The sequence below is a fragment of the Zosterops lateralis genome (assembly GCF_965231275.1).
Source record: "Zosterops lateralis genome assembly, chromosome: Z".
NCBI classification, from domain to species: domain Eukaryota; kingdom Metazoa; phylum Chordata; class Aves; order Passeriformes; family Zosteropidae; genus Zosterops; species Zosterops lateralis.
The window spans coordinates 13218673-13290761 of NC_139800.1; the positions used below are offsets into that span (position 1 = coordinate 13218673).

At 39.5% G+C, this 72089-nt stretch overlaps 1 protein-coding gene across 1 annotated transcript; it reads left to right on the top strand.

Annotated features, from left to right (window-relative positions):
• Positions 1-18730: 18730 nt before the first annotated feature.
• On the top strand, positions 18731-52467 carry LOC310923020 (chondroitin sulfate proteoglycan 4-like; the record flags this gene model as incomplete). The annotated part of the gene is given in 14 exon segments (XM_083884073.1): positions 18731-18763; positions 21893-22056; positions 23326-25275; positions 25277-26878; positions 27730-28200; positions 29028-29055; positions 29058-29199; positions 29201-29216; positions 36611-36813; positions 40879-41000; positions 45097-45269; positions 49723-49906; positions 50407-51752; positions 51754-52467. Coding segments are annotated over 14 exon segments (7131 nt in total). The 5' UTR covers positions 18731-18747.
• Between the last annotated feature and the right edge of the window lie 19622 nt (positions 52468-72089).

The following is a 72089-nucleotide window of genomic DNA, read 5'->3' on the forward strand; positions in this document are numbered from 1 at the left end:
AAAAGTTGTGGATGCCCAGTCCCTGGAATTGTTCAGGGCTAGGCTGGATGGAGCTCTGAGCAACCTGGGATAGGGGAAAGTGTCTCTGCCCATGGCAGGGGAGTTAGAACTGGATGACCTCTAAGGTTCCTCCCAGCTGAAGCCATTCTATGATCCTATTATTTTTATTAATATTATATCACATACAGCTTTTGTGAGCTTATTCTTAGTACTTAACACTAGCAACAGAAATGAAGGAAAACAACAGTGTCACATACTCAATGCAGCACTGAGGTACTAAATACCAAATACAATAAATCTGCAGCCACAAATAGGTTTTGGACATGTAGGTTCAAGTCTGAGATTTTTCTCTAAATCTTACAGCATAGATGCTATTTAACAAGGATGAAAAAAAGGCATTAAACCCTGAGAATCTGGTAATGAATCTGAATAGCCAGTACATTACTTTTGAGTTACTTTAATGATGTGTTTTAGCCAACACATCACATCTCTTGGTGGCCTTCCTGGTGTGGGTTCTCTAGGACACAATGTCATTTTGCTTATAACCACAATATTTCTACAATGTTTTGGAACAAAAAAAATCCAAACCTCCCAAAGTTTGGTTTGCTATAAAATTTCTTGGTTGTTGCTCTACTGCAATTCCTTATTGCAAAATCAAGATATTTTGCAAAGATTTTTGGCTAGGAGTGTACCACATATCCATAGAGACAGACATGAAAGTAGGATGGCCAAAACCACTGAAAAAGATTTAAGAGCTACATCTTACATATGCTAGATAACTAACCTGGTAATTATACTGGTGACTTTTGACACACTAGTAAATGCAATTTTTAATTTTTTTTTTTTTCAGGAAGAATATAGGCTTCATATATTCTTAAAGAGAAAAACTCTGCAAACTATCTCAAAGAAAACAAAACATTTTTGGCCATGTTTGATAGTATTTGCTGAAAGGACGCTGGATTTTTGAATTACTTCTGTATCTCTAATGTGATCCATATTTTCTCTCAAATGAAAACTTAGCCCAATTATGTAAATCTACACACACAGATGCAAACTGTTCAAGGTTGTCTTCATAAACTTTTGAACCCTTCTGGCATCTAAAAAGGAACACAATCACAAAAGAATTTTAAAGAATTATTGGAATCATTTATCAGAATAGGAGAGTAAGTACTAGCAAACAATAAGCTGTCATTGGTATTTTCCAATGCAAACCTAGTTCACAGTTCCACATTGCAAGTATTTGTGAGACCTCCAATACGATACCCAAAGACTGTGATTAATGTCATGTGCCTGTTTATTTTTCCTCTGAGAACCTGAAAGAGTAAAAAAAAGATCACAACTAAACAAAAGCATATCAATAACAGGAAACTGTTGGTGAGAAATACCCCGATCTTCCTGTAAATTCACGTCACCACATTCCCCAGGGACAAAGGTGCGTGAACAACATGGTAAATAATTATGATTTAATATGAGGCCTTGCTATGCTGTTTACAGTTTAACAACAAAAAGGAATTGTTTCTCAAGGCGCAAAATAAGCAAATAATAGAAACACATATCAATATAATCAGGAAATGATGATGTTATGTCTGGGTCAGCTGCTGAAAACAGATTGCAATCTATCAAAGTATCAACCTGATATCCCTGTGCAGCTCAGAGAAACATCAGTGATGGGAGAGAGTGTTTCCCTGGTTTGCATGCCAGTTATCTCATTTGGATTGTTTTATGGAAGTGCTAGGGTCTTGCAGAAGATTCTCTATGGCTATTTTTACTTTCTTAGGTTTAGGGCATTTGACACTTATATTTTCTTAAAGCATCTATAAAGATTTCTTGCATTTTGCATAATGAAAACTGAAAATAAACAGGAGAAGGATAGAATGGAAAGAAGAGTAATAGAATCTAGCCAGCAGTAATGAGAAAAAAAAATTAGAGAAGCAAAGAAGTGCTTTTCAGCAGACATCACTGAAGATTCTTAGGTCCTTATTGAAAATATTTTTTAGTGAGAAATTAAAAAAGCCCATAGGAGCTGAGATTTCAGTAATTTTTTCCTTCGGAAATATTTTTTAGGGCTGCCAAGACAAAATCAGCTGTGTAAAAGTTAAATAGAACAATTTATCTTTGATCAGAGGACCAATATTGATAGAAGAGGCCTAAAACATTTAAATATGCATTCGACTCTTAAATACAGAAAAGATAATTTCAGACTCTCCTGGTCAGATTTTAAAGTTAAGCAGGGTCAGGTCAGGTCAAAGCTTGAACTGGAAAACATCGAGAATTTTCTTAGTGTTGCCTAAAATAGCACTGATGACTGGAGACACTTTCCCCTATCACTCAGGGCTGAAATAAAGCATCAGCGCTTGAAATCTGTCAGGTATCAGCTTCTAGGTTTTCAAGCATTCCTTAAAACTTCCAAGAACAATTAATATTTGAAGAATGCTGGGGGATTTTTGCCTTTATCCAGACTATTTTCCTTAAAAGTATGCTGGAGCTTAGTATCTATGTAAATGTTGGCTCCTGCTGAAGGAGTCAGTGTGTGCATGCCTGCCATGAATACGAAGCCTAGGAAATAAGCAGCAGGCTTTGCACAGCTGCTTTAATTCTCCTGGAATTAAAGCATATGTTTTATCATATCTACTGCAGATTGAAGCTACAGTTAATTTTGTTTGGCTGTGCCCGCCTGCCTTCCCAAGCAGATGATTTCTACACTGTTGTCAGAATAATGCCAGTCATCTTAACAGATGCCTGCACTTTTATCTGTACTCTACATCACATTCCTTGAAGAGAAGGCTGCCAGAAACAAATAAGTTTTCTCAGAGTACATAAGGGAACAATGGACAATAGGAGCTGTTTTATACTGCTGGGTGTAAACAAAAACAACCCAGTTCACATGAAATGAAAAACATTGTTTATCAAGATGTATGTCAGTGGCTGGCAGGTGGCAGATGATATTTGGAATCTGACAAAGCATTAGAGCAGGCCACAGGCATTGAGTTTGTTTAAAAAAAGGCACTTCTGGGGCTGGATGGAGATTGCAGTACAAGTCAGTTGGTTCTGTAAACAGAGTAAGAAAAAGGAGATCATTTATTTATTTCTAGAAAACTCAAGATGTGTAATTCCAAAGTTTCCAAATAGACTATTTCAAATGTTCTTTTGAAATGACACTTCAGGACTATCAGTTGTCATTACTGTTTTCCAAATACCAGATTAGGAAAAGGATACCACTTGAAAAGATATTAAGCTAGTTGGCAAATAGGATGTGTTTTCCCCATAAGTCAGACAGGATGCTTAGAAAGTATATAAGGAACAAGAGAAAACATCTCTGTCCTCTCCAAGCTTTTATCTCCTCTCTCTGCAGCTGCCTTCCTGCACACTCTCAGATCCCAGCCTCTGGTTCTGTTGGATGACATGGCTGGATAAGAAGAGAAAGAGAGGAAGGGAAACATTTGCCAGAATTGGATGGGAAGGGGAGGTGTTGGCAATAGAGCTGCTATGTTTGGCTGACAACTTCTTAAATATATTCTTTCAATTGATAACTAGGATTAAAAACCAAGGTTAAAATATGTGCTTAAGATGAAGCTCAGCTAAATGCAAGTAAAAAAACTTGTAACGATGCTTCTTTTCCATGCTATCCCTTGACAAAGAAGAGATCAGTTCTGTTGTGATAAAATGGGCAAACTCATTTGCACATGCCTATATGCAAGTAAACTCACTGTGCTTGCTTTCCAGCACTTCTGAAAATGAAATAAATGTTATGTTAATGGATCTAATAAAATACTTAATTTCACCAAATTTTCAGCACTTTTCTTTCCCAAAGTAGATCCAAAATATTCCATGAGTTAGCTCCCCAATTGAAAGACAAAATCATTCTCACCATCCTACGAGAACATAACTAAGACTCAGACACTTCAGAGTTAACTTCTTATTTGACTATTTTCGGTGCATCCAGAAAATTGATAACAAACAAATATGCTGCAACTTTAATCCAAACATTATTCTCTATTGCTACACAAACAATGTGACTGCCTTGCATGGTTCCTAAGAATTTCTTGAAACACATAGTGAGTTTTATCTACGTACTAATACAAGTCTGAGAATTAGACAGAGGCTGTACATATTTTCTCATTTACATTTGAAGAAGACAAGGTAAGAACAGGGGATGAGTCATTAGAAATATCAGGAATGAATCACATTGACACTAGAAAACGAATCTAAGGTTTTTATCTCTTGACAAATTTAACAAAGTATTTGCAGACAAATAAATTTACCAACTTACTGTGTCCCTATTTCAGCAAGCGAAGTTTGTAAAAGCTACTTACAAAATGTTGTGTCTGAATTTTTGTATATTTTTCATATTACTTTTGCTGTTGCTTTTAACTTTAATAAGACAAAGAGAAAGTGAGGAGCTAGAAACAGAAAAATAATTAAACTCCAGCATGCTATGTTACTCAGCTCACTGAAATATACCTTTCTCACTATGGTTACAAACAGCAACATGAACTCAAATGCTCAGATGGTATAAATCATCATTGCTACAATCACTGAAGCAGAACAGAGGCAATTTCTATCTCAGCTGGACTTGATATCCAGTTAGTCTGTTACAAGTTTTCACAAGTTCTCTGTGGAAAAGCAAATTACTGTAATGTTCAAATTCCAGTGATTAATTAATGGACATCTATTCCTAAGTCTCAGTTGTCTCCAAGGTCTCTCCTTTCACAATGCAGAAGTTTTCTCTTCCTGACACTGCAGTGGTGTCTGTCACATTGGTCCTAGCATGTGGCTATCCTCACTAGCCAGCATAGGCAAGATTATATGGTTACTCTGTTATTGCACAGAAAGAAATAACCGGTGACTTTGTGGTTTCTTTGGCAACACTGACGTTTAATTGTCAGTCTTTCCACTGAAAATGAACACAATGAAGGAAATGTTAAACTTTTAGTTTGATCATCCAAAACAGCAGCAACCGAGGAATATTAAGTTTTGAGACAAAGACAAGATGTTAGGCTCATTGGTTAAGAGGTGTACGACTCCTAGCTCCATTTACTAGACAGCTGAACAAGATGTCAGCTTTTTGGAAACAACTGGCCATGAAGCAGTTTGTCTTGGAACTGGAAGGAGGTGCTGAATGCTCAACACTTTCAGGTAAGAGGACTGGAAGCACAAAGGAAATTCTTCTTTCTGCTGGAGGATGGAGCCATGCACTCCCTGCATTGTGATTCTGTCTAAGAAGAAGAATAACAGAAGTAAATTTCTCCATTTGTTATTACTTCCCTTTTGATGACTGCTACACAGATGAGAAAATATTCTATAAAGAAGATTAAATATCAGGGAAAGTAGTGCTCTCAGTGGATCTATTTTTGAAGTCATGCTGCAAAATACAGCTCCTAGGTTACCCATACCAGAAAAATTCCTGTTCGACTGTCAGACAGAGGACTAAAGCTACCTCTTCAAGCAACCCCAAGTGTTAAGGACATTTTTACAATAGATGGATTTTGATTGTCAGAGCCACAGGTATTTGTATAGCATTGTGTTTAAGGGAAAAAGACTGCAACATAACACAACTCAAATACCAGCTATCAAAACACTAAATCTGTTTTTTCTGTATGAAAAAACAGTATTCATATAAAGAAAGGCAACTGACTGCTTTCTTTCAGAACTCTAAATTTTTTAATGACTACAACAACAAAAAAATCTATATTGACCTATCAAATATTACACTTTGTGAGCATCAGCAGTACAGACCTGAAAACAAAGTCAGGAGTGGGATGGAAAAAATATAGACACATGTAAAACACACACAGCTGGATGGGTCTAATGCTGCTCTCATTGCCAGCAGTTTTCAAACACTGGAGTTCAACTGGATTCAGCGCTATCGCATCACTAGGACTGAGGATGGAGCAGGAGTCTCTGCAGGCAGGCTGCTCTTCAGAAAACAACTATGGAAGTGCTTAGGCCTGAGGTCCATTGTCACACGAATTGAATTAGATGTGGCTCTGCCACTTTTAATGAGAAAATTGAGATAATACTGGGAAAACAAAGCTTTTGTGGCTTTAGAGTGTTTTTGTCAATGTCTGCCACAACGGCTTCTCAATAATTGCACGAGATCAACAGTGGCAGAAGATGCAAAATGGCACAGATCAGTGTTGTGTGAATACAGAGTGCAATGGAGATACATGTCTGTTTTTCTAATATGTTGGGTAAAAAGAGAAAGGAAGCCAAAATAAACAAGACATACTGTGTTTAAAAGCTAAAGTGTTTGCAGAAGAAGCATGCCAGAGTATGTAACAATAAAAGTATTATTCTGTGCAAAGAATACAAATGGAGAGCCTTGGAAAATCACACTTCATTGTGAGCATAAAAAAGAGGGGAGAGGATGACTCTTTTGAAGGGGAACAGGACTGCCATCGGCAGCTTGGGGATCTGCCTATGAAGTAATTTTAAAGTCATTGGATTATCCTAGCTTTAGGGGAAACACTGACAGACTGTAAAAATAAAGGTCAGTGAAACCTCTTCTGTAATTCATTACATCACTCTTCTTTCTAGTATCTCTATCCCAGTCACACACCTACCACCTGCAGAGCAGACAGCAAGGGAGACACTCTTTCCCTTCTCTTTCCTGTGCACATTTTTTCCTTTTCTGCCAACATTCCTTCCTTTTACCCACCTTCCACAGTCCTTTCTGGGTCTCCCAGATAGAAGTTGGACTGACCACCAGAATCCAGGCTACCCGTTTTGAAGAAACATTTCTGTTTCCTTTTCACTCCAGTGATGCTGCAGTGAAGAGTTTCTATTTTGAAACTCCCTGTGGAGTGGACATATCTTTAAAGAAGCCTGAGGCAGCCTGGATATAATTTGGAAACTAATACTGGCAGTTCTCATATCCGGCTCTATTTTTGCTCTCAGAGCCACCTCAGACACACTCATGTGATGCCATGGCTCAGCAAAGGTGGGTCTCCAAGCCCAGCTACTGCTTTCAACCACTAGACACAGTCTTCAACAAGAGCACAAGTTTTGCTAGTGCTTATCATACCCCAAGGGCAGTAGGAAAGCATGGAGGTAGCCTGCCCAGATGAGATCTGCCATCTTTAAACTGTTGAAGAGAAAAGTAATTCCTTTTGCAGCCTGAAACACCAGGTGAAGAACAAGAGCATTACACAGATCTGAGATGACCAGCAAAGCTTCTCTGGAAGGACAAACTAACTCTCACAACATTTCCTTTTAAAATTTTGCACTGAAAGACATTGCAGATGAACCTCACTGTCATCTATGATTCTTCAGGACCTAAATGCATATTTCTTGTTTTACAAGCAGGTGATCGCAAGCCATCAAGATTTTTAGATGATTGTTGCCATCTCTGTTTTCTGTACTGAGTTTTCCTACCTAAACAACACCAAGGAAACAAACTTTCATCAGTGATCAGTCTAAAAGATTAGCATGTGGTCTGACAGCTGGAAAAAAATGACAGGGTGACTGGGTTACCAGTACTGGAGCTCCTGTCTGCAGGAGTGTCTGGGTACATGTGCAATGAAAATGGGACTATGTGTAGTGCCAGTGGGTGGCAATGGTCAGTTTTATGGACTTATTATACACCAGATAGGGAAGGGAGTAGAAGTCCAGTACCTCCCATATAGTAGTCTACAGGCATATGAATTGGAGTAGTGAAGACACTTGATAAAATGGAGTAGGTACCATGGACACCATTTACAGCTAGGAAGGTCTGTAGCTCATGCTGGTTTCAGAGTTTCTCTCTTCCAGCTGCCACAGGGCCATCCAAATGCCTGAAACACTCTTTGGTAGCAATAGCACAGAGCAAATTGGCTCCAGTTCAGTTGTTCTGGACAATGGAGTGGGATACAGGACTGATTCCAAAATGTAATCTCAGAATTGAAATACCACACACCAGAACAAAGTGTTCACACCAGGTTTGTTGTGGCAGGGAGAGATCAGTCAGACAGGATGAGTCAAACATGCCCAAAGTGTTAACACATTACTTTTCAAATCCACACTGTCTTAAGGAAATTAATGGATTAAAAATTAAAACCATCTTTCTCTTCTTTTTATAAGATACTGTCATGGCTGGGAGACACCAGGAAACCTGGCTGGATGACAAGTTAGCCACAGAGCAACAAAAACTGAAGAGATGTCAGAAACTGTTCCTGCTGCCTGCAAAAATTATAGCCATTAGGAATCCACTATTACAGACCAAGCCACGTTGAGACCTCCCACATCTCCATGTTTTTATGTTTTTATTAGATTAAATTTTTTTTACTGCATCCCAGCCCTGTGAAGTTCAATAAAAATATTTTTGATAGTGGTAGCAGGCCTTTAGGTCAGTAATATTATTTGTCTTTCTGTCCAAGGCCATACGTCACTGAATTTGTGTCATCTGCTTCATAAAGGACACTTAGCTTTGATAGTCTTTTCAATATTCACTCAAAATCTCTCCTGTACTTTTTCAGATACTCTTATCTGATGCAATGCTTCCAAGCACCAGAGCACCAAGCCAACAGCCCAGCTTTCAAATCCTATTCTTCCAAACTCTGTGGCAAAACTTACACTATATATAAAATATTAACCCTATTAGCCATTACAAAAACATTATAACAAAGTATTCGAAGGCTGCCTTTGCAGTCCTGGTCACCATATCACACCTAGGTCTACCTTTTCTTATTTATCAGGCCTCTTTCCTAAACTATTGGGCTGTAACTGTTTTTAAATTGTCCATGCAGGGAGGAGTACAGCACTTCTATTACCCCAGACAAATAAACAACAATGATGCAGCAAAAGAGAGCTGGCAGAGAGTTTTCAAGAAAAACTGTGATGAGGCAACTTGTTTTGATATGAGAAAATCGAAAGAACACACGTTCTAAAAGGTGCATGAAATTAATAACATTTAAACTACAGGGGTTAAAGAGCTACAATAGTGAATCCAATACACTGTGTACACAGGCTCCAGGTTGGGATAAGTGTGGTAAACCCTGCTGAGACACAAGGCCAATGCCAGCTGTGCTCCTCACATGTGGCGTGGGGAGCATAGGTATTAATACAATGTTTCCATTGGTCTGATCCATCACTGAGAGGTTGCTATCAAAAAGCAAAACCAGAGAAATCTGGAACCTCTGAAGTGCAGCATGGTGACAGCCGTCTCCCATGCCAGATGTTGTACCTGCTCCCTCCTTTGCCAGGTTTGAGGTGAATGGGTTTCTCCTGGATTTGACAATCTGGTCCATGGTCTAAGGCAGAGCCAGACCATCTAAAGCAATGAGAGGAAAGTGTGAGACAAAGCCTTTCTGTGACCAAGTCTGAGTGGCTGTATATTATTCTGTTCACCTCTGTTTCTGGAAGGTGGTTTCAAACCAGTAAAGGAGGATGAGAAGGCTGAAAACAGGAGTGAGGGTATTAAAAAATTTGAAAGAGGAAGCTAGATAGACAAGGCAGGCTTGTTCAGCCAGGGCTGATGGGAAAAAGAATGCCAGCTACAAATGCATTGAGGAAAATGCTCAGCACATAGAATTTGCATACTATTTTGATTCAAAAGAAATGTTGGCACACATGAGATATCAGCTGCCCATAAAGAGCTTCAGCTGAAAACCAGTAGTTTTCAATCATGTTCAGGGGTGGTTTTGTAAAAATGGAATTAGGTAAAGGACAGGGATGAGTCCAAGCCATCTGAATGCTTTTAAGATAGAGTTCAATAAATGAATAACAGTGATTATTACATGAGGTAATGTTTGCAGTAGCTGGAAGTTCTCATTTAATGATACAGGTGGTTCCTTCCATCCTATGTTATTATGCATCCACAGCCAACATTGTTCTGTAACCATGGCTAACAGAAAAAAAAGTCAGGATCACATTACTCCTAATGTGAGTGCTTCAGTAAGAGCAAAACAGCCAAAATTGCAAAGGCTGTGAAAATAGCTAGCACGAGCCAGAGGTTATTTAGCCAGTGCAGCAGCATCTCTGTAAGATTGATGCAAGACAGGAATCCCATCCAGATATCAACAGAGGGTATTGATTTAGACAAAGAGACAGTTTTCTGCATAGCAATAGCACAACCTTACTACAGCTGCAATTTGATAAGTAATCCAAAAAGCAAAGCCATAGAAAGTGCATTTGTAAATGCACTTTTTAACACAGGCAGCAGGAATGAGAGCCATGTGAGTATCAGCACAGGAGGGCTATAAAGACATCACTCACTTCTAGGGGTGTTAAAGGCAGCATATGAAAAAGTACAAGATCCTCCAGCAGAACAATAGCAGTGACATTGAGGACAGCTCTCACTGATCCATGATAAATTACTTTTATTGGAAGAATCCAAACCATTTGCAGAGGGAATTGAGAGAAACAGAGCTGTGTGAAGGGATATAAGTGGTTTTCCTAAAGAAGTGTCTAACCAAAGGAGACTGAGTTACAAACAACACTCATGAAGGTTCTGATCTGCAGCAGGGGCATAAAAAACTGCTAAAGACAAAAAGTATTAGTGAACTTCACAAACCAGTGCAGCCAAAAAAAGCCCCTAAATTCAAAACCGTAGGAAAGTGGTGTTTTTTTTCTATTTAACTATTTTTATTCAGCATTCTGACATACTTCTTGTAAATGAGCTGCTTCACTCTCTGATCTCTATACAGTCTCTAACTCAGCCATTTAATGGAATGAGATGCTATTTTTCACTAAAACCTAAGAACTTAAATTCTTCAAATATCTTGTGAAAGACCATACACAACTGCCCTGGGAGTGAAACCCTCTCCAGGGAGTTGCTTTATCTCTTTCAGTGTACTGAAGGCAGGGGCATGAAAGCATTTTCTTTAGCAGCATCCCTTTGAGTTCCTCTGCCTCCTTTGACCTGTACGAAAGCTGAATTCTAGTCTCCTCCCTGTGCAAAGATAACTTGCATAGTTTTGCTCTAGTTCTGTTTCTGTTTTTTCTTTGCTGGACTTTTGGCAGACTGATAGTTGTTTTGCTTTGGCAGATAGGAGTGAAGACCTCCCGGTTCTGGAAGATTATCTCTGAGGAAAGATTATCTCTTTTGGAGTTGGATGTTTAAATAGGCAACCAAGAAAGAAATTACCTGAGATTTTTGTACAGATTTTCAGAAGAGAGGACACTAAACTGCAACACTTAATTCTGAACTTGGGACAAAGGAAGGTTCCTTTTAAGGCCTGTGTGAAAATTCAGATTCTTTCATATATGTAAATCAGTAAACACCTAGGATAAAACCCCACATTTTCCACATAGTGAAGCAGAACAAGCAAGCAAAAATAATACAAGCTAAGGCTTCTGCATTGTTTATTGCACTTCCCTATTTTGTTTAAAAAGTACAAATTAATTTCAATAGTACCTAATTTACAGGCTATGATACTAGTTATTATATTCTGTAAATTAAGTAATTGTGTTCTAGAAAATAACAGCTTGATCTGTGACTAGGAGGAATTACAGGGCCAGTGTCCTGTGTTGGCTAGCACTTAACCCACATAAGGCAGATTATACCATGGCAGCATCTCATATACTTCTTTGTGGCATGTCTTTTCTAAAACTCTATTGCTTTAGCAGAAAGAGCAGGCTTTACTAGTGCAATTGAGCAGCCATGACAATTCAAGCATGAATATGAGGACAGCAAGTGAGGACAGCAGATCCTCCACTGCAGAGCTGAAGATGTGCACAGCTACAAACTGATGTAATTGAGCCTTATCAGCCTCAGAGGAAAAAAGGAGGATGAGCAAACCTTTACACCATGAATAGCTTAAGAGAGAAAAGTCTGCTATATAGCCTGCTTACATGGCTGTGATTTTTCTCTTGCACTGGTAACATTACTACAGTGGGGATCTCCATTGGGCTGGCCACGTAGCAGCTTGATCTCAAAGGCACACTACTGCCATGCAGGAAAAGGGCATCACTACCCACCAGGGTCATTTCACCAATTTTTTCTCTGGGTTCTCCAAACCTCTTCCTCCCAGTAATGGCTGCAGCCTTCTGTGTTGACTCTTGTGTTGAGTTTCTCAGACTATACCACTGTAGCAGAAAAAGAGGGATTTATTTTCCTGGACGACCTATGCCTGAGTCATTCTCAGAGCTCCCAGTATTGCCCACTCAACATCAGGAGAAAAGCAAGAGGTGAGCACTCATTCAGTGAGATCCTGGAAGGGATGGGAATATGGTGAATACCTGAAGCAGGCTAAGAGGTGCTGGTTTGAGGCATGGGGAAGCAAGCAAGCATTTTGATCCCTAGTGAATGCCTATGTCTTCCTCCTGCTTCATTCAGAGCATAGAGCTCTGCCTTGCTTTAGGCTTACAACTTAGAATCTCCCACATCACAATAAATATTCCCAATCCCAGAGGCACAGGATAAATTATGACTGTGAGCTACTGAGGACTTCCAGTCCTGCATGCACGTGAATTTGGTTTTCAGATACCTACGATTTTCAAAATTGTTAATGTGGCTTAGGAACATGCATGAACCAGTATGCCGCAGTAACTTGTGGAATGCACCAAGGAACTTGGGGAAACCCATTTTTGTTGCAAATGTGATGCTGAGAGCTGACAACTGACATTGACTTCAGTAAAATTCTTTAGTTTAACTTGAAAACTTAGAGCCTACTGATCTTGAGTCTTCAGTTAGGTATTATAAGAAGAGCATAACTTTGTAGAACAGGTCCCTTGTAGTTTAAATTACCAGAACAATAATGTGAGAGATTAATTTTGAATGCTGACTTCAAATACACTCTTCGCTAAAAAAACCCCACAAAACCTAACAAACTCATATTTAAAATGCCCTTAAAAAATTAGCTTGTCTTAATGAATCATTGCAAGCTTAGAATTTAAAAGCTAAATACTGTTTGATCCCATCTAAATTAACAGCTCCTTCATTTTTCCCAGAAGCTGTATTTCAACATTTTCATTTATAAGACAGTATTTGCTTAAGGAATTGTTACAAGAAAAATATTTTCTTGCAGCATCAGGACTCCCTCTAGTGTCATTCCAGCCAGAATCTTTATGGACCACTGAAAGTTTGTTTGCTTTTGACGACACAACAGAGCATACGTCCACAACTGCTTTGTGTACATGATAATAAGAAACTTTCCACTACTCTGCACCTCCATTCAGGAAATCCAGCTTCAGTATTTGCCATCTAACACAGTGTAGCCAATGTTCAATTGTTCCTGTTAGATTTATCCAGGCTAGTCGGCCTGGATACCCACAACTGCAATTGCAGCATAATTTAACCAAATTCAAAGAGACAGGATAGACATTGCTCCAAAACATGTTGAGACCTTTGATGGGAGATTTTTGTTTGTTGTTTTTGGTATTGTATTTTCGCCACCCTAATTGTCTGAAAGCCTGTGGAAACCCTAAGAAAATCTTGTCTGGAGCAGCAATTTGCAAAGAGTATTGTTAGCTGAAAATTAAATAGGAACTAATCTTTAAAGTGGTTTCTAATACCACATGAAAATCCTGTCTTCTCAGTGGAACCAAATAAAATAAAAAGAAACTGGTATACTGATAGGCTGTCAGATGCAAACACAGAGATCTCCATGATTATTAGGAAAAAAATGTGTCAACTAGTTGCATGATTTTTCACATTTGCACAGAACAATTCGGCACTGAGATAAGCTACTGGATATGCAGCTGGCATACAGGACCCATTCCATGACTGGAATTTTTTGTAGGATTTTTAAATCTAACTGGAATTTTAAAACCCTGCTGTGATTTTAAGACATAATAAATCCTCAAAAAATACATCCTTGAAAAATCCTTGAAAAATATAAGATTATAAAAAGGAAGGAAAAAGTCTAGAACCTCCCAAATCACAGACATATGGGAAACGCAGAAATAAAAAAGGAAGTAGCTTGATAGTGCTTAACAAATCATGAAGTATGATTTAACAGGAATAGTATTTATCCAAACGTTTAACACATTTCTTTAGAAACCTATGTTCCACTAAAAGCAAGTAGGACTCATGGTTGGAAAATCTGAATGACTTAAGAAAAATGTGCCTTAAAGCTATAGCCATGTAGGCATTTCTCTAGATGTAGTCCTTCTCTTTTCAGAAGTCTCAACATTTGTTTTAAATGCCCATGAAGATTTCTGAGACACAGCACCACAGAACAGTTGAGGCGGGACGGTACCTCTGGAGCCTGTCCAGACCAAACTCTTTCTTCAAAGTAGGGCTATTGCCAGCTGGTTGCTCAGGGCTGTGCCCTCTCAAGCTTTGAGTATGAACAAAGATAGAGACCCTGCCAGAGCAACCTGTTCTACTGCTTTATCCCAAGAGGAAGATTTTTTTGATTTACATGCAATTTCCTTTATTTCGGTTTGGGACTAATTGTGCTTGTCCTTTCCCAGGATACCTGTAACAAGTCCTACTCTTTCTTTTTCACATGCTCCCATCACCTGTTCATAGACACGGATAGAATCATGAACCTCCTGAACCTCCTCTTCTCTGGGCTGAACAATTTCAGCTCTGTCAGTCCCTTCTCTGGCCTCAGAGTCAATTGCCTTTCTTTGGACAAAAGGCAATTTTGAAATGAGCATACAAAAAAAAAAATTGTTTAAAGAAAATATTAGTTCAGTGATTCTTTCCATTTTTTGTGACTGTACTGGTAGCTATAACATGAAATAGATTACCTAAAATAATTTCATCATACTCCCAAATTTCATCCTCTACCATGAATCACAAGGTATTTAAAAAAATATGGCTTGTATTTTTTCCCGTAATTTTTGTAGCTCAGCATCCAGTGTGATACCTCTAGCAACATTACTTATTTCTTTTCCCTTTTCTGAACTCAGACCTCCAGTGGTGATCTGGTCCAGCACTGACCTGCCCTCTGCCAGCACAGTGTCCTCCTGCATGTGCCTCACCAGGTGTGCCTGTGACACCCTGTGACAGGGCCCTCATACTCCTTATCTCACTGTCTGTGCATTTAGCCCCAAAACCTCTCTCGTGTATGAGATACTACTTCACCTGCCTTGTGCCCCTCATTTGAGCACCCTGCTGCAGTATTTTTTGATCACTACTTCTCAAGGCCCACAGTGCAAGTGATGCTGTCCCTTCTGAGGTGTAATCCAAGGGCTTTCCCTGCAATCTTCTCAGCACAGGGTAGGGATATGTTAAGTGAGACACGTGTAACTCATGAATAATGCAAAGGCAAAACTTTTCCCCAGGCTCCTCTGCTGCAGGGGTTTGTGCATGCACATCTGGAGATATGCATTTCCAGTATCAGTCATGCTATAAATTGTTATTCCACATTAAATCCTCTTTTTGACCTTCTTGTTCACATCTTTAATAGATGCCTTTTTGCAATACCTTCTCCAGGTTTTCATGAATCTTCTTTGAGTGCCAGTGTGAAATGAATGAAGTTCATTAGGCCTCTGTCTTTGCGATCTTTAATAAAGTTTTTAAGTGATATTTAGGGGAAGATGTCTCCCCATGATTTCCACCTGGGCACAGATTCCTCCTGCTGTCACATACATTATTCTAAAAAATGTAAAGATAGCAAAGCCTGCCAAAAATTTCTAAGGAAAATCTAGACTAAATGATGACTGCAAGCCTCAAAGGAAGAGAACAACCAGACAGCTGACCCAGAAAAGATATTCATGCCATAACAATTTTTCTTAGGTTTTTGGTTTTTTTTTTTTCAGTTTTGGTATCTGAATTACTTACTCTGCTTGCTTAGTGTCAGATTTCAGGTCAGATTCCAGTCCTATGTGTTATTAAAAAAATAACTGACCTGTTGAGACACATTGCAATGCACCCTGACAACTGATAAAATCGCAGACAATTTTATGACTGCAAGGTTCTTCCTTGCATGGATGATTTATGTAACTCAAGGCATGTCTGCATATTTGAATTTGAATTCAGTGTAGTAAAGGCTTACAAATAACTGGCTCAAACATGCTCTTTCAAAACATTTTCTAGGCTGATGCTTTGTCATTTTAAGCACAAGACACCAGCCAGGAGGTGCGAACTGCACATTTTTTCTAATTTAGGACCTGTAGTTGTTATAATGAGACCTTATCAGTGTAACTAGCTTGGAGGATGTTGTAGCCAGGTGTGGGTCAGCCTCTTCTCCCAGGACAGAGGGTGAGAGGACATGATCTTAAGCTGTGCCAGGGGATGTTCAGGGTGGATATCAGGAGGAATTTCTTCACAGAAAGGGTGATTAGACAGAGGAATGGGGTGCCCAGGGAGACGGTGGAGTCACCTTCTCTGAAGCTATTTAAGTACAGGGTGGATGTGGCACTCAATGGTAGAGTTGAAATTGTGGTGTTTGGCCAAACACCAGTTCAGTTTTGAACTCAGTTTTAGAGGTCTTTTCCAGTCTAATTGATTCTGTGATCATCTCAGTTTCTGAAACTATTGTTTGCTCTACTTGTAACACGTTTCTTCCCTAAAGCAGCGTGTTGTGTTTCTTTAGGAACAGCACGCACACACTCTGAGGGACGGAGCCGCTCCAGCCAGCGGAGGGGGAGGTTCGGGTACCTCAGAGCAGCTCCCACTGCGACAGGCAGGACACGGAGACAGGGGGTGTGCAGGGGGTGAAGGACAACAGCTGTAACCCACGCGTGGCCAAACACACGATAACCCGCCCCGTGAGGGCGGTGGAGAAGAACCGCCATAGGCCGGAGCCCCGGAGAGGGGGCGGGGCGGCGCAGGGGCCGCGCCGTGAGGAGGGCGGGAAGGCGGGAAGGCGCGAAACAGGAAAGGGGAAAGGGGAAAGGCAGGAAAGAAGGAAAGGAGAAAAGGAGAGAGGCGGGCGGAAGCTGTCCCGGGACAGCGGGAGGGAGGGAGGGAGAGAGGCGCGGCCCGAGGGGCTGGCTCGCCCCTCTGCCCCCCAGAGCCGAGCCTGGCCCCACCGCCGCCCGGGCTGGGGGAGCCCGCCATGGTGCGGCCGGCGCTGCTGCTGGCGCTGCTGGCCTGCGGCCGGGCCGCTCTCGCAGGTAGGGCCGCGGAGGGGCAGGAAGGCACTTGCGCCCGCGGGGGAAGGGGCTGCTCGGGGCGCTGGAGCGACTTGTGGCCGGGGTTCCCGCGGAAGCCGCGGCCCGGCGGGGAGTGCCCCGGCAGGGGCCCCAGGCTCGGCCGGGCAGCCGCAGCCCCTCGGCCGGGGGCGGGCGGTCGCGCAGGTGGTGGGACAGCGGGCGTTTTATGAAAGCGGGCTGTTCTCTTGCCTTAGAGTGAAGGCCGGGCTGTCCGCCACGTGTCTGCTTCGCCTCCTATTGCAGAGATGCCGACACTTGGCATAGCTTCCCAATAACAACTGGATGCTTTGCGAGCAACGTAGATGTAAACTTTTTCCCTCCACCTCTTATAGTAACCGTAGGGTGTCATGAGGAGAAGTGCTGAGGCATAAACAAGAATATTCCCTGCAATTCCTTCCCTTGCTCTTGCATGCATGTGAACTAGTAGTCTCGATAAGTTGTCAGCCAGCAGCTGCAGGTGTCTGTCTGGGTTTAGCATACAGCTTCAGCTGCCTTGTCCTGGCTTTTCAAGACGTGGCAGTCACCTCGCCAGCAGTGATGCCCTTCAGAGTGCAGGTCTTGGGCAGTCGTCAAAACCATTGAAACAGCCAAAAACTTGAGCTGCAAGTTCTGTTTTTTCTTGAGATGTAACTTGAAGTACATTGCAATTTGAGTTTAAAAGGCTGGTAATAAAGTTTACTGTTTAAGTATATTTTGAGAACTGTTGGATCAGCATGCAGTTGAAGAAGTGTGGTTTTTCATCCACCTTCACCCACCTTCTCCCCCTCACTGCAATCCCATGTGCTGTAAACCAATTGCTATAACGTCCTTTAGAAATGTAGAATTGTCCGTCTCTTGGGGTTGTGTGGTATCTGTTGCACTAGCTGAGAAGACTGCTTAGAAATGAACTCCTATTTAATTGTAACCTTAAAAAATAGCTTTTACTTCAGAAGTTAATGAAGAGATTAACGAAAGGATTAAATTCAGATACTATAAATGAAATACACCAGTCTTTTCTTTCCATGAAAGAACTTCAGTGCATGGAGCTCTAAGTGATGTGTTCATCAGTTTTGTGAGTGAAAAACAAAACTGCAGCCAGAGTGGATGAATTTTTTTATTCCTCATAGAGATGTCTCAGACGTATCAGGGATGTCAGAATATCTGAGTGCCACTGAAGTGGCAATCTCTAGTAATAGCAGCATTGTCTTAAATGACATGACAAAGAGTTTTTTGGATTTTACTGCTAGTGGTGTTAGGGCAACCATTGCTTTGTGTCTTGCTGTTAGTGTTCTCTGTCCCTGGCGTTGCAGGCAGTGCAAGGCAAGGCCAGACTGCACATTTCCAGACCTGGTAGGGGCACAAACCTGCTGCTTCTAGGTGCACCCACCTGTAGTTGAGCTGCCTTCAAGCTGAGATACGCTAGACCATGTGGACTGACATCACCACCAGGAGAGCTTGTTAAGATCTGTCTCTCTTCATTTACTCTAGATGCTGTTACAGCTATAACCTCACCCAGGGGTATTCTAGCAAAGGGGAAGAAAACAGTTGAAGGCTGGGAAGGAAAAAAAACCTGTGAGCTTCTTATACTGCCCTGAAATTAGGTTTTAAGTAGCTTTCTCAACTCTTCAGTTTTCAGTGGGTTTCTGTGATGGAACCAGAAAATAACATCAGCAGCATACATTTCATGTTCAGTGTTTTAATTTACAGGACTATATTTTTATCTGGAAGTCGTAGAATGCTTTGATTTGGAAGGGAACTTTAAACATTGTTTCTGGTGTATAAAGCATTTGTAGATGCAACATGGTGTACATTTTAGGTGAGTATAAGAGGCTTACACACTCTGGTAGTGTTTGATTTACCCTCAAAATCTCACTAAATTTTACACTGAGGAAATGTGAATCAACCCTGGTAATTCCCTTTGGAATAATTGTTAGATTTAGCCTTAAATGGCATTCCCAATGAATCCAGCAGCTTCCTTTTCCAGTTCCATTTTTCCTGTGTCTCGTATGTGCTGTAGGTATTATTTGGTACCGATAAGCTGACAAAAATGGAGGAGCATTTTTTCATTATGAAGTGTCCTATTTTGATTATTTGGAGGTTTTTTCACCCCTCTCATTCTGCTGCATTACTTTTGCTATTTGTCATTGTAGCAAAGCTTCATTGACCCACCTCCTGGTTTTGAAATACAAGCACCATGTTTTGGAGAGCATAAGATTTGTAAGCAAACCATATTACGTATTCTGTGGTAGTGGGGATGTTTTTCAATATCAACAGTTGAATTTGATCTTATCTGTGATGCAGCAAGTAATGTGTCCAAAAAAAAAAAAAAAAGAATATTAAAAATACAGTTCTGTCTAGCTGTAAAATAAATCATGCCAAGGCACTGTAGGTGGTCCAGAATCTTTTTTACTGTTGGATCAGTGTCTACCTGCCCCACTTTCAGTGAGATTCTGACTCTGAAGAGTTTTATGGAAGGCAGAATGTTAACTTAGGTTTCTTTTTTCTTTCCAGATAATTCATATATAGTATAAATATGAAACTGTTGCCCAGTGGTACTTTGCAAAGTACTGACTTTATGGCTTTGTTCTAGTTATTCTAAATTGCACTGAGTAATCCATAATGTCTCTGCTTAATTTCTTCCCCCAAAATCCAATGTATGAATTTACCGTAATATAAAAAATTATAATTATTTAACCTATTTCCTGTCTTTTTAATAATCCTTGCTTATACTGGGGGTTTGTCTGTAGTTATGTTATTCCAATACTTGCTTTAAAGTGGAGGAGTTTCTTTATTTACCCCACAGAATAACATTTTTATGTACAACAAAGGGCATAGGTCCTCTCAGTGTATAAATTTAATGTAAAACCTGTAAGGTGTATTTGAGCTATTTTTTGAAAGCTTCTTTTGAACTAGAAGCAAACTGCTGGGGAAGAATTCCTTTCTTTTCCGCTTGGGATCAATTTTTCTAGGCACAGTGGTGACTTTTTCTTCAGAAAAAATATGTGTATTTCTTATATCTAATGTAAAATCTTTCCTGTGTTTCTCTGGGTACTTAATATAACTTGATATTACATGGTTGTTGGCTGTGGGATTTGTTGAAATCTTGTTCTTGGGAAAACTACCTAAAATTTTTGTATATCCTATAGCAGATTTTTAGATACTATTATTAATTGTTATTTCATGAGTGAACTGCTAAATGAGGTCTTTGATTTCGTACTCTGCACAGAATCCAGTTCAGAGCCACACTATAAGAGTTGTCAGAGTGTATTAAATTAAGCAAGAGGAGAGCTAATGCAGGAACTGGAACATTTAAACCTCTAAAGTCCTCTGTAGTAATGTTTGATTTTAAAATGAGAAAATTATTTCAGAATGAAGCTAAAAACTTCAAAATAAATATTTAACTGGTAATGTTCTTGCAAGCTGTATCCAAATACAGCTGAAAGCATCATAAACTTTGGCAGATGGAATTTGAAAATAGACATGTCTGGGAAACACAAAAGGTCAAGGATCAGCTTGAAGGAATCAAAGCTTTTCCTAAATCCTCCTCCTAAATCCTAAATCAAGAGCAAAAGCCCTGCAGAGGGTCTGGGTAGCCAGTTGATTAAATTGCTAGTATAAAAGAAACGCTCAGAAAGGGCATGGCTACTGCAGAAAAGCTAAACTACATGGCATTTACTACTAATTGGGAAGATTCTCAAACTGAAATTCCTTTTTTAGGGTAGTGGTAGGGGAGGAGAGGGGTTGACCTAAAAAAATTTGGCGAATAAAATAACTTGTTTGCTAAGGGTAATATCTGATTTCATGCTTAAACTCCCTGATACCTGAAGCCCGGATGGTGGCATATTTTATGCCAATATTTAAAGCAAGAATTTCCAGAGAACTGTATGCCTGACATCCATAACTCAAATTTATAGGGACTGTAACAAAGATAAAAGATGCACAAGTGAGAAAGATCAGTTTTGGAGGAGTCTATAAAATTTTTTTAAAGAGTTCTTTACAAACCCTGTGGAGTTTTCTTGGTGGGGGTGGCAAGGTGTCTAAGATGTAGAGTTTTTTGAAACTTTTTATGAAGTTTGCTGCCAAAGGCTTTTTAGCATTCTTGGGAGTGCAGAGCTTTGTAAATTAAGTAATGGATTAAATAGGAAGAGTGGTAGATGATTGATGTGATTTTTTTATGTGTCAGAGGGAAGTTACTAGCAGAATTTTGGAGGATTTGGTCTTAGGATATTTGCTGTTCACAATAGTAATAATGGGGATGCACTGAGTAGTCAAATGACAACTCTGGCTGGTTTTACTGTTCCTCAGAGCAGAGAAGGGGAGAGGAGACAATGAAGGAGACTTGTACAGATCTGAGTGACTGGCCAACAGGATGGCAGGGCTGGTTAGGGGTTGCATACAGGAAACAAGAGGGCAGTTGTGCCTGGAACAGGGGGATGAAAATATCTGAAAATGGCACAGATGGCAGGAGACTTGTGGGTCCTCTCTGCAGAGATGGCATAGATTGTCTCTGATGGAGATATAAGAGCATGTTGTAGATGAAAATGTTTCCAGAGAGAAACTAGAGGAATACATCAGAGAGGATTTCTATGGCAGCTATAAAATAGACTGGGTGTGACAAACTCAGGAAACAAACAAACAAAAATGAAGGAGTATTTGAAAGAATTTATTCAGTATAATTGCATGGTTCTTACCATTCCCAATCATCACTCCTGGAGATAAGAAAACTGGACTGTATTTGCCCTTTGTCTGTGCTGATGTGGCCATTGGGCTCTTAGTAAGTGGTTTGGACTGGTGAACTTGATATCTGAGATTTATTTTCATGTGTATGTGAATAAGTATATAGCAAATAATATAAATTGTTCACGTATATTCAGGTATAAATAAGAATTTTTTTTGTGTGTGTGTGTGATTCAACTTCCTATTTATTTTCCTTTATTTCTTTCAGTATCATTTTATGGCGATAGCTTTGTGGAGCTGATCAAGGCAGAAGCATCCCCTCAGACATCCTTACAGCTGCAGTTTCGAACAAGCAAGCCACAGGGACTGCTTTTTCTTGCAGCTGGGAAGACTGATTATTGTTTACTGGAGCTACACTCAGGATATGTACAAGTATGCTTTGTAGCTGTAGCCAAAAAATATGTGTAGCCTGTACTGCTCAGAGTTTTTCCTTATGGCTGTTGTCTAAACAAGTTTCTGTTTAAAGAAATGAATGAGTCACTTAATATAATTGATAATTTCAAGTTATGACTTTTATTTCTTACAGTTATATCTCTAGAGCCTTTGAGATCTCTAGATCTTAAAATCAAGATCATTGTGTGTTGGGGAAGACCGGACAGGAAGGACTTATGAATATGACTGCATGATAAAAAATACTGCAGATACAAAACCTGAGTGAAATAGGAATGAAAGCCAGTTTTGAGATGTGTGCGTGGCAGGCAGGAAGACGGTGATTAAGCTGACAAAGGGACAAGAATGTTGCCTTTCCACCTTGGTAAAAGACATCCAGGAACAAATGCATAAGAAAGAAGTCTATAGAGAGTAAAATGAAATGGTAATGCAGTTGTTCTTATAGGCTGCATGCAAAGTTTGTAGGTTTTGTATCTCACGCCGGTTGGTCAATGTGAATTAGAATATTCAACAGAGAAAAGGATATATTGTATTGTCACAAGAGGATCGCTCTCTTGTCTTGTCCACTCTTCCCCACTCTTGCCTTGTCCTCCCCTCCCCGCTCTTGTCCACTCATCTCCTCTTCTCTCTCTCACCTCCCTTGCTCCTGCTTTCTCCCCTGCTCCTACCCCGTTTTTACCCCATAGCTCTCTTCTATCTCTCTCTCTCTCCCCATTCTCTCATTAGGGCTTTGCTCCAGTCCAGGCTGGTGGCTGGGAGCAGGCCCTTTTTACCCTCGACCCTTGTAATAATAAAGCCACGTGTTTCTAGAACATCTCAGGTGTGCAGAGTTCCTTGTCCCTGCCATCCACGGAGAAAAATCCCGACAATTGTGCTCAGAGCATGAGATTCAGTAAAGGCAGAATTTCAAATTTGATGATGTTAGTGTTAGCATTACAGAAAGCGCTTGAGAATCTGAGGAATTGTTTTTCTGCAAGGTAAGATTTTGAAAGATCACTTTCAGTTGGGCTCTTAAGAACTGTAGTTCTAGCAGAACTGCAGAGGAGTCCATTCCTGCTTCAAATGCAAACATTTGTGATGGCAAGTAAACCTACACAGAATTTTAGTAGGATTTTATTTTTTTGCATATATTTCGTAAATTATATGCTTGCTATTAAAATATATGAAAATTAATGTATTAACTGTATATTAATGTATGATTGCGAAAAATATCACTTTGGATTTTAATAGTTAAAATTCTGTCTCTTGCAGGCGAGAATTAACTTTGGTGCGGGAGAACGAGTTCTGCATTCCCAGCGAAGATCTCAGCTGAATGATTCGGCTTTCCATCTGGTTGAACTACATCATGAACAAGATAATGTCACATTGGTAATTGATAAAAATGATAGAACTAGTACAAAAATGCCTGGAATTCTTTATGAATTAAACATTGATTATGGATTCTACATTGGTGGTACTGGTAAACTTGATGTTCCCTACATTGCTGGAGCCCTACCTGGTTTCCGAGGATGTATTGATGGTGTGTCATTCAATCAGTTAGACATCCTCATGCCTCTGAGACCTTCTCCTGGCTTCAAAAACATCCATGAAGTTTCAGGGGGTTGCAGTGATGAATTCTTTGCAGGTGAAGAAGTACCCATTAATTTCTTCAGTTCCAGGTCTTATATTTCTTTCCCATCATGGAATGTGGATGATGAAGGAATCTTTGAGTTTACTTTACAGACCTCAGCTGCATCTGGCTTGCTGCTTTACCACCCTGGGCAAGCAGGAGATTTCATTGCAATGGAAATGAAAAATGGTTTAATTAAGGCTTATGTTGGAAAACATAAAAATAGAACTCATCTTTCTTCTTCTAGGTCAGTCAATGATAGTCATTGGCACAACATCAAACTGAAATTTACTGCAGGATATTTGCAGCTAACACTGGATGAAGAAACTGTGAAAAAGTCATTACCTCCCCAGAGTAAGTTGCCACTTCTGAAGGAATCCTTCTTTGTAGGTGGTGTAGATGACAACATACGATCAGAAGTGATTAAGTTAATCTCAAGATCTGGGAAGTACACCAGAGGAAGATCCTTTAAAGGCTGCTTAAGGAACCTGAAAGCCAATTCAGAAAAGAAATCACTGAAGAATGTTCTAGTAACTAAGGACATTTCAGCTGGATGTGAAATGCAGAGTTCTTTTAAAACAAATCTTTCTTTAGAGATGGCTGTAAAGAACCCTGCTGTGAAAGCAGCTCCTATGTTTGCCATTTCCCATGAAAGCCCAATTTCTCTGCGCAAGGAAGACAAAAGCCACCTTTTAGTTCTGAGTAACTTGATTGTGCTAGAGGGTGGACAGGCTTCACTTGAATCTAAGCATATTAAAGTTAATTTAGACTTTCAGAAATTAGGAATTAGTCAGTCACAAATTATTTTTGATATAAAGGAACCACCCTCTCATGGACACTTGAAACTGAATATTCAACCGTTGCAGGAGGTAAATACATTTACTATGCAGGATGTGTGGCAAGGGAAGATTCTATATGTCCATGATGGCTCTGAGGACACTTATGATTATTTTGATTTCTCCATTTCTATCAGTAGTGAGAAGATTGTGTCTGCATATTTGGAAGGAAATGAACAGCATATGTTTAGCATTACTGTTACTCCAGTAAATGATGCACCTGAGATCAAACTTCCTAAGCTAAACTTGCTTTGTATCTTAGAGAATTCAAAGAAACGTTTGACTAATCGCCTGATAAAAGTTCAAGATAACGATACAGATTCTGTGGATATCAGACTTTCAGTGCTTGGAAATCTGAGTGCAGGATATTTAGAAAATTCAGTGCATTGTGGAACACCTATCACTACTTTTACTAATGAGGATTTAAACAAAGGCACTATTTTCTTTGTCCACACAGGCGTCAAGAACTCAAGGATTATTCTCAGGGCAAATGATGGTGAGAAGATGAGCAAAGCTGTTGTGTTACGTGTCATGGCAGTTTCTTTGGATTACAGAGTTGTCAACAACTCAGGAATAAATCTCCTCCAAGGTGTTACAGCTCTTATAAGACCTAGGCATCTGGCAGTTGAAACAGTCCCCCAGGAACTGAAGGTACGGATACGGTATGAGATCACAGAGCCCCCTCACTTTGGTCAGGTCCAAAGACAGAATTCCAAGCGGGTTTGGGAGCAGGTCAACTCTTTTTCTCAACTCTCCCCTTCAGCGCGGCTGTGTGAGATACTATAGCACTTTTAAACACATTCAGCTGGAAAATGTTACGGACCATTTTAAGTTCAAAGTTAGCACAGAAAACAGAATCAGTGAAGAGCACACATTTCCAATTGAAGTGAAATGGTTGAGGTACAGTTTATTGAAACATGCTCCTCTAGAAATTGAAAAATCACAGAAGAAGTACTTGAATTCTGGTAATCTTTTTGCTGTGATTGTAGATCTAGAAGTACCTGAGGATGAGATTCATTTCAAACTTCTATCCCTACCAAAGAATGGACAGATACTGCTTAATGACCAGCCTTTGAAAAATGGTTCAGTCTTTAGCCAAAAAGATATTACTGATCAAAAAGTGGCGTATGAATTAATCCAGTACCATGAAGACTATGATTCATTTAGATTTTTAATTTCTACAAAGTATCTGGATTCAAATTCCTATGACTTTGAAATCTGCATCAAATCAGATTTCAGAAACATTATTTTGACTAACAATAGCCTTAACGTTACTGAAGGGGAAGGAGAATTAATAACAAGCACAAAATTGTTTGTGCAAACACCAGATAATAAAACTTTTGAATATGAAGTAATACAGTTTCCTAAGCATGGGAAATTAAAACTTACTAATTTTTCTGGTTCACTTGAAAATAATGGCAATCTTACAACTTTCACTAATAAAGATATAACTGATAAGTGCCTTATGTATGTGCATGATGATTCTGAGACCACGTTTGATGAATTTCTTGTCAGAGCTTTCAGCAGAGAGTCAGGAAAGGGAACAGAGTTTGATCCAGAAGTAGAACCTTTGTCAGTAGTAATTAGATTCTGTATTTCTGTCCAGCTGAAGAATGATGAGAAACCAGTACGTGTAATTGATAAGATATTTGACATAGTGAGGAACGGGCAGCGATTATTAACTTTGGCAGATCTTTGCTATCATGATCCTGATTCTGATTTTGATGATGGACAGTTGCTGTATATTAGACGTGGTATTTCCAATGGGGACTTGGTGCTAACAAATGATACTTTGCATAGACTCTACCGATTCAAGCAAGTGGACCTGGATCAAAAGCAAGTTCTGTTTATACACCATGGTGCAGATTTTGGGCGTTTTGTGCTTTTTGTGACAGATGGCAAGCACTATACTTCCTTGCTTCTGGAAATTAATGCCACTGATCCTTATGTTAGGTTGGCAAATAATACAGGATTGTTGGTTCAAAAAGGGAAAGAAGAAACTATTTCAACAGCTAACCTAAGTTCTATTACAAACCAAGACATAAGAAATGATCACGAGGTTACATATGAAATACTTTCTTTCCCAAAATATGGAAGAATATATGTGAATAATGTATTAATGGATTCCTTTACTCAGCTTGATCTGATAAAGGGGCATGTGACCTACAGACATGATGACAGCAGCAACCTTATAGACACATTTAACTTTACAATCCGTGCAGGAGGTGTCCATCTGGATGCTGGACTACAGATTCGCGTATATTTGGAAAGTCAGCAGCAACCACCAAGAATTGTGAACAAAAACAATCTCTTGGTTGAAGAAGGAAAGCCAGTTAAAATCAGTAAAGGAAAACTGCAAGTAGGTTAACCATGTTGTCCATTCCTCCAATCTTGTAGCAAGTTTTCCTCTCTTTTTTTAGCCATTGTAGTGTCTTTAGTTGTGTGTTCTCTTCTTCAACTCCTTTTGATTACCACTAATATGATTATATTCTAGGTGCTTCAGGCGAGACTGACACTAGCAAGCTTGATTTTTTTTAGGAAGGAAAAGAGATTATGTTAAAGAAAAAGACTTCCCATAGTCTTTGACTTTGTTATGTATTAGTGCTTAAGAAAATTATTATTTGGGAATTCTGCATGTATGTGTTTGTTTTAGGTTTAACAACTGTTTGTACTCCATGTAATGTTCTTAATTGAGCTCATGGGAAATGCTAAGGAAGAAAGGATTTTGTTTGTTTTAATTTGGAGCTATCCCAGTTAAGATTGAGAATTACATCCAAAATTTTAAAAAACAAGTCAACTCACAAAGGTGAGGCTGTTGGATTAATTCTTTCCTGCCCAATTTTTGTGTGTAGCCTTCAAGTAACCGCCGCAAGAGGGCTCCAGCTGCATGTTGCTGGAATCTTGAATTCCTTGTTTCAGGCAGGGATCTGTTGCTGTGAGGCCAGTAGTTAATTATGCAGTACGTTCCTTTTCAAAACTTTCAAAACATATTTGGGGTTACAAAATGGCTCCCATGCTACCTTTATTTAATATGTATCTGCTTAAAGTATTATACTGTTTTTTGAACTGTGTAAGCCACCTAAGAAGTGCCAGTTTAGTGGTTTAGTTAGATAGACAATCCCAGAATTAAAAGTGAAAAATTCAGAAGAGAACTATAGAATTTTTCCCACTTCCATGTGAATAATTTTGAGATATGTTCTTAAATTTAAGGTTGTTCATGAAAGTAGTTCTCCATCTGAGATTGTGTTCACAGTAAGACAACTTCCAGTACAGGGATACATTTGGAAGTTTTCTTCAGAAGAAAGTTATCTCAGTTCTGACCAAAGGCCGGCTTTGACCTTCACGCAGCAAGATGTTGACGAGGGCAAAGTTCGGTATGTGCAGACAGTTTCTGACCAACTTGAGGACCATTTTTTTCTGGATGTGACCAATGGTGTCAGAACAGTGAATGGAATAGAGATCTCTGTAGACATCATCCCCAGAATGATTCCATTTGAAGTACAGAACTTTACAGTATTTGAAGGGGGTTCAAAAGCCCTGGTGGAAGACTATCTAAAAATTCTTAGTAGACACTTTGCAGGACTCAGCTGTGAATTCATTTTAACTGAGCAGCCAAAACATGGGTATGTTGAAAACTCTCGTGTTCCTGGAATAAAGTTAGCCACGTTTACCAGGAAACAGATCTTCTTAGATCTTCTTTAGATCTTCTTGGATGTAGTCTTGATTAATTATTTACATTGCTGAAAGCTGTAGGATTTTGTGGGAGGTGGTGAGATACATGAGTTTGAGCTTTATTGTGGCCTTGAGTTGAAGATCATTCTGCTGTTTCTAGCTGGTCCTTTGGAGTGAGGAGGGAGGCTGCCTTGTTGTGGTGAACCATATCGCTTCCTTGATGACACTATTGACACAGATTAATGTGCTATAGCCACAGTAGACTGATGGGCCACTCGCATTCAAGCAGAGTTGTAGATACTCTGGAAATGTGAGACCATGGGGGCATTTTGAAAAGACCAGAGAAAATGGTATGTAGATTGAGCAAGTAGAAAAGTGGAAAAAAAGTAAATTTTTTAGTAATTTCTTTGCTCACAGGCAGCTGCTATATGGACAACTTGCTAATTTTCAGTCATTTAGCTCCAATAAGCAAAATGGTATTGTAGGTCACCATCTACTAGCACTGTGTTCAGTTTATAGATTCCAGGAAGCATTGTTAAATATAGTGGGGTTGGATTTCTGTTTTTCCTTCAGGAGGAAGGGAGAATGCCAAGATTGGCAAGATATTCTGACTACAGGAACAGACAGATGAGCAGTAAAATTTACTGTTGTGAATAGAGCAAAGATAGAGATAAAAAGATAGAGATACAAAGATCTGATACTGTAGCATAAATAAAGTTTTTGAAGTCATAAAGCGTTCATGCAATAAATATAGAGAGCCATGAGTAGGTTATTTTTCAATGTGACATTTATTTTCTTCTAGCCTCTTTAGTTCTTCAGCTTGTTATACTTTTCAGGTGGAACAAGAACTAATTTATTATGAAGAATTAATTTATTATTAATTTATTATAGTGAAGAACTGATGGACAGTTTTACTGTGATAGTAAACAACATGGAGTTGTGGAAACAAAGTTTACCCCAAAGTGTGTTTGTAACTGTTACTGCAGTAAATGATGAAGCTCCTATTGTCAAACAGAATTCTTAAGGTATGTTTGTCAACATTTTGAAGGGTTGAAATTAATTCCTATAATTCTGGTGCTATTTAATGCTATTTAATTCATTAACAGGCTATTAGGTTTGTATCTGGTACAATAGTCAGTATTATATTAGTAGTCCTTGGATTTAGAAAAATTAATGCTCACAAAAGGGGGCAGTACATAGATTATTTGTATTTAGGAAGATTTTAGACATGGAGGACTCTTTCAGCTGGTATAAGCTTTATCTAGAAGGGTGAATGAGCATTCTTTTAATCTTAAAGTTACATGAAATCTCTTGTACTGATGTAGGGCTTATGAGGATGGATGGCTGGCACCTGGATGGTTGTTACGTTTTCATGTTTGCTGAGGTGTCTTGAGGGCTGTTAATGAACATGTAACTGGAAAAGTGCCAAGAATGATGAGAATGACAGCTTTTCACTCTTGTATTTGCACAGCCTTCCAACCCTATATCTTGTGCCACGAAGTACACTAAAGGGTCAGACCTGCTGAAGTACATTCTACTGCCTGCTCCTGTCCAGGTGTGCCAGTGGAATGGGACGAGAGAGAATTTATTATGTGTTGAGTATTTCTTATACAAAACACGGGTATTTCCCTTTTCAAAACTTGAAAATAATAAAATGCAATCAGTGAAAATCTGGGGTCATCAAAATATTAGTCAAATCATTGGAGCTATTACTGTATGATACTGTTAACTAAGAAAAAAACATGGGTTTTTTTGTAACTGCTTTCCCCCCAGAAAATCCTGAAGAAAATTTTTACGTTGTTGACTGGTGCTACCTTTAGCTCTTAATAACCATAGCAGTTATTTTTAATCTGCTGAATTTTGAGAAGTTATCTACCACTACAGTATTGACTACTGTCACTTTAGTTTCAGTGCATTTTCCGATAAATAAATTATTATTTATTTATTTATAGTATTTAAACCGGGACATATTTGTATATGTATTTATTTGTTTTATGATAGCACTCAATAACCAGAACCATTTTAGTAGAGACACTGTGCCCAAAAAGCCCCCATGTGTAAAGACTTCCAATCTGATATCCAATGAGTAAAAGCAAATTAAGTGGCTCTAAAAATCAGGGTGAAGTGAATATGAGTCAGCTAATGAGCCTGTGGTCACAGTAAACCAGCTGGAAGACATCAAGGCAGTGAAGGTATTTAGGAATCTGCTAAGCTAAGAAGCTAAGCAGAGTATTTTGAGGCTGCAATCATTCCCAGTGCTCTGTGATGCAGTTTATGGATGGGTGGTACCAAAACATGCATTTAATTTTATGTAGTTAGTTGTGTGTTGGAGAGTGTTGGGGACTAGGCTTGCTCCTTTTTTACTTTAAAGAATTTTTTTCCCATGAGTTACCAAGAAGACGAAATATTGGATACTTAAGGGTACTTGACCAAAACAAAGAGCTAGCCAAAGGTTTTGTTTTTTCTTATCTGTTGTAACTCCAGAAGGGAGGGGGTAGCTGCCTTCCCTGATAACAAGCCAGCTGTTAAAAACCAGGTAGGGTATTATCTCTTATCTCTGCTCAGTCTTTCACTATCCCCATGGGAATAGCTTTTGTTAACGCACCATCAAAGCTCACCAATGGCATGGCACATTTCATCACCCTATTGTGAGATGTTCTACTAGAAAGCAGAAGAGCAACCATTTCCAGCTAGATAAAATGGAGCCACAGGTATCACCAGGCACTCCGGTGTTTGCCATGAGACTCTCAAAGGAAGACCGGACCATTTCGGGACCCCTGGCTCCACAGGACCATCATCTCTGCTTCCAACAGGCTGCATCTGCCACTCCAGGAGAGCTGACTTTGGACTGTTTCCAATGCCTTGGCCAACCTTTGTCAGAGGTTTTGTTTGTTTGTTTGTTTTGTTTTCTGGGATTCCTTGTTTGTTTGTGTGCATATTATTTTGTACTGTAACATTTGTATTTTAATATCTCTAGTAAAGGACTGCTATACTTATTCCCAAAATCTTTGCCTGACAGCCTTTTAATTGCAAATTTCTAATAATTTGAAAAAAAGAGAAGCGGGGGTGGACCTTCATCATCTCTGCTTCCAACAGGCTGCATCTGCTACTCCAGGAGAGCTGACTTTGGACTGTTTCCAATGCCTTGGCCAACCTCTGAGGTTTTGGTTGTTTGCTTGTTTGTTTTATTTTGTTTTCTGGGATTCCTTATTTGTTTGTGTGCATATTATTTTACACTATAACATTTGTATTTTAATATCTCTAATAAAGAACTGCTATACTTATTCCCAAAATCTTTGCCTGACAGCCTTTTAATTGCAAATTTCTAATAATTTGAAAAAAAGAGAAGGGGGGGGGGGGCTTGCATTCCAAGGGAGGCTCCAATCTTCCTTAGCAGATACCTGTCTATTCAAACCAAGACAGAGAGGAAGAGTGTATTACTGTTGCTTCGCTTATCTGTCTGTCAGGCCAGCCCAGCGTTTGGCTGGACCACCCTGCTAGCTCTGATACGCCTCAACAGGACCTTTGAGTGGGTCTTTGGCTCCACAGCACTTTTACCTTTGCTGTCACAGCCGTGGTTTGAAAGAGGGGACACTCGAGGCTCAGGGAACAAAGGTTTTATTCGGGGATCACAGGGGCAGTCCTTTGGTCCCAGGCCCTGTGCCTCAGGAGAGTGATCCAGGACCTGTCCCAGGCCCTGTGCCTCAGGAGAGTGACCCAGGACCTGGTCTGCAGGGGGTTTTTGTTCAACAGAAATCTCAGAGGTGGGTACAAGTTGCAAACCAATGAAACAAAGCAAGGTGGCTAATGCCAACTGCAATACACAAACATCAACAAATCAAGTAAATTGGGGTGGGGTCTCTGGGGGATCCACCAACCACTGTCCGACACCTCTCAGAAGGTCTTGGGCCTGGGAGATTGATGGACAGGAGGAGGGAGAAGATACATTGGGATGGGGGAAAAGACAATGGGAAGACCAGTCTCCAGGCAGAGACTTAGGTTGTCTTGGAAACTCTTATCAACTTCTGATAAGAACATTCCAGGACAGGGGCCCTTACCTAGCTAGGGTTAAAATTCAAACTATACTAAACATAAATAAAAACCTATAAAACAATTCCAGCATCCCCGCATATTACTGTAAACATGATTGTAACCTTGTGTATTTAAACTTTTCACATGAGAAAATACGTAATTTTTTAACTAGCAGTAGTGGTAGTATTGTCCAACTTCAAAGTGACAATCTGAAGGTAATCTGCAGATGCTCACAACAGAAGTCTCTGTCCTGTGCAGAGACTGCTGGCAGAAGGGCAGACTGCCTTCACAAACATTTGGGCGGCACAGAGCAAAATCTTCCCTGATTGAAGTAATTACAGTGATACTCTACAAACATCAGCACAGCATGCAGTAATCTTTGTCTAGTCACAGAGAGGAGAGCACAATGTTCAGTCAGGTTTTTCTGGGTCTCTGTTCTGGTGCATTGCTGACATTAAACTGTTGGCATTGAACTGCTGGAATTGCAGTCTATTAACAGAACTAAGGCTGTGCAGTGCACTGCAATGCAGCTTATGGATTTTTCTAAAAATACCTGTGAATCTAGGCTTCCCAAGAGCAGGGATAACAAACCTTCACCTATCCAGAGTTGGTCCTCTCTACTGGGGAGGCAGTCTGTGTACTAGAACCAGGATGCTGCTTTTGTACCTGTGGTTTTGCTAATCGTGCACAAGCTATTGTTGAAAAATCAGGTTTGTATTTGTTGTGAGTGGCTACCAGTATGTACACATATGATGGATTCATGTGCAGTCTAAACCAAATCTGGCAGTCAAGTTATCTGCTGGGAGGAATACACTGAGATGATTCTTCCTCAGATCAAACTTGCACATCATCAGTAGATGGAATAAAATGGTTTTTTCTTAGTCTTGCTAAATACTGAGGTGAGATGGGCATTCCTGTGTAGGGTGATGGTGGCTGGTCCCATGTTCTGGCCAAACAGTCTGTGCTCCTCAAGACTGTTGCTAGTGGTAGATATTGAATAACAAAAAATGTTGCTTTTAAAAACTGAGTTGCTCTTTTATCTATTTTGTGAGGTTGGAAGTATACAAAAGTATAAAGTGAATGGCCAGTACTGTGAAAACTGAAGTCCAATAGAACTGTTTGAGTTGACTAAAGTTTAGGACCTCAAATTTTGCAGGTCACAGTATAAAGAGTCAGAAAAAAATGCTAAATGATTAAAAAAATAGCCTGGGATATGGCATCTGTTGCTGAGAAGTAGCTTATGTGAAGAGGTGCATTATGTGGCCAGTTGGTGTGGGCATATAGAAGAAAGTTTTGGCCTTTGTCGTGGGCTTCTGTCCAAATGCAAGAAACTATTGGGTGTCTGCACAATGCTGAATGAGTCTAACTCTAGTTTCCTCACTTCAGAGACATCTAGACCTTCTTCAAACAGCCTTGTCTGATGCTATCAATGTTACGAGCACCATGGCAGGAATTCCAGGGTGACAGATATCCAACCATTTTGGGAGTTTTTCTCTAGGAAGCATTTTAGATACAATTTCTTAAGATTTCCACAGGTTTTATGGATTTTTTTTTTTCTGGAATGGGAATGGTTAAAGGAAATACAGTGTTTTGAAGAAAATCATTATCCTGGCTTTATATGCTGCAATTATATGTGTTTAAGTACATGGGTAGCAATGCTATGAAATGACTGTATCCTCCCGTTGCCACAAGAGGGCTATATTTTCCTGAAATTAGGTTTTTTAAAAACCCCACGAATTTTAACTGATTATTTTTGTTGTTTTCTCTAAATTGCTCTCTAGAGTGTTAAAATGCGAATACTGAGTGTCTGGTAGGATATGTGGCATGTTCAGCTGATACTGGTGAGCTCAATCCTGTAAGTAGAGCAGAAAAAATTATTTCACATCAGCAAGGTCATGAACCTTTTTTTGGACTATGCCTGTGAAATATGTTAGGCACGTGAAAAATCAGTGTTATGCTACATCCTGGAGGTTCAGATACAGTTTTCATGGTGCTCTTCAAGGTGATTTTGTTCTCAGATATGAAAAAAAAGATGTTTGTACAATTCTTGCTGTATTCTCAGTGTTTGCTTCCCTGCAGTTCTTTTCAGCTCTTAGATCTCCTTTCATTCCTCAAGGATCATGTTGCAGGCCATGTATAGTACTTAAAAAGCATTAAGTGGTACTGTGCTGGGACAACAGAATTAAATAATGACGTTACAGAAAAAACACTTTCTTCTGTAATTACAGATTTTAATTATTTTTTCCTTTAGTAAGGAAAATAATTTGAAACTTAGCATATAATTTGTAATAACATGTGTCCATTATAATTTCTTGTATTTTTGCATATTTGGTATGTGATCTTTCATTTTCTTCATAGAATAATCTACACAAATGCTACTGAGATGAATTCAAAGGTCTCAGTACAGCACACGTGACAGCTGATGTGCTTATTGATGGCACTCACTAAGTCACCCTGTGCTGTTGTTCTGGTCGTGTCATTCTTCATCAGAAATCAATATTAATAATTACATTATTAGCAAATGTAATGCAAAGTGTATATTTCAGGGCAGAAAATAACTATTTGCTAGTTGAAAGGTATTTTCTATTATAAACTTACTTTTCAAACTTCTTCTGATTAGAAAAAAAGATCTTAACTTCATTTTAGTATCTTTTTTTCCATGACATGTATTTTGTGACACAATTTTGTGACACAATGTGACACAAGTCTTTCCTCTATTGAAGTGTGGTGGCACAAATTTCAGTCTCTTAAAAGGTTTTCTTTCATGATTCATGTTAAAAAGTAGAAGTAATACTTAGTGAATTGTGATAGTTGATTTTAAGCTTTGGCAGAGGTAAAATGCCCTTGTTATGGATCATTTGTCCTCTTCAGCCATTTGCTGTGATGTTACTACCAAATATTTGGTTAAATGTACTAAGACCATAGGAAGACAGGAAGGAATGATGCAGTGTGTGTTTTGAAGCTTAAGCTGAGGTATTTAATGGTTTAGGCTCGTCTATGCTATGTTATAGATTGTGGATGGAAATAATTGATATTGGTGTAGTGAATATTTTAAGAATTTCACTTCATGTTGAGATAAGTATGTATCGTTCTTTGTTTAGCACTTCTGTCTGTACTTCGAAATATATACAGCAGAGATGAAGAACAGAATAGGCCGTTGCTTATCCATTCCAAACAAGAAATTGTCCAGTCAGATAGGGATCCAATCAGAGAACAGTCCTTTCTGCTTGAAATAAGGGATATTAAAGATCATCTAGTCCCAGTTCCCCGTGCCACAGGCAGAGACATCTCCCAGTAGAGAAGGCTGCTTGAAGCCTTATCCAACTGGGCTTTGAACACTGCCAGGGTTGGGCAATATACATCTCCCTGGGCAACCTGTTCCAGTATATCACCACCCTCACAGTAAAGAATTTCATCTTCATATCTAGCTAAATTTTCCCTCTTTCAGTGTGTACTCATTCCTCCTTGCCCTGTCACTTCCTGTCAGAGAATCCCTCTCCACCTTCCCTGCAGGCCCCTTCAGATACTGGAAGGTGTCTATGAGGTCCCCACACAACCTTCTCCTCTAGGCTGCACAGCCCCAGCTTGCTCAGCCTGACTTCATAGCAGAGGTGTTCCAGTCCTTTTATCAATCTCATGGTTCTGCTCTGGAATTAGACTTAGAATGTGCTCCAGATTCAGATTTACGAGAAGTAAAAAATGGTTTTTATACCATCTTTCTAAAAACTAGTTAACTATTTTTCTGGGATCATGACCTTGCAAAATGGTAGGCAGCTTTTGGAGGTGTTGGTTGTTTCATCTCCCATTGGACTGAGCATCTCTATGGTTTTTAGTGCACTAAAAAAGGGCATTTTGCTAGAAAAAAATGGTGCAGCTATTTGTATTAGGGTTTGTGCTGTCCCCAGGCTGTTTGTCTTTTATCTTTTCTGCTGGTGAAAGTGGAGCATATTCAATGCCTTACCTGCTGTGAAATACGTGACACTAATATTCATGTGTGTGTGTTGGAAAGCAGCTTCTTGACTCAGTTATCATAATAAAATTTTGTTATGTTTCTAAGAGTTTGTATAATGCTTGACAAAATAGAACACTTGTGCTCCAACTGTTTGAAGCTCTTAACTGGTGTAGGGTGTGTTTGCTTGTATTATTTCAAGGTCTTGTATTTTGCAAATGATTTGCCAGGATGAACTATGCCAGTCTGTTATCAGAGATTTGGATGGACAGTCAGGAAATCTGTTACAACTGCTAGTGTTGCACAACAGAAATCTTTATTCTTCCTTTTTCTTGGAGTTGTGTGTCATCCATCCCCGTTCCTCATCTCCTGTTGTCCCAAATTTTTTTTGTATGCATTTTCTTTATTTATTTTTTAATTTTTTTTTTGCTTTTCTAGGTCTGGGTGGGTTCAGTCACAGAAATAACTGTTGATGACCTCTGTGCAGAAGACAAGGACTCCTCACCATCACAGCTGGTGTATTCCATTACTCCACCTAGCAATGGGCACTTGGCTCTGAAGTCTTCTCCGAACAAGAGCATCCTTACTTTTACCCAGGCTCATATAATTGAAGGGCAGCTTGTATTTGTACACCATGGTATGTGATTTCAAAAATACCACATCTGATGCCAGAATACTGCTCCTATTCAGTTTATTTGTGTTTGTAGTCCTTTAAAGATCCCATTGTAATGCCATAAAGATCTCGGAACACTGGTTATGTGAAGTGTTATACACTGGTTATACATTATCTCAAAAACTAAATAAGAAGGGGTCTGACATCTACTTAAGTGCTCACTGGGAAACCTTGGCATTCTTGAGGTTCATTAGATAGCAGCCTTCTTTCTGAAAGCAGTTTTGCAGTAGGGGAACATTTCCATGCACCTTTCAGAGATAGGAGTTCCATTTTTTTTACTACTGTGATTGAAAATTTTCTGAAGCCTTTCTGTCTTGCTACAGTGCAGAGCTGTTCATGAACCAACAGTCTCACAGATACTTGCCATAGTGCAGTGATGGATGATGAAGTTAGGGTTCATTCTGTGTAATGTCAGTGTCCTTTTCAGGCTGTAAAAGAATTTAACTTTAAACATTGACTCTTTCTCCTATTGTCCAGAGCTAGAGATTGGGTTTTTTGTGCATTTGAGAGAATGTGCGGGGAATAAAAGAAGTCAGGCCAGCTTCCTGCATCCTTGAGTGGCAGTGGTGGCAAGCCACAGGAATGAACTTCCCAGTGGGGTTCCAGCCAGAAGAGGTAGGGCTTTCATAGGGTGATAGCTGCCTGTTTGCTGCTCCAGCTGTATTACTATGTTACCTCAGTTTAAAGAAGAGAGGAGTTGCTACAGAAGGAATAAACCATTATTTTGGGATGGAGATAGAAGAGATACACTGCTCTTCTGCCAGCCTGAGGCAGGCTGGAGTTCCAGTGCTGCCTTGGGTGCAGCAGTCACTCCAGATTTGTGCTGTGTTTTCATGGGGTTGAAGTACTCTGCTTTATGATACAGTGTCTTGCAGAATGCATGTGTGTTGCTGAAACTGCTTTACAAGCAGATGCTGGTGAGCTGTAAGTATCCTGCTCAAATAATTTGGTCAGGAAATGAAAAGTCAAGAGCATGAAGAAAGTGAACCAAACTATTTAAATTATTCCAAGGTGGACTTTGACATGTAAAAAGCCCTATGATGGTAGGACAAGTGGTAAGTGGTAAGTCTCAGTGTGAGGAAATTAATCCACTCTGTGTTCCAGAAAGGGCAAATGCACATCTGTAGTCTTAGAGTGAATCTTGATTAATAAAAGTGAAAAGAACAGAAAAGTTCATTTTCCAGTGAGTGGGAGTGCAGAGTACATTCGTAACATAGAATTACCCAGGTTGTGTCTCAGGTCATGCAGCCGCTGTGGCTCTGTCATTTACTCAACTCTTATGGTCTCCAGCGCTTCACAAAGTACTTTGGTTATTTTGTTTCTTTGCATTTCTCAGTCAGCTATTTTCTTCCCTCCTTCATCTTGACTTGCTGCTGGAAATGTAATTATTATCCCATCTTACTGCCCCCAGCCTTGACCTGGGGCCTTTCCTTATGTCGTTGCTGTTATTCAGCTTTTCATCTCTTTTCTCTAAGTTTCCTCTGTTCCTTGTCATGAGTCTTAGGGTGCTGGCTTCTTTGTCTCCTTTTGGAAGTATCCCCATCTACTCTTCCTACTCTCTCGGGCCCTTTCCACAGGGAAGAGCAGCATGTTCTTGGCTGAGGCAGCTCTTCCATCCTCTGGCTACTCCTCATGGCACTATTACTACTTTTTACACCTGTACATGGCAATGACTCTCCATCCTCAGTGTCTTTTTTACTGCCAGTGAAGGTACTACCATACTTTGCTTTTATGCCTCTAAATTAGACCTCAGAATTTTCCCCTCAGATTGCTCAGCCTTATGAGTTACTCTATGCTGCTTATTCTGTGCTGTGAGTTGCAAATCTTCCTCTTTGCTCTCATGTTTTCCCCTTGAAATTTTTTATTTGTTTCCTCCATAATCCCTGATTGTTTTATCACCAGTGTAAATGCAAAACTAGAACACGCCTTTCTTTTCTGTACCCCTCTTTCAGTGTAAGAATTCTTTCATTTTTTCACTGTTGCTTCACTCTAGAGTGTTCCTGTCTCACTTTTGCAGTATGGGGCCTGCCCTTAAACTCTCACTTTTTTTTTCTTAGGGCAGTAATGAATTGAACTCTTGTTGGTTCTGAAGTGTTTGTGTCTTCTCAATACAGCTTTTACAGACCCTCTTTTTGGTGTCCCTTTTAATCACCTCTGATCAGATACATCTTAAAAAATCAATTGTGATAAAATGATAAATGCTCCACCCAAGTAGAACTTCGAGATGCAGTTCTTTTCTGACTGCTGATGACGAAATGTCTGTGTCAGCCAAGCAGTTGACCTGCCTTAGCCAAAAAAGCAAATGAGGCTGAGTAAGCAGGTTTTTTTGGGTTTTTTTTTTCAACTTAGTACAAATAGTAGACTCACAGATGCTTTTTTGGATAAGCAACTGGTTCTTTTTTATCAGGAAAATACATCAGAAAATATAAACTTTTAAAATGAAAACAATATGACCAGATCTTCCAGAGCTGCTTCAGCTGGCTGGCTAATATTAAGAATATTTCTCAGGTGTATTGTTAACTATAATCTGAGAACCTACATTTGATTATTCTGATATATTAATTTATAGTTAGGCAAAGTATGATGATCTTTACATAGAAGTATGTGGTACTGTCTGGCTTTCAGTATCTGTATTCTTGTAGCAATATCTTGTGGCTAAATTGGGCAAAGAAAATAGAAGGGCATGGTAATTCTTTGCAACAGTTAATGTTTCACTTTTGTGTTTTGTCTTTTTATCTATTTGGACAACATGGGAAACCTTTGCTTAAAAGCAGGGTGTAAGTTCTGAGACATGTATTTTTACAGGAATCCACTCCAACTCCTGGAGGTATTTTGCTATTGCTTGTGCCAAAGTACATACAGGTCCTAAGATTAAAGGGAAAAATGTGATTTATTATGAGTACACATAACCTCTGAAATAGTTTAAGCTGTGACAACATACCTTCCTCATCAAGGCTGAAGTGCAGTGAAGAGGCTAAGGAAACAATCCGGGAGTTTATTCAAATCTTTAAAACAAAATGAAAGAACATTCTAGTTATTCTTCTCCCCAAATTTCCTTCTTTGCCAAAATGTGACTGCCTAAGTGCTTTGCATCCTCCTAAGATGTAAATGGAGCTGGAAATCTGGGCGATACTGTCTTCCCAAATTTAAGTTGATTTAAGCTCCACTGAGTCAGGGAAGAAAGAGAAGAAGGGGGCACTCTTGCTTAGATTTACATCTAAGGGGTATCTGGCCTTCACTGAAAACAACAGCCAATAGTTCTTTCTGGGGAATGTGTTAATTGCATTATCAATTTATTTAATTCTAATTAAAGATACAAGGGCTCTGATCAAAAGTTGCTTTCAGGATGATTTTGGATATATTGCTAAGGAAACTTTCCTGTCTGGCCATCCAGGAGTTGCTTTGGCAGTCACACTGACAGCACCCAAGACTTTAATTGTTGAGATGGAGCCCTCTTCACATCTGGTAGCTCCAGTGAACCCTGCTTGACTCTTTACATACCCAACACTCAGACAAGATTTCCTCACTGACTTGACCTCAGGTTTCCCTTAGCAGAATCTCAGGTGCCTGTGTCCTTAAAATAATTATTTTGCAACAACAGAATAACATCTCTGTCTGGGAGCCCTTGACAACAGGGGACCCTGATCAAAAGACTTACAATCTAAGCCCCTAAAGTTCTGGCCTCACCAGCTCCTGCCATGTCTCCGAGTGTTGGTCCCCTGGCAGCAGGTCCCCATGCCCTTTGTTAAGCAAAGGGTCAGCAGTTCAGGGCCTCTCACCTCAGGCTCCTGCCACCCAGAGATCAGCCTGCAGCTCCACTGCAGCTGCACCCAGAGCTACGTGCACTCCATATATGCCCCAATAATGTTTCACTGTAGCCGAGAGTGAAAGGTGTCGAGTGTACGTTTGTGTTTTCTGTGACAGCATAATACAAGAATAAATTTATGATTTTGATTTCCACAGGAGCAATGTCTTCAACTTCAGCAAAGAAGTTGAAGTTGAAGACATTGAAGACATTCTTCAATGTCTTCAGCAAAGGCTTCAACTTCCAGGTGACAGATGGTTTGAACTTTGCACCCCGACAGATTTTTAGCATCACAGCTCAGATGCTGGTCATTAGCCTTGAAGTGAACAAAGGGCTCGGAGTCTTTCCAGGTCTGTATTTTGAGATGATCATGATTTTTTCCACTTGAAAATATTGCCTGATACAGAGTTATTTGTCAGATACTTAACTGACTAAACTATGGAAAACTGTAGCTGGGAACATTGTGTGTGTTTTTTAAAAAAGGTTAATATTTTCTCAAACAGCATGCTGCTTTTTAGCTTTGTAGTCTTTAACTTTTTGATACGTGCATGCTTGGAGTCCTAGAAACTGGCAGTGAAATTTTCAAGTACAATGTGATAATAACACTGCCTGCATAAGATCTGGAGATTTCCCTCTTCAGTTTTGTTTAAAATCCCTGTAGTCCATTCAGATATTGAGAGATGTCTTAGGTGGTTGTAAAAGCGCCTTGTAAAAGCAATAGAGGAGTGAAGCTTGTATCCTTGGGATTCTGAATAGCACATGCAAGTTTTCCAGATTGCTAGTTCACTTTTCTTTTGTCTAAAATGAGTTATAAGACAGCAGTACAGACTCACTGAGGAATCAGAAAGACTGAAAACTTTGATTCATATTTGTGCATTTGTAGCTAGTTGGTTCAGCAGCTGAGTATTTTTTTAATGAAATAATACCTTTGAAGGAGTTGATGTGCTAAGAGGTCTCACCAGAGCCATTTACTCCTTTGCACTGGCAAGAATAATCCCTCATTAAGTTAGGAATATAACATTTATTGCAGGATTAAAGGAGAAATAAAGATTATTTTCTCTCAGCAGTATCTTGCATCACACTTTTGTTTTTGCTGCCTTCTTTTTTTTTTTTTTTTTTTTTTTTTTTTTTCTCTGAATATGATTTCTAGAATCAGAGAGAAACTAAGAACTGGCTGAGTTCTAGAGGTTGTAATCAGTACCTTGATTTATTAATTGGATATGGAAGAGGAGGACTTTATCTTCTTAAACTTCCTAAATATAAGTTGCATAAACAAAGGTTTGTAACAAAAGCTACTTAAATGTAGGCAACAAAAAATGAGATTGTAGCAGCATGATCTTCTAATTCAGTCAATATAAATGGGATTCACATAAATCCACTTACAAAGCTTATTAACCTGCTGTTTGGTGTGTAAGGTTGCCTTGGGCACAGGGATTTACTGGAATTCTATCTTAAGCCAATGATAATTTTAAGACAAGTTTGCCTAATACTTCCATAGAAGGCAAAGTCTCTAGGCTGTCAATCAGTTCTTCAGTTTGCAAAATACAGTATTTCTTTCAGCATTGCAAACTGTGGTCATCCAAGATTACAGTTTTTCTCTGAATTCTCACTTACTTTGGGTTAGCAAAATTCCTTTAAGATGTTATAAAGTGTTGCTAGCTTTTTTACATGTTCTCTTTATGGTATTTTTTACAGACATTCTGGAGATGTATGGCTTTCAGCTGTACTTTGCCGTCATGAAATGACTATTACAACAACAGGGTGCCAAATGGTTAATATATATAAAAACAACAGCCAGTGTCCTGTTAAATTTTCTAGCACAACTAAAAAAGGTTCATTTTGAGCCAGCTTGAGAAATCTTCTCTCTGGGGTAGTAAAAATTGAATTTATTGTGAAGAATTTATCATGTCTTCATGACTGGCTGTAAACTATTGTCTGAAGCATATTGTTCTGCAATTTTTTAAGAGCATGAACTGCTATCTTCATTTGTGTTGGGTATACCAGATCTGTTTATATAATTTATAGAATTTTTTTTCTGTTTTAACAGAAGCTTATTTTATTCAGCATACTCAGAAAATTGACTGCTAGATATATTAGCTTTTTCTGCTGTATGCTAGGTATGTGCAATGGGAGGATTTACTTCTCCAGAAAGGCTCGAAAAAGAAATGAGCTGAGTTTCTCTGAGGACAGTAAGCCTGACTTGTAGTTAATTGGAAGCAGAGCTGTCTAATCAGTCTGTGGTTGAGATGATTTCTAACTGTGTAGCAGTGATAGGGAGAATGCTCATGCCAAACAAAGCATTCTCCAAATCTTAAATGTAGGCTGTAAAAATGTGTAACAAAATTATTAGGCACCAACATTATGCTATTGTACTCTACTTGAATCAATTAGCCCTACCCAGTGTCACCTGTTCTTGTGTGTCTTCTCCTCTCTCTGTTCCTGTCTGCTGTGTTTGGGTGGGGTTTCTGTGATATCTCCCTCTGTGACTGGGAACGCAAAGGCAGTGCTCTCACTTCATTTCCCTTCACCCAGTCTGCTGGCTGGCAAATGACCTTCCTCTCCCCGTTGAGGTGTCAGACCAGAGGACTGCTGTAGGTGCCAGGGAAGGTTCTCAACTCTCGGGTCAGAAGTGGGTGAAGGAGAAGGTTATGTTTGGGGGAGGATTTTACAGAAGAGCACAAGAGACTTTGTTGTCTGTGTCTCTAGACTGTATTTCAGCCTGTGATGTTCAGGGAGTGAGGTCAGGTCTGTTAGGAATCGAGGGGATTTTGTTGACAGATGTCCTTGCTCCCCATGGCCCTGCTCTGTGATGGCAGTGGTGTGATACCCTGGTATGGTCGTCAAAAACTGGAGCAGTAACTTCCATCACTGCAGTGTGACCGTGTTTTTAGAGTTGTTCTGTCCTACTCTGTTAAGGCAATAAGGCCTGATTTGCATAACTAACAGGATATTGATAAATAATTGCATTTGCAGATTATGTGGTCTGATTAACTGTTGAACTAAGTTGTACATTCTTGACCACATCTGCTGTATGCACAAGGTCATGGTTCCCTCTCTCCCTGTCACACAAAAAAGGGAAAAGAAGGGAGAGGAGGAGGAGGGAGACTTCTTGAATTAGATATTGTCTGAGAGAATTTTTCTCGACCTGAGAGACTCCTTTCCTTTTCAAAAATGTATGGACACAGAGAGACATGGGAAGGTAAAAATGAGAAAATGGGCAGAGACAGAAGATAATAACTCTGTTTCAAAGCAGTTGTTACTTGAACCAGAGCACAAGCAGATGTGAACAAGCAGACTCTTGGTATTAATAATGGCTCTCAAAGATCCATTCTTCTCTGTCCTTACCATGTTTTTTTCTTCTGAATATTATAGCATGCATATATATATATATATAAATGTGTTATTCTTGTATGAACATAATGCTTTATTTAAGATGGATTGAGAATTCAGACTTAAAGTATATTTACTACCATATAGTATTTGAAATTATGTATAACCTTGTTGCTGAAGGAGAAGAGAAAATCTGAAAACAAAGGCAGAAGTGGAGATATAGGGGGAATAAGATGGTGGGAATTTTGCTCCTCTAAAATTATCATTGAACATAAATTTTATTTTGCTGATTGTATACCTTGAAACTGCATCAAAAAGAAGCCAGATTTTTATTTTTTCTTTTAGGAAGTTACTAGCTTTTAGGAAATTACTGCCTCATCTGTGTCAAAAATTGTCTTGCTTTGACTAATGCCAGAAAGCTCTTTATAATCTTTAAGCCAGAAGGAAGTAACCTTAGTAAGGTTAGTGTGGTGCTATGTAGTAAAAGGATTTTGTTACCACTCAATCTCCATCTATCTTAATAAATAATATATTATTTCAGTTCAGTCTGTTATTTCTGTTTTGTGGTGTTGTTCCTAGTTTTTTAACCTCAGTGCTTATATTTTAGTTTTATTTAATGAAAATCCTATTTCATATTGATAAAGCATACTTTTGTTATTGATTGATTTTGGTTTGTGTTCACTAGAAACTTTGCCATGTTGAGGCTTCTCTCAGTTGAATCACCTATAACTTCTGTGGCAACTGGGAATACCAAAAACATTGGAAATTTAATTTGGTTCTAGACATGTGATGTAGAAACAGAACTTCTTATACATGCTTTATTCTATACTTTGGGTAGTTTTTGCAGAAGTCAGTATTTAGCAATTACATGTGCTGGAGAGAGCTGCATTTTTTGAACAAGGATATATCCTACTAATGGGCTTTTTATTTGAAAAAGCTGTGGAAGATTTGTAACCAGAAGGTAACTAGAAAAAAAGCAACCCTGCTGATCCTATGAAATGTAATTAAAATGCTAAGTAGAATACCTTCATGAGAGTGTGAGTTGTGCATACAAAACTTTGACTTTTGTAAAAAAATCCTGTTGTAAATCTTCTTCCTATACTTGACGTTTTTCAGGTTCCAGGAAACCTATTTCACAACATGATCTGAAAGCTGTAACCAATGATGTGACCAATGCAGGAAACAGAACTATAACTTTTGTGGTTGTAACTTCCCCAAAACTTGGAAGGCTGATCAGAGTAGATTCTGATGATACTACTCAGGAAATCTTCAGTTTTACGCAGTCTATGGTAAGCATTTACTTTATACCAACTAGTTCAGGGGTAGATTGTTACTTCAGAGGGCATCTCAGTTGCTCATTCTTCGTGTGATCCATTTATATCTGTTAAGTAACTAGGCATATGTGACCCATCAGTGCAATCACCCAGATTTGCTATGTCATTAAATATCTGGCATCTAGTAATGAACACAAGAGGAGCCTTTGTTCCCCTCTGCTTGGATACTAGCAGGGTCTTGGCAATTCCCACTGTTTTGCTTGAAACACTATTTGTCAAGAAGAGCTGTTCTGGTGCCATTAACCAGCAGTCAGAGGTTGGAGGCTTTTAGTTTTTGACAGAAGGTGCAGAAAAGTCCAAGTATCAGATTCATTTCAGCTGTACACAATCCTCATGGGTGTCCCCAAGATGACTTTTATTAACTGTATTGGCTGTGGTACTAAGTGTTGGAAGTGTCTTAACTGTGGTACAGGTTCTCTTGCTGAATGGTTAAAACGTGGCAGCTTATGTAACTTCATGGAAAAATTATTTTGCAAAAGGAATTACTTGTCTGTGTGCAGAATCTGAATATAACTACCTTCAGCATGCATTAAGCTATTCTCAGAAAATTGAGGTGAGGGAAATAAAAGGGGGTCAATCTTCTGACTTTGCTCATGGGAAAACCTATGTTTACAGATTCTAAATGTAGTTATGTGATTTAATATATGAAGGAATAAGGAAATCTATTGGCCAGAATTTTAAGCTTGGGCAGTAAAACCTGGAAAAAGGACTGACATTTTTATTTGTTGTCATGAGTTTTTGAAACAACCTGAGCAAGAATGGTTGTGGAATGAGTCTCCACCTAGACTTTGTAAATCAAAATGATCACAGAATGGTTCTCATAAAAACCATGTTGTGATCCCATTATGTTATTGGTCTTGCTTCAAAACTTGCATAGTTTTGTTTTGTCTTATCAAAGAGATGAATTGTACAATGGCACTGTACCCTTCTGATCCCAAAATGTTTGAGTATTAGATGAAACAGTTAAGCATGTTAGGCAGGAAATATTTCAACTAAGGTTTTGAAGTGTCACTCTTTGGACTATGGATATGACCATTATCAGACAGTACCATGTTCAGAACATGTCACTTATTCTCTGTAGCTTTAGTTTTTACAAATGTGTAGCTGGCTTTCCTTTTAACTTTGTAAACTGTGTAAGGTTTTGGGCTGAAATAATATGTATGCTTTTCTTGTCTGATGGAGATATTTCTATTGGCCATTTTAATTTTAGACAAGTAGAGCTAAATGACTTCTTGCAGGTAGAATTCAAGTATCCAAACAAGCTTCTTATTTATTCTGGTAGAGAATGAGATACAAAGGAGAGAAAGGGATCCTAAATAAACTTTTAGTCCACTGTTAACTCCAGGGAGTTAAATACAAGTGAAGAAAGTTGCATTTATGTTACAAAGATTGTACATTTTCCATGTAACAGAGAGCATTTAGTTTCTGTTTGGTAATAAAACTGATCTGAATTGAAAAAAAATTGCATTAGTGTAGGTCTGTGGGTTTTCATTGACTTAATTCTGTGTTGAGGAACTTGAAATTTCACTTTGGAAAGTAGTTACTCTTTTTGCTGAACTCTTCTGTAAGCCCTGTGGTTTATTGCTTTGTTGCCAAAGGGGGAAAAAAAACCCGAAGAAACAAATTACTATTGCATTCCAAGACATTTTTCTTGAACAGATGTTGTTCAGCTAATATAAGAAAATTATTTGCACATTAAACACTCTTGAGTAACACAGGAGTTTTTCAACATAATCTTTGCATTTTGTTTTCCCTGCAGTACTTTCTGTGATATCTTAGAAGTCTTTTCATCTTGCAGCAAGCCACAGCTTCTTCATTATATAGTCATTGCTGAGGTAAACACAGAAATCCTCACCAATTCCATTCTGTTCTTACCCAGACATTAGAATGGATTTGCAGCCGAAAAACTCCGGAAGGACCAACCAGAGTTGATACTAAAAGATCAACTTTTTAGTATCAAAAGATTGATACTAAACACCACTGAATTTAAAGGATGTGTATTGTGCCTATATTTGTTACAAAAATTTGCTGTCCTCAGCTTGAAGTCCTACAGAGATTTTGGAAAGTTACCCAGAACTAACATATCCTTTTGCTATTCATTTTATTTTTTTTTTTTTATTTGTGCTATAGTAGCCATTAAAAATTAAATCAGTATAGGGAAAGCAGAAACCTGGAGATGTGCATAAAGGATTTTATCACATCAGTCTAAATATTTTAGAGAAAAATGGGGTCGGTTTTGAGGCTGCTGAGAAAAATGACCTTGAAAGCCCAATTTGTGCAATGATCTCAGTGGAGACTGTTGCAGTAATTTCAGGATTCAATCTCTCATTATTCACGCCTCAGGTTCTGTACTGCTTAAATGCTTCATCTGTGATAACAGCAGGAGGGGCTTGTTTTCTTTTTTTATGTGATTCAAGCAATGTGATAGAATTGTTTCCCTAATGAGTCCCTTCAAGGTGTTTGCAGGGTGTGAGGAGTGTGTTAAAATAGTAAATTTAAAGCCAACACCATCTCAGACAGGGATCTCTCTGGCAATTACAAACTAACATGTGCAATGTGCAGGTCAGGTCAGTGGTTGGCTGGGAACTTGCCAAGGATTTAATAGGTATAACTGTCATCTCTACAGGCCAGTGAATGAATTATCAAGCAGGCCAAACAGTGAATCTACTGGATAAGATTCAGTAAGTGTTCTAGTCTTGCTAGACTAGAACATTAGGACTAGTCATTAGAAATTCTATTACAATTCCAATGTATTATAATATTGATCTTAAAATTCATGTATAGTTCCAGCTGATGAGAAATAATCTGAAAATACTCCCTTTTGCTTTGGGGTGTAAAGAGATAAATTATCTTTTTATCTTGTATGTACATTTGTTTCTCTGGAGATTTACTGCAGTGTCTTGCAATACTTAGAAGCTTGATTACTCACAGTGGACTGATTCCTTGAGGATGATGATCTGCAAGGTCAGTACAGGCAGGGATAGGGGAAACCAGATTCTTTCCTGTCTTTTAGGAATAGGAATCCCTATCTTGCTGTGATGTAGAAATTTTCCACTACGTAGTTCCATCAATTTTTTGCTTATAAGTGAGTGTAATATCAGTGATCATTATACTTCCTTCTGTTTTTTTATTTTCTTACCAAGTATCTTTTGCTATTTGCAGGAAATAACTGCATCGCAGTCCTTCTCCAGCATCCAGTCTTTCATATGCTCTTTCAAGACAAGTAATCCTGTCCTGCTAGTGTCCTTACAAGGAAAACTCTAGACATATGATACTCTGATTTACTAAAAATACAGTCAATCTGAGCTCATGATCACCATTACCATTGCTAGTTTGAGATAGTTTCTCAGTATTATATATCTGTCTGCTCTTCATGTAAGGCTTTTACTAAGGCATTCATGCCCAGTAACATTTCACTTACTTTCAGGTGTTTATCTGGCAACACAGAATCCTTCTTAAGAGAAAGAGAAATGCAGGATAGTCTGTGTACATACAGGCTGAATTGGTGGATTGAACCCAGTGGTGTGAGGTTCAACAATGCCGAGTGCCAGGTCCTGCCCTTGGGTCACAACAGCCCCAGGCAGGGCCACAGGCTGGGACAGAGTGGCTGGAAAGGACCTGGGGGTGCTGGTGACAGTGACTGAACATGAGGCAGGGTGTGCCCAGGGGGCCAAGAAGGCCAGTGGCATCCTGGCCTGGATCAGCAATGGTGTGGGCAGCAGGAGCAGGGCAGGGATTGTCCCCCTGTGCTGGGCACTGCTGAGGCCACACCTGGAGTGCTGTGTCCAGTTCTGGGCCCTCACTGCAAGAAAGACACTGAGGGGCTGGAGAGAGTCCAGAGAAGGGCAATGGAGCTGGGGAAGGGTCTGGAGCACCAGTGCTGTGAGGAGCAGCTGAGGGAGCTGGGGGTGTTTATCCTGAAGAAAAAGGAGGCTCAGGGGAGACCTCATCACTCCCTATAGCTGCCTGGAAGGAGTTTGTGGCCAGGTGAGTGTTGACCTCTGCCCAAGTAACAAGGAGTAGGATGAGAGGACACAACCTCAATCTGTGCCAGGGGAGCTTTAAATGGAATAGTAGGACACATTTCATGCAAAACGTGGCTGAGTATTGAACCAGACTGCCCAGAAAAAGGATTGAATCACCAGCCTGGATATTTTAAAAGAGGTGTAGAGGTGGCATTTGGGACATGTTTTAGTGGTGGACTTGGCAGTGCTGGGTTAACAGTTGGGTTTGATTTACAAGTCTTTTGCAACCTAAACAATTCTATGTTTTTTTATACACTGTGCATGAAGTAAGGTACGAAGGTCTCTTTGAACAATATTCTCAAGATATTTTTTTCTGTCCTTAACACTCCTCTGTTTATAATCTCCTTCCTCTTGCACGTATGTCTTCTCTTTACCGGAAACAGGTTGATGAAGGTGTGATCATGTATGAACACTTACATCCTGGGTCAGCTGACTGGAGTGCAGAAGATTTCTTTACATTTACTGTCTCCTCTCCACCATCAGCTCTGGATATCCAGATGTTCCATGTTGTCATTTCATATGAAATTGACAGCCATGATCAGAATAGTCGTCTTCTAGCAAATACAAGTAAAAACGCTTCACTGTCTGGCCTCAAAATTGTTTTGGATCTGTCAGAGGTCCACTGAGGAATGGAGAAAAAACAAAAATTTCTTTCCCTTCAGTAAGCAGTGACCAGAGTACTTCTGAGACACAGAGTACTGTAGGGTAGTGGCTTGGAAAGCTGCGTTCACTGCAGCATTAGAAATGAGATAGCAGCATGTTTGATGCTTCCTACTGCTGTAGAAGATACTTTGTTTTCTGTAATGGCAGATGAAAAACACTGTCAGAAGCTTTGACATACTGGTATTTCTTTAATCTTAGTGTATGCATCAGTCAAAAATCTTGTCTCTTATATCTGACTCTATTTTAAAAGTAGTGATAATATATTTTTATCCATGACATGTGGAAATAGAGGATACCACAAAAGAGAATTTTTTTTGAGTATCATCAGTGTTTGATACATAGTTTCTGAAATAGTGCAACTGTAAAATGTTCCATTTATAAGATTGTCTTTTCATTTTTGCCAGGTGCCATAGTCCAGGAAGGAGGTAGAGTATTAATCAACAAAACAAATTTAGATGCTTCAAACCTGTTGATTAAGCTACCTGATGTACAGCGTTCCATGTATGAAGTCTGGCATCAGGTTCTGTCTTTACCTCAACATGGCATGATTGTTGTTGGAGAACAAAATGTTACCAAAGAAAAACCCAACTTCTCGCAATATGTACTGGACAAATTTGGAATTACATACATACATGATAATTCTGAGTCCCTAAATGACAGTTTTACTTTTGCTGTTTGGTTAAACCTAAAGAGCAAGCCTGCTACAAAGCCCCATAGTGAAATTTTAGAGGAGATGTTTAATATCACTGTTTTCCCAGTGAATGACCAATCTCCAGAACTGAAGACTAAAAGGCTGCACTTGAAGGTCCTGCAGGGAGATGTGTCAATGCTGGGGGCAGAGAATCTGAAGGTTGAAGACTTAGATAATGCCCCAGCTGAGCTGAAATACACCATTGTTAGCAACCCCAATAACAATTACTTAGCAATGAAAAGCAATCTCAATGTCTCTATAAAAGATTTCACACAAGCTGATGTTGACAGTGGTAAAGTCTGGTTTGTACAGGATGGAAGTTCATCTTCTGGGGTGTTTTATTTCAGTGTGACTGATGGTAAACATCGCCCTTTATACAAACTGTTTAGTCTTGATGTCATACCAATTGCACTTGTCCTAGTTAACCTTACCAATGTTGTGCTGCCACAGGGCCAGACATCTGTCACTATTACTGATGTTCAGCTTTCAGCTATCACAAATGGAAAGAGCACTAATACCATGTATGAAATAACTCAGCCACTCAAATATGGGCACCTTATGATTGGAAATGAGCAAGTTACTAAATTTGAGCAGGCAGATTTGTACTCGGGAAGGCTCTCTTACCACCTGACAAATCTAAGTGCTTCCAGTGAAGTACTGGAGTTTATGCTTTTCACTGCAGAAGGCAATCTAACTGGACAAGTGCTGAACATCACAGCAAAGCCTTTACTACAAATTGTATCTGACCTGCAAATTTCAAATCAAGCAGCTTATAAATTTGGGAGCAGTGACCTGGATGCTTCTGAGCTAGCCAATTTGACAAATAGTAATCCTAGATTTGAAGTGATAGTGCCTCCCTCTCATGGGAGGATTGTAAAGAAAAGATTTGTGAATGATACAGTGCTTGAAGATACTCAGGTGTTCACCCAGGCTGACGTTGATAATGGTGTTTTGCTGCTAGATGTAGACACAAACATGACGGGCATTGATCTGTTGAATGACTCATTTACATTTGTACTCAGGGCAGATGCTGTGCAGCCTGCTATTGGCTGTTTTCACTTTCCATTTCCATTCCATTGTGCCATACAGTCCTCCACTTGTGCAGGGTTTAACAACAGAAGTGTCTTTTGTAACCAGCACAACCACTTTCAAGGTTCACTCTACCTCAGAGGATGAGGCACTAGCCTCCTCACAGAATGAAGAGCCTGAAAAAGCACCACAGAAGACTGAACCAACTATGTGGCCTGGGCAGAATCCCTGGGAAAACCTACATGAGGAAGGCCCGTTGCTGAATCAGGCAGTGGGAACGAGTATATCTGTGGAGCTGAAGACTACAAACCAGGTTAATGCTAGGAGTCCCAGAGAGCAGGCAGGTGAAAGCAACCTATGGTACATCATTATTCCCCTGGTCCTGGTGTCTGTGCTACTCATTGTTGCTGTTACTTCTGTGTGCATTTTGTTAATGTGTCAGAAGAAAAAGAAGACAAAACCCGTAGTCAAAAGTCAAACAGATGCAATCCTCAGTAGTGCAGACCAATGTCTGGAACGGAGCTTGACTGTGCCCACTGTCACAGTGACTCCTCTCCTGAAGGGGGCTGAGAGGAGTACAGCCTCAACATTTGTGGCAGTAAAACATGAGCAGCTGCTTCCTACAGTAGTTTCTCCAGCTACTGAAAGGTATCTGAAAAACAGCTTTTTACATCTTGATCCTGAAATGATCCAGTATTGTCGAAAAACAAACCCAACTTTGAAGCACAATCAGTACTGGGTGTAGTTACACCAGTTTTGGTCATGCAAATTGATGTAGTATGGAAAAGTGAATATATATGTTGACATATAATTTGTTCTTTATTACACTCATTTGTTATATAGGTCAAATGATATATTGTGTGTGAGATGAAATCTGAATACCTGTGAAATAATAATAATCCTACTGATTACAATGGCCAAAATAGAAGATTTGCAATTGCTGTGTCAGCAAAATTCTCACTTTAATTCACTGGGGAATTTGGCCTCATGGATTTTGAGTGCACTCCATGTATGCAGTGTTTGTTTTGTCATGGATTATGTATTTTTAATAGAATTGTTGAGGTTCTTTTTTAAAAAAACTAATTTTGCTGTAAAGGTCTTTTATTCTTTCTGAATCACTGCTTCTCATTGAAGAACTTCAAATTATTTCAATAATTTTTCCATGGTGCTAATTTCAATAATGTAATTTTGACCTGAAGGCGGTTCAGAGGCCAGTACTAAAGAAACAAAACTGTGAATATTTTGACTGAACTGGATATCCAGAATTCAATTTAGCAGCAACAATACAGCAGTGAATAAGGATTCTGATGGAATACTGTGAGATATTGTTTGTTCTTTTGCTTTCTTTTTTCCTTATTCAATACTGAACTCTAGCCTTTAGTATCTGAAAACTGGTAAACTACATCCTTTACCTCTACTCCACATGGCAAAAACTGCGTATCTGTCTGTCTGCTTAATTACTTTTAGGCTTAGAATATGTCTGGATGTACATACTCTAAGCCTACTCCTGAAATTTCCTACTTCTGAAAAAAGGGGAAAATTCTGCTTTCAGTGAAGCAAACAAAGCTTTCTCTTGAGTCTATGTACTCAAGCAGATGGCAGTAGAACCAAGTCCTGTGCTGCATACTGTCATGTGTCCTGGAACTACTGACAGAAGCAATCCTGCAACTAATATGTATCCTCTTCTGAAATTTCAGTTTACCCTTCATCTTCCAGAACACTGAACAAATATGCCTTATACACTATACCAGGTACTATGTACTCCAGCTTTGCTCTGGTGATAAAATGTGCAATAATTTCTGTGCAAAGGGAATATTTCACTATTTTTGGAAATCCAAGCTCAGTAGTGATGTGCAGTCTCCAGCTAAGGCCCAATTTATTTCCACTGAGAACAAATAATACAATTCCAGTTGACTACAAAAAGTGAACTGACTTCAAGGAAATAGTGCCTTGATCATAATCAGTCTCTTATTAACTCTTATTAACTCCAGTGAACTTCTCATCTACATTTTGCCTTTATATTGCTATAGCTTCCATCCAGCCTCTTTATAAAAACACTGTTCTTAGCAGTCTCAGCACTCAGTAAACACTGGAATACCATTTTTATTTAAGCCTAATTTTATTTAAGTACTGTAATTTTCGTTTTTATTGAACAGATTTACTGACCTCAAGATCCTTGGTGCTATTAATTTCACACCACTTTGTTTTGGATGTTTTTTTAAATTGTCGATGATTAAGTTCCTGTCATTTATAGATTGCAGTTATGGGAAACTTTCACTCACGAAGAGGGCCAGGTGTAATCTGTGCTTTCTGCTGTGTTCTGGGAGCTGAACACAGGAGCAGTGGTTGTAGTCCTCTACTTCACCACCTCTGCTATGGGTAGACATGATTGTGATGCATTTTTTAGAGCCCACTTCAGGAAGAGTAGTCCATGTCAGTGGAAAATATAAAACCACATCTTCAGCTGGTCAAATTAGAGCACTAGAAACTAAAGGTGTGAACCGTTAATATGTTCAAACTAAAATGTATTAGAACTTTGTCACACAGGTTTTATGGTTGTCATTACTGTATCTTCCCTGGTGCCAGTGTGTGAGTTCAAGTGTGAGATCAGTGTAAAAGCTGTTCAGGTGTCTCAGATGGATCACTGTAGATCTGTGTGGTGGACCTTTTCTGCCTTCCCAGAGGAGATCTCTGGGACTGTTTGGAGTGACTCAGCCGAAGAGCTGGTGTGGCCAGCCACCACAGGGACACCCTGCATCCTTTGTGGAGGTACAGCTGTATGTCTCTTGCCATTTCCTGGGACCTCTTCTACCAACACCGAGCAGACATCAGCTTCCTCCAGATCCCAACTGTCAGATGCAGCCTGCCTCCAGTGCCTTCTAGACAGTAGCAGCAACCCGATCCCTGTACACCTTCTCCAGGCCACGCTCCAAGGAGGAGTAAAGAATTTTAATCTCAGCACTTCCCTGACACATGAAGAAGCCTGCCTTGCATTTTTCTAGCTCTGAGACATTCCTGTCAACAGCTAAAGATGCCTCATGCTCCAAATCCTACCAAGCAGTGTGCCTACAGTTTGACATCAAAATAGTGCACTGCTGAAAACTCCTGGAGTCTAGTGACAAAATCCACAGTCAGCTTGTGACAGGGTGAACAAATATACAGAAATGAAATGTGTTCTTTATGAGATTTTGCTAAGTGTATCAGTGTAACGACAGGTGTGCCTGAATTTGTGGTGCTCAGTGTGCAGTGGAAATGGAACATAGGGCTTATGTATGTAGTGCTGGTGAGATAAAAAGAGACCATGACATAATAGTCAAAAAAACTGCAATGCAGTTATAACTCCACTGGGCATAACTGAATGGGCATTTTTGAATGGAAGCATTTGCATACTAGGAGAAAAAAGTACTACATAAGAACATCAAAAAAGATGATGGAATTTATGCTGGCTCTTTTGGCTTTAGCACAAGGGGCTGAAATCTGACTCTGTTTCTGACATGGTTTTGGGTGGTTAATGACAGATGTTCATTTCAGTAGATTAGCCATTTTGGGATGGTATCTTGTGCATTTTTCTTAATTTTTAAATCCTTGAGGGTTTTTTTTTGTTTTGTTTTTGTTTGTATAGTTAAAATAAGCCTTAACACCTAATTAATTAGGGAAGTGTGCCAGCATTCAGTTTTCTTCCTCAGTTTTTGCTGCTGTGAGACAACTGTGCCAAAGTGCCTGCCATATTTTGGAATGTTTTGGGGAAAACTTTATATGAATGTAAGTTTATTGTTAATCAGTGATTACTTGGTTAAGTGCAAAATGCAGAGACAATATTGTAACTGATAACTACATATGAATTTAGCTTTAAAATTCCACCCTGAACCCCTAATAAAAAAAAGCAAACCCAAATTAAAAACTCTGATTGTTTTAAACTTTCCCTGTGGGCAATGCAGAATAGTCTTTGGCAGAGGACCATTTATTTTGTTCATACATAGATATTTAAAGATGAGATAAGTCTGCTCTGGCTTGGCTAATCCCGATTTGACATGGTAAGTCTAGCTAGAATGAATCTCATACTGGGTTTCTTAAATTACAATCAATCTAGAAAATGCCAAAAAACCCAGCCCATTTTGTGCTTATGGATTGTTTTGAGATTCTAGGAACTCACATATTTTATGGTCAGAATCTGGCTTGAATATTTTGGTTGTTTCCTTTGGCCTTGAAATTGTGCATTTTATTTAGTGAAGATGGGGTTTCTGAAGGATTCCCCTTTTTACCAAATGGAGTTCTAAACTGCAACATCAAAGTGCCTTAAAAATATATATTAAATCGATAAACTTTTTGTTTATAATCCATACACGTAAAGTTTTTGTGCTTTCTTTAAAGACCTGTGTAGTGCAAACACACGAGAATCCCATTGCCAGTAACAGCATTCTTCTGAGTTTTCTAATGTTGTATTTTTTAAATTGCACTGTGCTGGAGTGGCTGCTGTGCTATACCCAGTGCAACTCAGTGTGTATGGAAAAGGAGAGATATCTCATCAGGTGCACCTAACCTGGCTAGGTCTGTCTAGCACTTTCAGGAATGTAACATCAAAATAAATGCATTGATTTGAATTTGCTCAAACAGGACTTCATTGGGTTTTTTTCAGAAAAATTTTCTGTTATTTTGCTGCAGCTGATTTTAAAATATCAAGTTCTTAAATACATTAATACATTAGCACTGTTCATTCTTTGGTTTTCATCTTGACCAAAAGTACCCCCTCACTTCAGCTTCACACAAAACGCACTGTTCAACTCAATTTTTTTTTTCCTTAGTCAGAACTTAGCTAGTTTGTACTCGTTCCTGTAAACTGAGGTAAGGAACTTCCTCTTGAGACATCAGAAATGCTGGTGACCCTGGGGAGGAGCTTCCCGTGCACCTTGAATCAGTGCCCTGTGCACAGAAATCTGTCTGTCCAGCAGTCCTGAGTTGTGTCCCCCTCGTACACCTCAGAAAATACTCTTTTTGGAAATAAGAGAAAATTGGACAGAAATGGTGATAAACCCTTTACATTTTTCTTTTATTAAAAGATGGGTGAGGGACAGCCACAACTTTTGCTGCAGTTGTGTTTACTACCTTCTATAATTCTGAATTCAGCAGAGTCTACTTACGTGGCTTTCAATCTGCTTTGCACCACTTTTTTTCAAGTCAGTCCTTGTGATGCTATGTTGAAGTACATTCTGTGAATATTTTTAAACAGGCTGAAAATAATTGTCCTGGCATATTCAGTGGAAATTGTAATTATTTATCTTCACTCATTTCAAGCTAAATTATTCCTGCCAGAGCTTGCATATCCCAAATGCAGTCCCAGAACAAAATGTTCTTTCATTGCAACTGGTGAAATCTATATTTTCACATCTGTTTGTTGGGAGATTCTGCATAGCAAAATGCTTGCTTTACGTGATCATTTCCTTATTTCCAGTCTTGCTGCTTGGTTATTTCTGTGGGAATGCTTTATACATTCTGGTAGGCACTGCTAGACATGAAGTTATTTGCAGACTGAGGTTTGAGCTGCAAAACATTTGCATGGCTTCACAGTGAGAGGGGCATTAGTTAACATAAATTTGTGGGGGAAAACAAAGGAGGAGCAGATTGAGCATTGCAACGGGAGTGTCAGAACTCCTTGCAAGAGCACAGGCAGTAGATCAGAATGTAAAACGTGACTGATCACAGTGATTTGCTCCAGTTATTTTGCATAGGTACGAGATGTGGTGCATGAAAGCACATTGGTGAGGAAATACTTGAGAGTGAAAAATTAGTAATGAAGAGCTTGCATTTTATATACAAGTATGGACATTCAAGTACTTATCAATGAAATTGCATCTCTAAGGGAGAGACACGTAGGAAGTTGTTTTGAGACGTACAAAGCCCCTGAGAAGCTGCTTTGCTGGCAGTGAGTGCTGAGGAAGGGGTTTTTTAGAGAGGCAAGGGGAGATTGGAGGATTACAGAGGCAATATTTCTAGGATTAGATAGAGTTTCTAAAAATGGTAAGGTCATCTGGAAGCAGACCCATGGGTTTGTTTGAAAGGCAAAAGTGATGTGCTGGGCTGTGCCTTAGGCAAGCAGGCTGTGATCTGCCACTGCCTGGGAAGAGAAAGTGTCAAGGTGATTTTTGCTCCTACTGGAAGGGAGAGTCTTGCTTAGGGGTGTCAAGACTAGCTCAGTTTGCATTTTCTCTTGTTTCCCTCTGCAACTGGCAAGAGCTATCATTTCTATTAGAAATAAATTATCTATGGCATGAACATTTTGAATTTTTACTTAAGAAACAAGTCTTAATCTTCAATAAGTCCATTGTGGAGTTCATCAGGTCAGATCACTAAAATCCATCTTTATATAACCACCACCCAGACTACCTGAGTTAAGTTGCCTAGGGTGTAATTCAGATGTTAGGTCTGTTGGCATGCATGTTACTTTAAAAATAGAATTGTAGTGTTCCTAGTGCCTTGGTCAAAGTGCAGAAAGGAACAGGATGAACTTGCTTTGGATTTTGACTGATTATATTAATTGGAAGCAGTTAATGATTAATGGTAAATCTAGTAGTCTGCAGATACTGAAAGATATTTATAAGTAAGGCAACAGAGGTCTTGATTTTGAGCACTGAGCTAACTACAGACAGCACAGACAAAAATGGACCTGAGCTTAATCCTTGAAAGAAATGAATGTATCTGGAGAGCTGATTTCATTTACACATGGCTGCACAAAATATTGTTGAAAATCAGCACTAGGATAAGATTAGATCAGGTGTAGAAATAAGCAGAAGTGGGATGAATAAACTAGAACTAACAACTGCCTTCTTCATTAACCGTCTGAGACATTTACTGTCTCTCTCAGTCCGTATTAGCCACTTAAAGTCCTATACACATATAGGAATGCTGCAATATAATCATCAGTGAGTGCCCATTTTCCTTCCCGAAATCACTTTGTTCCCAGTTGCAGCAATTAGGTTCATTTAGTCTTCCCTACGGTGCTGTTTTCCGGGATTCGGAGACATCTCCTTGGTTCTGAGATCTGCCCTCAGAAGACCAGCACTTCTGTGTGTGCCATTCAGGAGCAAGGAGGGAGCTAATGGTTGGTCACCACTGATCTCTGTAATGGCCTACTGTAATCTGAACCCACAGTTTAAACTTAAAGGCACTTTAAACCCATTTCCACTTCACTGGTTCCCCAGAACACCTGAAAAGTTGTAAAATGGGTTCATGGTGCCTCTTTGTGACTCCACAGCTCAGGAAGCAGCAGCTTGTTCCCTCAACACCGAGCTCAGTTTGTGCTGTGCTTGGCAGACCTTGAACATTTTAGCAGCCTGTTTAATTCATGTTCCACTAGGCTGCTGTACAGACAGAGAGCAAGAGCCTTCGCTGCCTGGCCTCTCTGCACTCCTCCCGCTGTCAGAGAGGTCCTCTCCTGCATCTTCAACTGCAGAAGGAGTTGCTCCCTGGGGCTGTCAGGCAGTGGAGCCCTGATCTAGTTTCACAGATGCCCTAGTGCCACCCTGCTGGGGAGGTCTCAGGCTGGCAGCTGTGAGCAGAGGGCTGTACTTTCTGTACTTTGCTAAGAAGTGTGTAGGTACATGTTCTGCTTTAGAGTTCTAACTTCCTTGAAAGAAAACCCCAAACTCCTTTTTTAACACAAGCACAGAAGAATAATATATAAGCACATGTATATCAGACCTTCTGTCAGATACTGGAATAGTTGTAATCACCTCCTAGGCTCTAGAGCTATACACTCTGTATAGGATGGGTGTACATACTGAATACAGTTTTGCCCATTACCTCAGTGATAGTTTAAGTGATTCTCCTTTGTGGATGCTGTTATTTTCTTTAACAAGTCTAACTGCCTAGGAATTCACTTGTCTCTTTTAAGGAACTGTTACATGGTTTAATTGCTCACTGGCCACAAATAACCAATATGTGTTTATTTTATGAGAAAGTTCAATGAGAAAATGTTTCCATGCATAGATTTTGAAACTGAAAGTTTCTAGTACTTCAAATGTTTTCAGCCTTTGTAACCTCTTAGAGCTGATAAGTGTATTTCAGGGAATAGCATGGCTGCTGTTGGCAACTTGTCCAACTTCTACTGCTTTGGGAAAAAACACACCAACCCTGCTACACATGGGTAACTGTAAAATAATTTGAAATAAATAGCAAGGTTTATTTTGCCTTCATACTCGTTTCTCGTATGCAAGACATGTTTATTTCTTAGCTATTGATATAATAAACAAATTAAAGCAAAAATGATGAAGCCAGTTGTTTGTACAGCCAGTGCAGAGTCCACTGAGGCTGAGTGCCTTTCTTTAACAAGTGCAGAGCAGCTGTAACTGAAAATGTGTTTGGATGCTCTGTGGGTAGGTAAATCATCCAGCTTGTTACACTGACAGCATGTGCTTGAGAAATACCAAAGGTGGATCCAGCAAGTATCTCAAAAAGGTGTTTTATTTTCTTGTTAATAATTTCCACAGAGGAATGGAAGTTGTTTTCGTATTAGGATATATTTATATTTACAAAGTATTTCACTGAGCTCAACTTTTTGTCCCATCCTAGAATAGATGACACAAATGACTAATAGCTTCCGCAGAAGCATGTGATACTGAAAGAGGGAGGTGCCTGACTCAAAGTCTCTGGAAACTGCCTTTGAAGATTCCACAGACACAGGAAATGGCATGGCCTCTCTTGCTTTTAGGGCAGACGAACAGGACTCCTACATTCTTTGAAAAGTAAATGGATCCTGGAACTGTGGATAGTTACACAGCAAATCTGTAGCCTGTCTGGTTGGAAGTGACTCTGTGTCAATTTGCTCCTTCAAACCTGACTCAGAGGGATCTCAAATGGGGGTGTAATGGGAGCAAGCACTGTTGGGACTAGGATGTTGCTCAGCCTGTGAAATCTCCTGGGTTGGCCAAAGCCATTGATAAAATGGAAGAACATCAAATGAGCTCTTTCACTCTGAGGTTAAAGAGCAATAAGGACCTGGAATCAGCATACCTGCACATTGATGACATACACCAGCAATTACCAAACCTTCAACACTCTAGTAGGAGCTCTGACAGTGCCTGGTTTCATGGGAAGATGCTGAAATCAGAATGCCCTTTCTTTGGGCTTGCCTTGGATTTCCACTCTGCTGAGTGATGGAGTAGAGAGCCTGGACTGGCAGTTCAGGGTCTCAAGTGATCCAGCTCTAGCCTACATCTTGCCACTGGGTTTGAAAATCCCATATACACTGGGAAAGTCTTGGTATAATTAGGTAAGGATGGTGCTTTCATATATTGGGGAAATCCAGATTTAGACCTTCTGCCTCTGAGAATATGTCCCCTTCCAGAAGAGAATCCAAACCTGTGAGCCACATAGGCTCTTTCAAAAATACTGCAAGAGCAAGAGGACACTAAATCATGTAGGGTGCTCTCCAGAGAACCAGGGTCAAGACTTCACTAAGCCAGGTGAGAGTTCTTCTTTTCCCATTACTTTACAAAAAGCATGGGAAAATATGTTTTCCTGTGGAGGATCTTCAAGGGCCTTCTGGAGAGAACTGCTGAGCTGGCTTAGGTGTTACTTGAGTCACTGGCTGGTGAGTGCTGGCAGTCCATGGGGAATGGAGATTGGCCCTGTCCTGTAGCCCACAGCTGGGAGCCAACCTCTCTTTCATGGCACAGACCTTGTTCCTTTTGTTTGGCAGCTCCAGGCCCATATCAGTAGCTACTATGAAAATATTTTCAGATATCTCGTGCTCTGTGTCTAACACACTATTACCTTGCTGTTCTTATTTGTAATTTCTTTTGATGTAAACCACTGAGTCCCAGCATGTTTTTGTCTAAGTATTCAGGTATTCTGCAACAAAGGCATTGCCTACATTCTCCAGACAACCACCTGTAGATGTTAATACCAAGGGTTTTTCTTTTCAAATTGTTTTACCACTTCTTTTTTGTTGTTATTTTCAGTTCTCACATAAACAGTCCCACAGAAATCATATCATCATACATTCCTGGACCCCCAGACGAAACAAATTTTCTGACATTTTACTGCCAGACAGCAGTAAACCAACAGACACATTTCCCCATTGCTTTTCCAACAATGCTTACTTGATTTTCAAGTTTTGATGGGTTATATTCAACTGTGTCTTCTTTGTCTTGGCAGATTGTTTTCCAATCACTGTTCCATTTTCTACTGTTTTCTTTAACATCCAGTAAATTAGCCCAGCTGGCAGCAGATGTGATTTCACTCTCTTTCTCAGATGAGTACAACACAAAACCACACTCATAGGCCCTTGCTGTTTGGGAACCTCTTTGCAAGAGGTTATTTTGGCTTGCTTTTAAAAATGCAGGAGCCTTCAGAGAACACTGCCCAAACTTGCTGCAGAATGAACTTTTATTAAATGCTACCTTTTGAGTGTGGAAATAATAACATAAGGGTGCGGAATCCATTGTGACATCCTGTCAGGTTTCTCAGGTCAGTGCATTACAAAACCTGGTTCTATACTTACCTGAAAGCAATACAAAGAGCTAAACATGTCTAAGCTACAAATAGGTTAGTAGCAATATTGGCACAATGAAATCCCCCTCATCAAGTGTAAATAATAATGATTTTTTTTATTGGAAGCTGATATAAAATTTAATCAGCTCAAATATTTCATTCCACAGAGTGATCTTATAGTAAGGATGGCGTGAAGTGATGACTATTCATTGGGAAAGGATGGCATAACATGTGTGTTTGTATAATGCTGTCATCTCTTCATTGAGTTTTCTGGATTTAATAGGATCTCCCAGTGTCTTGTCAGTGGTACTCCTTATTATAGTGAACTAACTAAAGCCACTGGTGATCTGATACTGAGTCCAGTAATTTCTTTAATATTAATTGGTGAAAGATGAGGAGCAGTGAGACAAATAGCTTCCTGTGGTTGTGTGTTTTATAGGCCCTGGTTCTGCCCTTCCTCAGGTTCACCTTCAGCTCCTTCCCCCGAGTCTTACACAGAAAACATTCAATGTTTCCTGTTGCTGATCCAAAGCTACATGTGTAGGGTCTGCAGAGGGATCTGGACAGGCTGGATCATGGGCTGAAGCCAGTGGGGTGAGGTTCAACAAGGCCAAGTGCCAGGTCCTGCCCTTGGGTCACAACAGCCCCAGGCAGGGCCACAGGCTGGGACAGAGTGGCTGGAAAGGACCTGGGGCTGCTGGTGACAGTGACTGAAGATGAGGCAGGGTGTGCCCAGGGGGCCAAGAAGGCCAAGGGCATCCTGGCCTGGATCAGCAATGGTGTGGGCAGCAGGAGCAGGGCAGGGATTGTCCCCCTGTGCTGGGCACTGCTGAGGCCATACCTGGAGTGCTGTGTCCAGTTCTGGGCCCTCACTGCAAGAAAGACACTGAGGGGCTGGAGAGAGTCCAGAGAAGGGCAATGGAGCTGGGGAAGGGTCTGGAGCACCAGTCCTGTGAGGTGCATCTGAGGGAGCTGGGGGTGTTTATCCTGAGGAAAAGGAGGCTCAGGTGAGACCTCATCACTCTCCACAACTGCCTGGAAGGAGTTTGTGGCCAGGTGAGGTTGACCTCTTCTCTCAGGAGACCAGTGACAGGATGAGAGGACATAACCTCAATCTGTGCCAAGGGAGTTTCAGGTTGAAGATCAGGAAAAATTTCTTCACAGAAATGGTTGTTAAACATTGGAATGGGCTGTCCAGGAAGACGATGGAATCACTGTCCTTGGATGTGTTCAACAAACGACTGGATGTGGCACTTAGTACCCCTGTCTAGTTTCCAAGGTGTGTTCAGTCAAAGGCATGCTTGGAGATTTTTTCCAGTCTTAATTATTCTGTGTCTTGACAAACCAGCCAAGATGTGCCTACATACTGGCCAGATGGCTGCTGCCTCTTCAAATAGAGACATTGAGTTGGATCTGTCTTTGGCTCACCATGAGATACTAAATTGGGCTTCTTTCCTCTTTTAGGCTGCTAATTTTCCAGTGAACTTGTAATAGCATCTTTGGGAATGTTGCACCTCTCTCAAACTTGGCTCAGGTTGGATGTGGCACTGAAGTTGGAGCTGGGAGGCAGACGGGCAGATGGCATGGTTGTACAGGGGTGGTTCCTATGGAAAAAAAATCCAGAAAAGAAGAAATACAATTCAGAGTTCAATGAATTTTATGGTTGTTTATATATTGAAAGACCGAAATGTAAAACAGCCACAGAGAGGGAACCTAGTAACATGATATTTTTGTAGATATTTGAAGAGTGAGGAATTGTGTTTTAAGACACGTTCTGTGACTGTCAAAGATAATGTTATTAATACACTGGTACAGTTCTCCCTCCCTTTCTTCTTCCTGTGGTACTCCTAGTTACTGGGTTGTTTTTTCTCCCTCTTCTGACTCCATTTTTTCTTTTCTGTACTTTGGTTGCAAGAGGAGGGTGGACTTTGAAAAAACCTCCAACTGTATTCACACATAACCATATCTGAGGAAAAAGACAGAAGACAAAATGGGGCTTTTCCTCTTCCTAGAAATCTGTGACACTGAACAGGAACTGCACATGAATGTAGATGACAGTGGAAAACCTGATCAATTTAACCTGACCTGCACCCCAGTCTTTAAAATCAAAGGGATAATCCTTGGCTCTAGTAGCTTAAGAAAGAAGTATTTATCTCCATGCAGCATTGATGGGAGCAAAATGAAACAGATTTTTTTGATTCTGATGTCCATGTTTGAAAAGGTAGTTGAAATAGGAAACGAACCTAAACCAGAGTGTTATAGAGAGAAAAGATACTTCAGGAAACCAAATTTCTCCCTCTTGAGAGAAGATTAGTAAGTCACAAATGTTTTGCTTTACAAGAAAATGACCAAGATCTATTTTGATGATGGCTTGTGATAGGTTAACAAGTAACCAAGGTAATAAAAAAAAGGCAGAGTGAATAGAAAACATTTCTGGTTCACAGCTTAAGTATTGCAAAACTATGGGAACATCATTTTACTATTGTTTATTTGGAAGTCTTCAAATTAAGCCTTCAGATTAAGCTATTCTTAAATGAAGACCCAAAGACATTCACATACTTAACCAGACTTAAAGTCTGAAAAATTATGAACTCCAGGACAGAGTAAAGCATTGTCAAGCTGAAGTGCCCTGCTGAAAGGACAAAGTAAAAATTAATACCAGCAGCCAAGAAAAGAAAGCTACTCACCTCATCTCCTTGAGGAAGGGGGAAATGAATGGCTGGCCTATCCTGATGCCTGAGTGCATCCTCATTGGCACAACACCCATTCCAACAATCTCCAGTTTCTGGGTTCACTGAAGGTAAGTACTGCCTGCATGAACACATGGACTTCTGCAGTGGTGGGATGATCATTTGGGTCTTCACTATTTCACACTTTGCTCTAACAAATAGGCTGGTGTCAAAGGTTCTCTTAAAATAACAGAGCCATAGTATGCTCTTTACCTCTTTAGATGGTCTATGGTGTAATTATTCTGCCAGGCATTTTGGAGTCTAATCGAAGTCACCTTAAATTTAAACGTTGGTCTCAGTGCACTCAGTCTCTGTCATACCACGTTTTTTTGAAAGACTAGTGAAGTTTTGGTTTGAGAAGGAAGCTGAAGGCTTGGAAGGAAAAAATAAAGCTGGAAGAGTTACCCTGTACTTCCTTAGGCTTTTGTTAACTAATACTCTTTTTTTGGAAGAGTCAAGTAACCATCTGGCTGCAGCTGGGTGGCTGTGCAAAGCCCAGCAAAGATGGTCCTCACAGCCCTGTGCTCCCTGACAGCAGCTCTCCTACTGACCAATACAGAGACCTTTAGGTTATTCCCCATGTTTAAACAGAAGAAATTACTATTCCTTTTCAAAAGGAAATGACATTAGCATGAAAATGAACCTATCTACCTCAATGAGCAAGGCAAGAAAGTATTCTACAATACTGAAGAAAAGTATTCTACATGTTTTGTCCTGCATTTTCACACTATGTATACAGCTCACATTCTTGGAAAAATGAAGGAGTTTCTCACTCTGTTTTTAAATTCCTAAAAAGGCATTTAGTTGCTGTTTAGTCTTCTCAATGAAACAAGTAATCTGAACAGTCATCCAAAGAAGAGGTATTCATATCAGTGGAAATTACCAAAGTGATAAGTGATAAGGAGGCCAGAATCTCTGGGGAAATACAGGGTAAGTAACCTTTCCTTAATGAACTTTTTTAGACTGTTAAACTGTGTAAGGTTTTTGGTCGGGGTTCTGTTTTTTTGGCTTTGCTTTTTTTCAGACAAAAATGTTGTGAAATACCCTGATGCCAAGTTTTTATATTGCTGTATTTCTGATCATAGAATGGCTTAGGCTGGAAGGGTCCCTCACGTTTCCTAGTCCCACTGCCCCTGCCGTGGTCTGGGGCACCTTTCACTAGACCCAGCTGCTCACAGCCCCACATGGTGGGTGCTGTGTGCCTGTCCTGAGCATCTTAATCAGGAAATAAATATTTGTGTTAAATGATGGAAAATATAAATAAACCCAAGATGATTTATTTTTAGAAAGTTCATTTTCCTTATTTGTCTTTTGACAGTACTATTTTGAATTATAGTAGCTAAACTATTAGGGTGAAAACAATGAAAATTACTGCAATACAAGAAACAACAGGTATATTATTAATTGCATCTCAATAAGTAAATGACATGAGCCTTTCCCATTATAAAAATATGCAGTATCTCATAAGCATGATATATCAGCAAAATGAATAAAATCAGGCTTCAGAAGATTCTTTCGACATTTAAATCACAAACTAACAACAAATAAATACTTCGAGCAAAAACAGATTTGTTGTGGGTTTTCTGCCTCTGAGTGGAATTTAAATTATTCAATAATTTAAATTAGATTCAATAATTCATTCGTTTTATGCTTTCTAAGGCCATTAGATGATAATACTATCCCAGCAGAAACCTGTTTGCCAATCAATTAAAAAAACTCCTAATGGGTTGTTTTAAAAAGTACCAAATTATTTGGGTTACCTTAGTAATGGCAAGAACTATATATTTGAGGTACATATTCAAAGCAGAGAATCTATATATTTGGGATATTATAGCAGGTGTAAGGACCTTAATTTTACTAATAACTTGAAAATATTTTGAGTGCGACTTTTAGCTGTCAAATGTCAAAGGCAGACTAGCTTTCTCCTCTCAGCTTCACAATAAATAAAGAATACTTGTGGTTAGTTCTGCCTGAGATCTCTGTGTCATGAAACAAACCCCTTTCATTACCCAGAATTTGCTGCTGGTCACTCACTTTTGCAGGAAAACATAAGCTTTTGTTTCATCTCTGTTACTTCAGTTGAAGTTGATATACTAGTGACTTCCTAAACAAAAGGCACATTTTGTATTCCTGTATTGATTAAAAGAGCAGAGGATTCAAGGATTCAAACTTAGCAACAGGCAGGAACATTAAGACAAGCAATTAAAATTTTGTCTTTATGCTCCTCATATTTCAGTTCAATTATTTCCACAGTTTTTAGATCATGTGCAAAATGTGTAGATCTGTGATTTATCTGTGATCACTTGCTCTGAATAAGAGGAAGTAGATAATAAGAGGTAGCTAAATATGCCTATGAAGATTTTAGAAATCCTGGCTTCTCATCGTAATTCACACTGATTTAGTCAATGTCTTTAGCTGAAGTTAATTTATATGGAAACATTTGCACACATCTTCAAAGTGCAATCTTCTGATGAAGATCATCAGAAAACAATGGCTAAATAAACACCTACACCTTATCTTTTGTTCGTCCCCCCAAAATTTTCTTGACTCTTAATGGTAATCATCATCTTCACTGACTTGACACAAAGATTTATTAATATTAATGTTTTAAAATATTTTTTTAATGTTTATTTTGATTATATCTATGCAATTGAGCCATATTGCAATCTCAGAAAAGGAGGAGAGCATGGAAAGTGAATTGCTGCTAATAGGAGAATGTATGAGTGGGAGATCTGAGGGTGGTCTGAAAGCAAAAGTCCTGCAAGGACTTAGCAGCAGTCTGGGGTGCCAAGGGAGGGGCACAGGCTCAGCTGTACTGCCTTTTGCAACTTGTGTTCTCACTTCCTCTCATGCAAATCACCCCAGTGGGCAGCAGGCAGATGGTCTGTGCCCTGCAGTGCCATCCACCCCCTCCTTTCCCACCACAGTGGGAATAACCTACCTGTAATACAAGGGCACGAGGTCCCACACCTGCTCATGTATTTTTCCATCCCTCTCCTTGCCTTGTTCATTCTGCTCAAATCACACAACTAACTCTGCCTTTTTCCTGCTTGCTTTATGCCACAGAGGCCTTGCTTAAAATTGTAACTCCCTTTAGTTTTTAACTGGCTCAATCTTCTGTATATCCAGGTACTGCTACTTCAGCTGTGACTACTTCAATGTGTGGTGGAATAGTGCCGCAGTCTAATAGGCTGCTCATTGTCCAGAATTTTCAGTAGTGAAAGAATTCCTGAATACGGGATTAATGTCTCTTCAAAGGCTTTAAAAGTGCAATAATGGTAGCAGCTGGAGGCAAAGATACCCACATGTGTCTCAGTCTGTCCTAGTGGCACTTCTTGGCAGTTCCCCTTCCATGCAGTGGTGTTGGATACATTGCAAGGACACAACCATTCTACAGGCTCAACGTGTTCTTTTTCATGTGTTTGTGGAAAACTTGTGTTTGTGTGCTGACACAACAAAAAAGCATTTTGCCTGACTATCATGAGGCCTTTCAAGGCAAAACAACAAAAAAGAAAGTGGTGGCACTAATGTGTGTAAAACTTGTGTGACTGTGCTTGCAATGTGTCTAAGACAGACAATGATGAAGAGTCAGGTTTTCTTAGTAACTCCATTATGTCAACATTTCCGGGTTGCAATAATCAAGGGTTTCTCTTTCATTGAAACATGAGAAGTTGAGCAATTTGTCTCTTGCTGGACAGTCTGGACAGATGATGTGATGAACTACACTAAATCCACTATTGCAGATTCCCTCTGTTCTCCACTCCCACAGTGCTTTGTTTTCCCTTTGTTGCATGGGCATCTGTGCTTTACAATTTTATTTTTCACTGGTCTGATGAAGAAACAAAAAAGGAAAAAGAAATATAGGGGGAAAAAGTAGAGTGGGAAAAGTAATTGTCCCAGTGCTTAAATACAAAGGCAGTCTCAAAGTGCACAAAGAATAAGGTAGTCCTCACCTATTATTTTAGTTATTTATTTCTGTAGGGCTCTTGCTGACTTAGAGGGATGATACACTGATTAAAGATGACCATCTGCATGATACTCTGAAACCTGTACACTTTTGCTTTATTCTGACATAACAAGTTGATAATGCCACAGTTGCAGAGAAGTTGATGCAATTATGTCTGAAAAGCAAAACTGAGAAAAAAAGCAGCCAGTTTTTATGAGTGGTTATTTTCATATGTGGTCAGATCATAAAAATACCAACAATAAAACTTCTATTGGCTTCTTTGGACCGAGTTCCTGTTGCTGGTATTTGTTCTCTCTTCCCATCCAGGAAAAAATACTTTTAAATTTCATTCCAAAAGCACAAGAATTTGTCAGTGCTGCTTTTTTTTTAAATTTTTTATTTTTTCCGAAGACAAATTCCATTTTCCTGTGTTAGCTGTCCAGAAGGATGTGTACTGGGCCTACCAAGTCCTGCCTGTGCAGTTGTCAGTTCCACTGGAACATACTCATGGAGAGACAAGGTCTCACCATCATCCATGTCAGAAGGAAGATGGAAAAGTTTGATTTAACCCAGAATTAAGTCAGGAGTCTTGGAGGCAGCAAGGCATTGCTGTCATGGGTTTTACCCTGCAGTGCTGGGCATGCTGTGCCTACCAGAATGCTTTATACATACAGATTTAAGGGTCATAGTATGGTTTTAGATACCAGCTATTGTAATAATAAAATCAAAAGATCACAATTCGTGAATGATTGAAGTAAGAGTTCCATTTTTTGATTACATCTATGCTTGTACATCAATCATAACAGAGTTTTAATGGTACAGGAGCCAGTCCTTTCAGAATTCTGAGCTCCTGGTTTGTTAACCCCACTTACATTTCTAAACATGATGGCCACAATTGGAAATTACCGTATCTAGGAGGTTTTGGGAGTCTGTTTGTTTTGTTGGACCAAAACCACATTGAGAGTGATCCTAATGATGTAGCACTATTGAGTGTCACTGCCTAGGCAAATCCCACATCACTGTTGAATTCCTTAGCACTGGTCTACTTAGCATGGCTTTATTCCCTGAGCTTCAGTGCAGTGCTAACCCCCAGTACACAGAGGTGTAGCTTGTGGCAGCACCACGTTACATCACTTTTTTGGGCAATGTTTCAGTTCCTTGGCCTTATGGTGAAAGAAGTACATAAGCCCCAAAATATTAAGCCTCTTTTGAAGAGATTTTTTTTTTCCCTGAGCACTGGAAGACTCCACTGGAGGAGATGACAGCACAGGTACAGCCCTGACCTGTGGCTTGCAGCTGGATATTCCACTGTTCTGGCACTGTCATGTGAAAAATAGCCCCACCTTCTGTGGGACTGCAAAGTCCCCAGAAAGATTTCCACATATAAAATCTATCTGGGACACAATTCATCATCAGAAAGTATAAAAACTGTTTATGCCAGCAAAATACAGTAACAAAATGCTTAAACTGATAGTGGATGATAAGAGAACATAGAATCCCAGTGACTTCCCTGTCATGTATAGCTTTCATCAATGAGTTGTGTTAGCCAATCTTTCAAAAATACACATGTTCATATGTATTGTTTGGCTTCCTGATTCTCTTTGCACTAAATTATTCTGCAGAACATGAAGGCTTTTGTATTTTTTATGTTTATGAAACAAGCCATTAGTAGGCAGGTATGCTCTAGAGGATGTTGTGTGTGAAGGAAATGGGAGAGAAACGAGTGATCAGAGTGATTTTCATGACCTCAGCATTGAGGAAGACAAGTGGCTTACACCATGTTTGTGAAAAGTGTGACATCTGGGGAAACTGAGTCCTGTGAAACAACTTGTTTTTATGGAAAAAAGAAAAAACAGCTGACTGAAAACAAACAGGAATTTAGGATTATGACCACAGACATTCAGCATCTGACACAAAGTGCTGACTAAGTTTGAAAAGATTTCTTCTCCAGCAAACAGGAACTGTTAACTAATCTACCAGCTTAGCTCTGATATATTTTTTAAAGAAATGTCAAAATTCTTGGGGTCTGTCTCCTGAAAAAAAGGTCTGATCCTACAATTACCAGCCATCCCAAGTGCTGCTGAGGCTACCTATCATAAATTCAGTTTCTCAGCAAGGTGCACTTTAACCTGGCAAACTGAGTGTTAAAAACTGGGTATTTTAGAGTAATCTTGCTCAGCTGGAAGAGAAGACACACAGTGATTCCTGGAAGAAACAAGGGAAGTTTGATCTTTTAGTTGCACACAGCTGAACTGAATGACTGAGTACATCTGTGCTATGATCTAATAGTCCTGCTCCCACAAATGAGGATCCACATTTAAGAATTAAGAACTGAAGAGAGTCCTTTACTTCCTAGGGAATTCAGATTATTTCACCTCAGTGGAAGGAACCTGATTTATACATATTCAGTTCCTGATTCCATATTGGCTACTCTGTCCTTAATTGGAGGCAGAATTTTAAAAGTATGTTTTAACTATTCGGAACTAGTATTGCAGATGATCACATCATTTTAATGTGATTGGGAGCCTAGGAGAGGTATCTGGACAGCCTGATTCAATGATTTAAATGGATGAATTATCAATTATGAGTAATTATTGCGAGCAACATGGAAATTTCTCTGTGTAGAAAAGAATATATATTTTAAAATGTTGTTGTTGTTATTGTTAATGTTATTGTTATTGTTATTCATCCTGCCTTCACTTTTTAAAAGGCTTAGAATTTGGCCCTACATACATTAAGCATTTCAAAAAGTGTGGGGAAAAAAGATCTTTTGTGTCAGATTGACTGCCTAAATTGATTTTTCTTCCTTCTTTTTGTTATGATATTTTAAGGTAGTGTGAACAAAAAAACCCTCCGTGACTCCCAGTGTGAAAGAAAGAAGTGAGAGAACACAAAAGTTCCTCATGCAGATGTTAGGTCATGAGAGTTTGTGCTGGTTTATGCATTAACAGTTAAAACATAGGAAAGGCATCAATTTCCGTGTGCAGTTGCACAGTATGTTGAGCAATGTTTAACAAAAGCACAGTGCACCCTTTTCTGCTTCTCTGCAGAGAAGTGTGGTAGTATTGAATTAACTGATAAACCAGTTCCTTGTTGCCTGGTATAAAACTGGGGCTGCTTTTGGAAAAAAATAGGTGTTTAAAAAGTTCTATCTGAAGTGGCACAGAATGATTCTATTTTATTCTTTCATCTGCCAATGTCACC